At 48.0% G+C, this 69,256-nt stretch overlaps 3 protein-coding genes and 1 pseudogene across 8 annotated transcripts; 2 read left to right on the top strand and 2 right to left on the bottom strand.

Moving 5' to 3' along the window:
* Window positions 1-9,134: 9,134 nt before the first annotated feature.
* On the bottom strand, window positions 9,135-18,348 carry LOC117657480 (uncharacterized). Its single transcript, XM_034405616.3, has 5 exons — window positions 15,920-18,348; window positions 15,586-15,721; window positions 15,408-15,460; window positions 14,645-14,771; window positions 9,135-13,934 (listed from the first exon to the last, which is right to left on the bottom strand). Exons 1-5 carry the CDS (start codon window positions 17,387-17,389, stop codon window positions 12,310-12,312), a joined length of 3,411 nt encoding a protein of 1,136 aa, XP_034261507.2. The 5' UTR covers window positions 17,390-18,348; the 3' UTR covers window positions 9,135-12,309.
* A 5,166-nt stretch (window positions 18,349-23,514) lies between these two features.
* LOC148116205 (uncharacterized) lies at window positions 23,515-36,044 on the bottom strand. 4 transcript variants are annotated; one of them, XM_087885004.1, is made up of 5 exons: window positions 35,015-36,044; window positions 34,597-34,723; window positions 34,085-34,167; window positions 27,473-27,599; window positions 23,515-25,926 (listed from the first exon to the last, which is right to left on the bottom strand). In XM_087885004.1, exons 1-5 carry the CDS (start codon window positions 35,267-35,269, stop codon window positions 24,785-24,787), a joined length of 1,734 nt encoding a protein of 577 aa, XP_087741130.1. In that variant the 5' UTR covers window positions 35,270-36,044; the 3' UTR covers window positions 23,515-24,784. The 4 variants fall into 4 exon arrangements, with proteins under 4 accessions (XP_087741130.1, XP_087741131.1, XP_087741132.1 ...); XM_087885005.1 differs by having other exon boundaries at window positions 23,515-25,923; XM_087885006.1 differs by lacking the exons at window positions 34,085-34,167; window positions 34,597-34,723.
* A 2,780-nt stretch (window positions 36,045-38,824) lies between these two features.
* On the top strand, window positions 38,825-45,452 carry LOC148116204 (uncharacterized; annotated as a pseudogene). Its single transcript, XR_015731863.1, has 5 exons — window positions 38,825-39,145; window positions 39,604-39,709; window positions 40,346-40,434; window positions 43,286-43,412; window positions 44,075-45,452. The product of XR_015731863.1 is annotated as an uncharacterized LOC148116204 (transcript).
* Window positions 45,453-51,832: 6,380 nt separating this feature from the next.
* Window positions 51,833-67,088, top strand: LOC117657478 (uncharacterized). 2 transcript variants are annotated; one of them, XM_060690222.2, is made up of 6 exons: window positions 51,833-52,841; window positions 53,118-53,722; window positions 53,955-54,069; window positions 54,186-54,253; window positions 56,978-57,107; window positions 59,002-67,088. In XM_060690222.2, exons 2-6 carry the CDS (start codon window positions 53,309-53,311, stop codon window positions 61,575-61,577), a joined length of 3,303 nt encoding a protein of 1,100 aa, XP_060546205.2. In that variant the 5' UTR covers window positions 51,833-52,841; window positions 53,118-53,308; the 3' UTR covers window positions 61,578-67,088. The 2 variants fall into 2 exon arrangements, with proteins under 2 accessions (XP_060546205.2, XP_060546206.2); XM_060690223.2 differs by having other exon boundaries at window positions 52,731-52,832.
* The last annotated feature ends 2,168 nt before the right edge of the window (window positions 67,089-69,256 follow it).

Here is a 69,256-nt window from a genome sequence, read left to right as displayed (position 1 = left end):
GCAGGGGCTCTGGAGCCAATCATTCCGATGCCTAATGGCCCTGTTGACCACACCGGTAGCACTTGATGGTCCCAGGTCTTGTGGGTGGCAGCTCTGCGGGCTTCTTCAGCTGCGCTCATCACCCAAGGGGCCGTTTGGCTAGCTTCTCAGCAGCCGGCTTCTTCGGAGGGTGGAGGTCCAGATCCAGGGCCACCGCATTCTCATACCATGCTTGTATTTGGGTTGGCATTTCCCTTATGTTACAGGCCTACCTCAGGTCCAGATCCAGGGCTTCCTTGAAGGTGTGGACCATTAGTCGCTCCAGCCAGTCTCGTAGTTTCCCTGCCAGCCTCTGGAACTCCCACACCAGCTCTTTGGCGGGCCTCCCAGCTTGTCTCAGCGCAGTGATTTGGGACTCTGCTTCCACTTGTTGGGCGACGTTACTGAACCGCAACCTCATCAGCTGGATGAAATCATCCATGTCCTCTAGTTCTGGTGCCCCCTCATTGTGAAGCTCGGCTATCCACTCCAATGCTTCTCCCTCGTTCATGCCTTCGGCGATGGCTGAGATTAAGTCTCGATCGGAGGGGTATCAGTTCCCATATTGATCAATGTAGGCCCAGACCCGGCTCAGGAAGTATGCCAGTTTCCCCGGGGTCCCATTGAAGGTCGCTCAGAAGGGGGGGGTGCCACGGCAGCCGCAGGCTGCTGATCCGGGGCTTGCTGTGGGTTTACTGGCACTTGCTGTGGGATCGCGGCTTGGGGTTGCGGCTGGACAGCTTGCTGTGGAAACTGCATGTGCGGCGGCATCGGGGCAGGAGTCCACAGACACTGCACCCACCCCTGGCCTGGATAGTAGGCTCACCCGGGAGGGTTCTGGCTCTCAGGTGGGAACCCCATCCCAGGCGGCAGCTGCGAGGCTGGCAGGCTCCAAGTCCCTGGCGGTTGGACAAGAACTCCATGGCTGGAATGGCTGGCTGGGAAGGGGCTTTGTCCCAAGTGGCGGGGATCCACGACGGGGCTTATCCAGGGCATTAGGTTGGGAATCGAGCGATTTAGGGCTGAGTGGAAAGTCATTGCCGCTTTGGTCCAGTGTGGTGCTGGCCCCTGGCTCGGGAAGGCAAACATTGATGGTGCCAAAGTCCACTCCTGCAGTCGGGTGCCGACCAAGTGGGGTGTCCCACTTACCCTGAGTCGGCTCAACTGCTCCGGCAGACCAGCTAGGGATTGGCTGTGCGACAGCGGCAGCAGTCCTCATTCTTGGGAGTGCCGGCGGCGCAGCAACTGTGATGGTTCCCATGGCGGTTTCCACATCGCTCCTCGAATCGGCTTCACTGGCTTCGCCTTGTGCTGCCAGGTCCTGCTGCCAGTTCTGCTTCAGCAATTGCTCCTTAGGCCGGACACCCAGTTGGTGAGTAGTCTCCACTGCCTTTATCACTTCCATCATTCCCGGGGAAGGAGAGTAAAGGGCCTCAGGAACGACTGCTGAGCCTGTGCCTGCTGCTCCCTCCATAGGCTTCTTTTCCTCCTCCATCTTCCCTGAATCTTCGCGTCGCCTGGGGTCGGGTCGGCGCTTGGGGCTCAGGACCCCGAACAGCTCCCCAGGATTTGAGGAAGCTGCTTTAACTTTAAGGCAGATTCGGGTTAATGTCAGGGTTCCAAGTAACACCCCCCAATGAAATCAAACTCCGAGGCCTGAAGTTCCTCAAAGCTAACTTTTATTAGAGATGTCATATTGGCACATCTAGGAAAACCCGAATCTGAAAGCTTCCGGGTTTTCCTCACCCAAAAGAAAGTTCAAGATCCTGCCCACATCTTCCACATGTCCACCACAGCTCCAATTAGTTCTTTCTTGAACAGAAGACATCCTCCCACTTCGTTTGCACAGCTGCTGGACACCATGGCCTTGAACGCCTCTAGAGAAGTTTGTTATGGCTATATCTACTTCACTCAAGCAATCCCCCCTCCCAACGTCGCACGGTAGGATTGTGGCAGACCTGGATCCTCAAGACACAAAGGTAATATGGCTTCCAGGCATGACAGGTTGTCCACTAGGACTCCAAGATCCCTTTCACAGTTACTACTATTGAGCAAGGTACCACATATACTGAACCTGTGCATTTTGTTTTTCTTGCCTAAATATACAACCTTACTTTTTTCACTGTTGAATTTCATTTTGCTAGATAGCGCCCAATGTTCAAGTCTGTCAAGATCCTTCTGTATCTTGAGCCTATCTTCTGGAGCGTTGGCTATTCCTGCCAGCTTGGTGTCGTCTACAAATTTGATGAGTTCCCCATCTATCCCCTCGTCCAAGTCATTGATGAAGATGTTGAAGAGTACTGGGCCTAAAACAGAGCCTTTGGCTACCCCACTGCCTACTTCCCTCCATTTAGATGCAGTTCCATTGAGGACTACACATTGAATGTGGTTGGTCAGCCAGTTATGAATCCATCTGGTGGTGATGCTGTCTAACCCACATTTTTCTACTTTATCTAGTAGTAGATTATGGTCTACTTTGTCAAATGCCTTACTGAAGTCCAAGTAAATTATATCGACAGCATTCCTCTGGTCCACTAATTTTCTCACTTTGTCAAAGAATGCAATAAGATTAGTCTGGCATGATTAATTGTTTTTAATAACTGTTAATTCTATGGTGATGAAGAACATTCAATTTTTTATTTGTAATTTAAAGCTGGGGTCTAATCTGGTTGCCATCCAGACAAAGAACAACATTTCAGGTGTGTGTGTGTGTGGTTTTTTCCCCCCCATAATAAGCCCATTTGCATCTTGTATCATTAAACATCTTTGTGCAATAGCTAAATGAAGGCAGTAGCTTTACAAAGTGAAAAAATTGTGACTATTTGTTTGAACAAGGAATGCAAATTCTGGATGAGAAAAAAATCTTTTAGCAAGAAAATGGATGGAGCAGATTTAAATCAGTGGAAATTGAAGTTTCAATTCAGAAACATCTTCAACTCCTATAGACTAATTTTAGTAAGTAAACAAGGAACAGTTGGCATGAATAATTTTTATGGCCCAACCATAAATTTTAGACAAAAATGTACTATTAACATTTGGGGGTTCCAATTTGATCTGATGAGAGTTGCTGGAGAGAAATTTTAATTCAATTCTGGATCCACTCTTGGATCAGAACAATATTTTTTTTCTTCCCTCGAGACACAACTTTCTCTTTCTGTCCATTCAGGAATTTAATTTAATCAACCTCTTTAAAATAGCAGGAATGCACAATACATTTTATCTGCCTCTCACTGTGATATTCAAGATTTATTTCTAATGTCAACTTTGATGCCTATTGCAGTAAAAAATGTGACCCAAATTTACATTTTTCTTTCTGGCACCCATAGAATTGATGCTAATTTTGAATTTTGGATAAAAATATTAGCAAAAGATGGGAAGTTGATGCTCCTTTGTTGAGGTCCATTGAACAAGAAACAAGACTCAGACGTGACTTTTTCCCAGAGAAATGGAGGCTGAATTAATTCTGGGGAGAGTTGAGGGAAGGTTGAGAGCCTCTCTTGGTGGCCAGAGAAAAGCTTTGGCCTCTCGGGGGAAGGAGACGCCCGGATCTCTCCGGAGAGAAAAGTCAGCTCAGAAGTCAAAGAAAAAGGAAGAGAAAATTCCCCCAAAGAGACTCAAGAAACATCCTGTGATTTCAGGTCTCCTAAATTGGAGCTGGACCAACCATCTGTTCTGAAGCTGATGAAACTCCTTTCCCTGAAGGGAAAATCCCCCCTGAGACCCTCAAAAGGAGGGACACCCTGAGAGGCCCACAAAAGAGACACAAGCACAACACTAACAGAATTGGCAGGGGATCTTTGGGCCACTTTCAAGGGTTTTCAAAAATCATCAGATAAATTTGTACATAGAACTGAGGAAATTTCCATGTTAAATATTGCTGGAATGGGAATTATTTCAAATATGCCAGACAACAAGAATGTTGAATTGATAGCAAGAAATAATTAAATGTTGAATATTATCAATCAGGGGATTATTATCTCCAGGGAAACATCCTCTTTGGTGGTAAAAATATTTCAAACTATCTCAAATTTGAGAGAATATCATTCATTCATTTATTCATTTATTCATTTATTCATTCATTTACTAAATGCTAGGAGTCTCTGGAGGCTGGGTACAGCAAAAAAGTCACTTCCTGTCCAACTAGAAGTTGGGAAGTGGGCTGTTTCGGGCCTTCGGAGATCCTACAAGGGGGGGGGAGGCTGTTTTCGCCCTCCCCAGATGCGTAGGGAGGATCTGGAGCCAGGTGAGAAAGAAAAATGGGCCTACCGGGCCATTATGTGCCAGGAGCGGGGCGGGGGGCATGCACGCATGCATGGGGTGGAACGCATAGAATTATGGATGTGGGCACGCGCGTGCGTGAACCTCCCCCATGCCCCCTTCCTGGCACGTGATGGCAAAAAGGTTAGCCATCACTGCCCTAAACCATTTCTGACAAATGGCAGTCCAATCTCTTCTTGAAAGTCTCAAGTGATGAAGCTCCCACAACTTCCGAAGGCCACTTCTGTTCCATTGGTTAATTGTTCTCACTGTCAGAAAATTCCTCCTCATTTCTATGTTCTATGTGAATCTCTCCTTGGTCAGTTTCCATCCATTATTCCTTGTCTGGCCTTCAGGTTCTTTGTAAAACAGCTTGAACCCCTTCCTCCTCTCTGTGGCAGCCCCTCAACTGGGAAGACAGCTATCATGTCTCCCCTGGTCCTTCTCTTCATTAGACTAGCTATGGCCAGTTCTTGTAACCGTTCTTCATATGTTTTAGTCTCCAGTCCCCTAAACATTTTGGTTGCTCTTCTCTGCACTTTTTCTAGAGTCTCAACATCTTTTTTATAGTGTGGGGACCAAAACTGGATGCAGTACTCTAGGTGTGGCCTTACTAGGGCTTTATAGAGTGGTATTAGTACCATCACTTGATCTTGATTGTATCCCTCTGTTAATGCAATTTAGGATTGCGTTGGCTTTTTTAGCTGCTGCTGCTGCACACGGCTGGCTCCTATTTAGCTGACTGTCCTCTAAGACTCCAAGATCCCTCTCACAGTCACTGCTATTAAGCCTGGTTTCACCCAGTCTATATTTGTGCTTTTGTTTTTTCTTGCCTAAGTGTAAGACTTTACTTTTCTCTACATTGAATTTCATTTCGTATTTATTTCATTGAATTCATATTTATTTCATTGAATCTTATTTCATTCTGTGGCCACACATTATTTCTGGAGAACCTCCTGGGCTCTCAATGGGGCTCCCTCAGACTTAAGCAATTCTTAAGTGAGGATGCTTGAAAGATTTTTCAGTTTCCAAAGGAATAAAATTTCCCTCGAAAAGCCGAATTGCAAAAAATGCAGCTGAAATCTTTGATTTGCACAATGTTTGGCCTCTGAAACCCCATCAGTTAAGAGAAATATAAAAAATTATTATTACACAGAGAATGTAAATTACAAAAACAAATCTAGGTAATTTTGCAAGGAATCTGGAACAGAGAATTAAACAATTCCTGGCTTCAGGGCTGAAGTGTGTTTCCTATGACCCCAAATTCAGTTTTAAGGTTTGTGGGGTTTTTGGACTCTCCCCCCCAAATCAGGAGCCACCCCAGGTAGGAAGAGGGAAGCGAATTGGCTGCAGGGGAAGCTGAGTCTGTGACCAAAAAGGGGGCTTCAAGGGGGGCTTTTCTCCCGGACCCCCAAAATTGGCTGAATGAAAATTCTCAGCCTCTGAATCAACTTCTGCTCAAGGCAGAGGAAATGCCAGACCAGGATCTTGGTTTAAGCATTGAATTGTGATTATAAATTCTATCTGGATTTGTTTGTTTGTTTGCATTTATTTTATGGTTTATTTATTATGTTATTATTTAGTTTATTATTTATTCTATTATTATTTAGTTTATTAATTTAGTTCATTACTTTATTATATAGTTAACTATTTATTTTATTATTTATTTTATTTTTAAATTAATTAATTAATTTACTTATTTAATTCTGATTTATTTTATTTGTTCATTTAATTTTATTTATTTATTTATTTATTTATTTATTTTACTTACTTATTGGATTTAAAAGCTGCTGGAGTGCAAATGACTCAGAATAAAGAATAGAAAGAACTGAAACCTGCAGAAAAGGACACAACAATTTGCTTTTATGGATTCCCTTTTCCAGGCCTTTGGAAGTGCAGTTTTTATCCTCAAATCCCAAAGCCCTCAGAGGGGAAGGGAGCCCCCCCCCAATCCTGGCCTTCTGGAACGGGGTCCAAATGGGGCTCTGGGGCTTTGTTTGGGGAAGGGGGCAGAAAAGAGGAGGCAGCAATGGGGTTGGTCAGAGCCCTGAACCCCCCCTTTAATTAATCATTTAATCTTTTAATTAATTTTTGCCACTGAATTTTAATCATCTTTGCCTTTTAAATCTTAATTTTTATATACTATTTTTGCGGTTTGATGTTTTATCTGTACTGCCCCCCAGAATCCCTCTGGGAGTTTTTAAAGTTGATGAATAAATAAATGGCATCTATATACCCATTGCTGGACATGAAATCCTACTTGGGTGGATCTCTTGGTGGGATCCATGGGATTCCAGATTCTGGGCAGGAGAAGACTTTGGAGCTTGGGAGGAAAAGGAAGAGTTCTGGGAATGATGCTCGGAGGAAGAATTTGACAGCGGAGAATAAAAAAGGACTAAATCATCCCGGGAGAGTCTTAATAAAGGAAAGGAAAAGGGGGTCCCAGGATCCCCTCCCCAACTCACCTCTCCGGCCAACCATCGGCCCCCTCTGGGCCACCTTGTAGTTGTTCCGGCAGAAGGAATTCACAGTGGCCTTCTTGTACTGCAGGTAGACCTTATTCCTGTTCCATCCATCCGCATCCCTCTTCCCAAACTCCGTGACGGCCAGGAACTCCCCGCGGTCGCTGTCAAAGCGGGCGATCTCCTGCCGGTCGTAAATGAACCTGTCCAGGAGTCACACCTGCTGCGTCCCGTTCAGGAAGTGGCATTTGGCCTTCTGCTGGAGCAAGAAATGGTCTGTGGGGAGGAGGAGGAAGGCCGTCAGGAAGGGACTCCAGGGCCCACCGTTCCCAGCCGTTGGTAGAAGAGAAGGGACCCCCGTGGGAAGGGAGAGGGGTGGGACACCTTCCGTGAGACACTCATTGCCAGACGCCCCCTGGAGGAAGGGGAACTTTGGGGGTCCCAGGGGGACTGGAACATGCTGGGGGGTCCGCAGACAGGATGAAAAGAGATGAAAGATGGGGGGGCTTTCCTGCTGTGCCCCCCTCCTTCCTCCCAGGGTGGAGAAAGGCAGGCAGAAGTTCAACTGGTCCAGCAGATCTTCTCCAGCCGGCAACTTTGGATCTTGAGGGGGCTTTTGTGCCCCCCAAAAGCGGCAGGAAGGATGGGGGGAGGAGTGAAGAGACCACCAGAAACACTGGCCTGAAGGTGATTCTTTTATGCAGTTTTATATTTTTAATTTATATACTAAAATATATTATATATATTAAAGTATTTTAATATATTTTGTTTTCAGTTATAACCTGTAAACCACCTTGTAGGGGAGATTTCACAGAACAGAATAACAGAAGGGACCCTGGAGGTCTTCTAGTCCAACCCCTTGCTCAAGCAGGAAACCCTTCAGACCATTTCAGACAAGATGGGCACCATAAAAACATAAATAAAACAAATACCTTATGCCTCCGTCTCTCTCTTCTTTTGGGGGGGATATGGGGAGGGGGAACAATGGGGGCACCTGGACTGATTCTACTGGGGCCTCCCAGCCCCTCCCTCCCCTCAACCCCCACCTTCCCTGGTTACCCCCACCTTTTCTTCTTCTTCAGCCCTTCTAGGATTTGGAGTAGAATCGGGGGCCTCTTCTCCCCTCCCAAAACAGCCCCCCAAAGACCATCTCAAATGGAGGTTCTCCACCCCTCCTTCACAATAGGGATAAATTTGGGGAGCCAATTGAGGGGAGCAACTGAGAACTTCCCACCCCTCCTTCATCCGCCCTGTGGCTCTCCCCACCCAGATCCTAATTGGGCAATGGGGGATTATGGGGTGGGGGGGGTCTTGGTCTCCTCCCCAAATCCAGAGGTTCCCCTAGAAGGGATCGAGGCTCAAATCCTGCCTGACTTTTACGGGGGGAGAGGGGAGACTGAAGTTTTTGAAGCTGCAAAAGTTCTTTTTTCTTATATTTTTGGTGGCATTTGTGGATTCATGTCTGAAAATGCCCCCGTTTCCCCCTTTCGGTTTCGCTTTCCAACGCCTTCCTCTTTCGATGCAGGAAATTTTGGAGGCTCCGTATTCAGGTCCAATTCGGGGCCCGGAAGCTCCCACTCCCACCAAGTCACGGGGAGGGGGAGGGGGTCCGACTGCGTCTCATCTCATTCGGCTGCCTTCCCACGACCCCCTCCCCACCACAATCACAACGATGGGAGGCGACAATCCCCCTTCGTCCCTCTGGGCGAAGTGGGGCGAGGCAGAATCGAGGGGTCTGAACGGGGGGGGGGAGGAAGCGTTTTTCTTCCTCCCCCCAGAGTATTGGGAGGGCCCAGAAAAGCGGGAGGACCAATGAGAATTCCCCCTTCAGCAGCCTCATCGGTCTCCGGGCAGAATCTCCCTTGACTTCATCCACAAGAGAAGATAGTTCCGAGCGCAGAGAAAGTGGGAGGGGGGGTCCCTACAGGCTGGGGGGGGGAGGCGCAGCTCAAGGGGGGGTTTCATGCCAGCCCTGGAGGGGCGTGTGGGCTTCCTTTGCTCTCCCCCCACCGATCCGGCGTGGAGTCGGGCGCCAGTGGACGAGAAAAGGGGAGCCCGCCTCCCTCTTCTCATGGGCTCTTGGATGACGTAGTCACTGGATGGTGCCGATCTTAGAGAGCCAGGAAGACCAGCCACCCCGGAGATCTGAGCGACAATTGGAGCTTAAGGCTCTTTCTGGTTCTTCATCCTTTTTGCTGATCCATCACAGGCATCATCCACAGCATCCCAATGTAACTACATCCCAATGTAGTTTAGCCCCCCCCCCCCAAAGCCCTAATAAGCAGGTATATACATAAAAGTATGCAGGCTATTGCTATAATGCATTGTAAGCCGCCCTGAGTCTACGGAGAAGGGCGGCATATAAATTGGACTAATAAATAAATTGGGACTAATAAATAAACTCCTCCCAAAACTTGTTTACTTGGTGGGTTATTCATTTACAAGTTATAAGAAAAAAATTATAATGAATTTCTTGCCCAATTATTCCTGCCCTACGCAAATAACAACAGAAAATGCAACTACTACAAAATATTTATCCCAAAGCAAAGACAATAATATTGGCTAAAATCTGGGTACAGTAGAACCGCTGGTCACGACCAAATTCATTCCGTAGCTGTTTGCAACCCGATTTGGTCGTCACCCGAACCTAATTTTGGATATTTGGTGCTTACAAATAAAAAAGGCACGGAAGAGGAAATCGACCACAGGAAAAAAAAATTGTGAATTTTTTTGGTCAGAACCCAATTTGGTTGTGGTCGGAAGCATTTGTGACCAGAGCTTCTACTGGACAGTGCATTGTATGAGGAAGGGAAAGAAATTCTGGCTTTGTGTGTGTTGTTGCTGCTGCTTCAAAATGGGAACACTCTTAAGTAAAAAGTGTTCTCCCACCCTGGCCTATACCCTATGCGCTCCTTAAAGAAGATCCTTTCCAGATTCCTTGCTCCAGAGCAAGCCTCACCAACCTTTCGGACCTCAGGGACCACTAACTTCATAATTTTAAATCCCATGGATCACTAATATGATCTGCCTAATGACTGGCTAGATGGGCATGGCTAGGTGGTCATGTGACTGGGTAGGTGTGGTCAACTCAATGTCACTCACGTTGAGGGGCACCTCGCTGGCCGCTTCTCATCCCTCTCCTCCCAGCCCCTCTTTGCCTGCCTGCCCAGGCTCCTTACTGCCCCAACAGGAAGCAGTTGTTAGAGCTAAGCAGCCACCATGAGAGAGTTGGCTAAACAGCTGGCTCAATTCAAATTGGATCTGACCGAGGCGGCTCAGCAGAAGCACCTCACTGAGGACTATGAGCATAGGCTTTCCAAGCAGAGGGAAGACCTGCGGGAGTGCGAGGCCAGTTACCGGCGCACGGAGGCTCAGCAGGCTGAGATGGTCAGCCAGTTCTAGGCCATGATGCAGTCCCACTGGAACATGGCCCTCTGGCTCTTCACCACCAGTGGCACTTCCCTCCAGCCTTCACTCCAAAGCCACACATCTAGAGGCTGAAGCAGACCCCAAGTCAGAATTTCTGCCCTCCTATGACCTGCACAAAAAGGGGGAGACTCTGCAGCAACACAAGCATTCATTGCATGTATCCAGCCCATGGGCCGTAATTTGAGAACCCCCGATTTAGTGCAATATAAACAATGCAGATAAATTTTCTGCAGACCACCACAATTTTCTCACGGACCACCAGTGGGTCCATGGACCACCAGTTGGTGACCGCTGCTCCAGAGCACACACTTTTCTTTACATACAGGAACAATCCCACTCCTTCAGTTTGAACATAGATTTTTTTCCTTCCAGCATTTATAGAAAGCTGAGCATCTTTGAAGGTCTACCACATCGCCTTCAATATATTCTTCTGCAGAATTTCCTGACCTTCCCTTGTTCATGGCCTTGGATCTAATCCACTCTTCTGAAGCTCAGCGTGAAAACACTGGTTCTTTTCCATTCTTCCTCCTCTTGGTATCAAGAACTCGAGAAATATGGTCGCTTCCCCCCAGAATCCATCCATCTTCACTTCTAGCTGTCTCTCTATTGGTAAGCATTGGATTGAGAGCAGATCCCTTTATCCCTTTTCTGAAGTCGTCAACCAGAGAGGAGGAACCTTCTGACTCTCAACAGAATTAGAATTCCACCAGATGTCAGAGTGGCTGAAATCATCTCAATTGCTATGAGGTGCCTCTTATAAACTTTGGAGACCTGACACCAGAAGTCCTTGCCCAGATATTCTGCCTCCCAGATGGTCTATTGAGAATTATCACTTCCATTTCTTTGATTTTACTTTTGCCCACTCTTTAACAGAATTCACGTTTTCATCAGTGAACCTGTGTGCAGGCCAGTGGTGGGTTGCTACCGGTTCGGTTCTTGTGAACCAATAGAAACGGCAGCAGGAGGCTCCGCCCACCCACCCGGACGCCATCAAATACGATCTGCGTATATGCAGAAGCTTCTGAGCATGCACAGAAGCGCACACTCCCGTTGCGAACTAGTAGTGAAAGTAGAACCTACCCCTGGCGCAAGCATATTCCTTCAATGTACAGTGTAAGATTCACTTTTGCTGACATTATTTCCTAAGTTGCTGTCTTCCAAAACTATATGCCAATCATAGTTGTCATCCCACCAAGTTTTAGTGATGCCAGTGACCAACTTATTTGCCTTTCTGTATTAGAATATTAAGTTCACACTGCTTGTTTCTCATGCAGATAGTCTTCAATGTATAATCATTTGTTTATCAATGGTTTAAAGTTATAAGGGCACTGAAAAAATGTGATTTACAACACTGGTCCTCATATTTAGAGTCATCAGCATCCTCATAGTCACAGAATCAAACTCTGGGCACTTGGCAAGCAGCAAGTATTCATGGCAGCTACAGTATCCTGGGGACATCAGTTCACCAGCTTCTGACAAGCAAAGATAATGGGGGAAGCCAGGATTCACTTAAAAACCACATTTCACTCAACAACTGTTTTTTTTTTTTAGGGTGGCAAAAAAAAGTTGTAAAATTGGGCACAACTCATTTAACAACTGCCTTGCTTAGCAGTGGAAATTCTGATCCCAGGTGTGGTCATAAATTGAGGATTACCTGAATTCTGTATGTTGGGTGTCAAAACAACTGAGATTGAGAACATCATAAACACAAAGCATAAACTAAATCACTGTATTATTATTATTTTTTGGGGGGTGCAACAGTGTTGACACATTAATATGGCAAAAGCCCATTCAAAGCCGATTCCTCTTATATAAACTGCCCACCCCTATTGTTAGAAATCTTCCCCCACCCAGTAAATTCATTCTCTCTTGTGACTGTAGGTTTCAGGTTTTGGCAAAAATCAGGCTTAGGGCAGCCAGGATTCATGACTCAGATTTTGTTGTTATTGTTGTTGATACCAAGACGACAAGGTGTGCATAAAAAGAACCAGGTAAGTCTAGTTTAGGCAATCCCACTAGAGGGGATGTTTGCATAGGAGGGAAGCTGCCTGCTTCACTGAAGCTCTCCCTGCAATCCACACGTGTATGTCTGAATCCTTTATGTGAAGCAAGGGTGCTGCTCTTGCTAAACGTCCACTCATTCCTATGGCTTCTCCCCCATGTGGATCCTTTTATGGGACATGAGTTCACTGCTCCTCTTGAAGGTCTTCCCACATTCCATGCATTGATATGGTTTCTCTCCTGTATGGATGTTTTTATGGGAAAGGAGGTGGCTGCTTTGACGGAAGCTTTTTCCACACACTGCACACTTAAATGGCTTTTCCCCTGTGTGGATTCTCCTATGGCAGGTAAGCTGGCTGTTCCTTCTGAAGCTCTTTCCACATTTCATACATTTATATGGTCTCTCGCCTAAGTGGATCGTTTTATGGGAAGTAAGTTCACTATTTTCCCCAAAACTTTTCCCACACTCTACGCATTTATATGGATTCTCACCGGAATGAATCCTTTTGTGGGACGTAAGCTGAGAACTCCAAGAGAAGCTTTTTCCACACTCCATACATATATATGGTCTCTCTCTCGGGTGGATTTTCCTATGGGAAGTGAGCTCAGTGCTGCTCCTGAAGGCTTTTCCACATCCCAAGCATTTGTGTAATTCTTCTAATGTGTGGATCCTTTTATGGGAAGAAAGCTCACGGCTGCCTCTGAAGCTCTTCCCACATTCTATGCATTTATATGGCTTCTCTCCTGTGTGGATCATTTTATGGGAAGCCAGCTGATAGCTCCAGAAGAAGTTTTTCCCACACTCCATACACTTGTATAGTTTCTCTCCCGAATGGAGTCTTTTATGGTAAGCAAGCTGGCTGTTTCTTCTGAAGGTCCTCCCACATTCTATGCATTTATAAGGTTTTTCTCCTGTGTGGACCCTCCTGTGGGAGGTCAGCTCACTGCTTCCCCTGAAATCCCTTCCGCACTCCAGGCATTTATAAGGCCTCTCCCCGGTGTGGATCCTTCTGTGGGAAGTCAGTTCGCTGCTCCTCCTGAAGCTCTTCCCACACTCCAGACATTTATAGGGTTTCTCTCCTGTGTGGATCATTTTGTGGGAAGTGAGCTGGTAGCTCCATAGGAAGTTCTTCCCACACTCCATGCACTTGTACGGTTTTTCTCCCGCATGGAGTCTTTTATGGTAAGCAAGCTGACTGTTCCTCCTGAAGCTCCTCCCACATTCAGAGCACTTATAAAGTTTTTCCCCTGTGTGGATCCTTTTATGGCAAGTCAGGTCATTGCTCCAGCTGAAGCTCTTCCCACACTCCAGGCATTTATAGGGTTTCTCCCCTGTGTGGATCCTCCTATGGGAAGTAACCTGGCTGCTGCTCCTGAAGTTCTTCCCACACTCCCTACATTTGTAGGGTTTCTCCCCCATGTTGATTCTATCACGCAAAGAAAGAATGAAAGTCCAGCTGTAACTTTTTTCACCTTCCCTGTTCTGATCCTCTTCTTCTTTAGTGGGGGTTTGATCATGTTCATTTAAATCTAATTTTTCTCTGAACGTTTTCACACTTTTCCCAAAACACTTTGTCCTTTTTCCTTTGGAAAGGTGCAGGGCTGCTCTGTCTTGAAATTCATCACACTGAAAAGCAGAAAACTTTCTGCTTCCATACTTTGACTGGTTTCTCTCGTGACTTTTTAGTTCCGTTTGGTCTCTTCCTTCTTTGCGTCTGAGAGCTTCTAATATTTGCCTATAGCACGTGTTCTCTTGCCCAACAGTATCTTCGGAGAAAAAGAAAAGTGTGTGTTTAAACTAACAGAAGGGAAAAAAAATCATCAAAAACATGATTGAGAATCCCAATTCTGCAAGTCCCCAAAACCTCTGTAATATTTTTATAGGCTATTCTGACCTACCTAAAAAAATCTGACTTAAAGCTTATCAAATTTATCAGTCAAGAAAAGATCCTGAGTGGCAAGTAGAGCTCTGCACAGCAAAGACAGTAACCCAGGGCTGTCAAACTCCCGGCCCTCCACGCCCATGCCCAGAATAGTGAAGGGGGGAAAAGTCCCGATATGTCATGTGACGCTGCTGTGACGCCATGAGTTTGACACCCCTGTAGTAACCCCCTAGAAAAAAGTATTCCTTTGATCTATTAAAAACACTATGTCCATATAGTCCAGCCCCATAACCTCAATTACGCCTGACTTCACTAGGCATATGATTTGCTGCATCCAGTTTGCTCTGTCCAATCACAAGGATTAGTTTCAATTGTCAACAAAGGGAGGCTGTAGCCCGTCCCCTTTATAGCCCTGTCTCTGCCTCCACCACTGTCCCTCAACTACTCTGTACTTCAATGTAAAGTGTCTTGGAACCAGTAGAGGAGAATTTTTGTAGAATGGATCTTCTCCTTCTCCCAGATAGGAGGTATGGTTGGGTTTATGCCAAAGAGCAGGTTCTACAAAATGCCTTTTCTACATGCCTGTGCCCTTACCCACAGAGGCCACATTCCTCAGGTTCTCCCTCATGACTTCCCCATGGAGGGCTTTTTGGCGGGGATCCAGCTGAGTCCACTCTTCCTTGGAGAAACACACAGCCACCTCCTCAAAAGATACAAGACCCTGGGAAAGAAAAGAAAAAAACCTTTTCTCCATTAGTAGTCCAGGATGGCTTTGCAACTCATACTCTTTGTTCAACAAATTCCCCAAGTAAAGATTGGGTCTTTATTGTCTAAGAGAAAAGAATATACGTAGTTTGATGTTGAGCTGAGTTTGGTGGTTTGATAGCAATCATTTCATTACCTGGCTCATCAACATGAGTCTGAGGTTTTCTCTCTGTTTTTATACAGTAGCTTGTCCTGCCAGTGTTGGATGGTGGAGGGGGATGATTTTTTTAATAGCTCCTGGATTACAGTATTATTTTCTGATTATTTGTCTGGTATGATTTATTAACCCAAATTATAAAACTTTACTATTAAAGTGAATATGGGCAGTTTACAGATAACTATGCAATCCATACAAAAAAAGACAAGATTAAAGAGTTAGAAAGAGGGAGGGAACACCCTTCAGCCACCAACCACCCCCAGGATTGTGTACTACTCTTGGATCTCTGTGCCAGTTGATAAGAGCATGACTTGAAAGGGATCTCTTAATAAATTCTGCCACATGCCATTTCAGGCTGCTTTAAAGAGCAGTAACGCTGTTGAGTCCCAGAGGGAGAAAGGACTTCAAGTGATCTCCTAAATGTTTCTCTCCTACCTGAACTGGAGGTTCAGCCACTCTTTCAGTTCCACCAGGAAAAGGTGATGATCCTAGAAACAACAAAGATATACTTTGATTTCCTGCATGGGACCTACATAGAGCTAAACTCAAGACAATGTAGGAGCATTGAGACATTTCTTGAGAATGTCAGGTCCCTTGGAAAGGCTCCCTTTACCTTCTGAGGTGTCCCAATTTGGATCTTCTTGAGGGATCCCCCTGAAAGGCAGCTCTTGAGACACCTCTGACAGATCCTTCCTCCGTTTAGGATGCCTGGGGATGGTCTCCAGAAAGGACTGCTGCACCTGACGTACCTGGATACGGAAAAGAAAAATAAAGGTTCTGATAAAATCTCTCAACTCTGAAGACTCCGTTGCCCCTTGATGCAGATGGAACAATAGAGCAAGTGCCCCAAATACATATTCTGGGAGGGAGGGGGGGAGAATGGAGAAAATGCTCAATTCAATGATACTCTTGATTAATGCATAGCTTTGGAGAGAATGTTCTCTCACCTGCAGCTCTTCCTGCTGCTGCTTCTCTGCCTGGCTCAACAGGAAGCCTTCGGCCAGGGCCACCGCCTGGGCGCTGGTCTCCGCACCACACTCCCGTACCCAGTTGGCCATCTCTGCAGGAAGCACGGCCAGCAGCTGCTCCAGGATCACCAGGTCCAGCATTTGCGCCTTGGTCTTCTTCTCTGGCTGCAGCCAATCCCGGCAGAGCTGATGGAGACGGCTGCACATTTCCCGCGGGTTCTTGCCCCACATGTCCAAGGGCAGGAGGCCAACCTTCTCCCTGGTGGTTTCCCGCAAAGCATCCCGCAGCTCCTCCACCTTCTCCCAGAGGGCTTCCTTCAGGGAGGAGTTCTGCAGGGCGCTCCTCAGGGAATCCACCCGGGCCAGCAGCTCCTCTGCCTGCTTCAGCGTCTCAGACCAGAAGGCCAGTGCCTGTGTCTCCAGGGCCGCCGCTTTCTCCCACAGGAGATGGGCCTCCTTCACAGGTGCCTCCTGGCCAGCTCTACGGAGGGCCGCCTCACCTTGCCCCAGCGGCACCTGCTGGAGGGTTTGGCGAAAGGTTTTGGCTTCTCTCCGGGCCTCCTCGGCCTCCTCCAGTGGGCCGGCCCACAACCCCTTCTCCAGGCAGGCCACCTCCCAGCAGTCCGTCTTCCGCAGCAGCGCCTCCGCCTTTTCCAGCATCGGCTGCAGTCCTTCCAGCGTCGCCTCCCGCAGGCCAGTCCGCAGCCCCTCCAGCTCCCTCCGCAGCGCCTCAGAGCTCTCGGCCCAGCCTTCTTCCTCCAGGGCCTCCCGCAAGGCCAGCAGCTGCCGAGCCCGGGCGCGCCCTTCCTTCCGCACCGCCCGGCCCAGCTCCCGCAGGCTCTCCCAAAGCCGGTCGTCCAAGAACGCCGCCAGGGCCACCTCCAGCTTCCGCGCAGCGCGCACCGGCCGCCCCCGGCCCTCGGCCGCCTCCAGCTCCGCCACCACGCCCAGCAGAGCCTCCCGCAGAGCCGCCACCTTCTCCACCGAAGTCGTCGCTGCAGCTGCTGGCTCGGCCGGCATCGGCGGGCTCGGCGACTCTTTGTCCTCGCTCGGCGCCTCCTCCTTCGCCAGGGCCGGCGCGGCCGCAGATCCTTCGCTTCCCGCGTCAGGCGCGGCCGCTCCACTTGTACCGACGCCGGGCTTTCTCCGCCGGGCCCGCCGGGCTGCCTCGCGCTCCCCGCGCGCCTGGAACCAGCGGAGCAGCGCCATCTCCAGCCTCAAGAAGCCCTGGAGCCGCTGCTGCTCCGCCTCCGAGAGCGCCGCGTCCCGGGCAAGCATGGCGTCCCTGCCTCGCCGGGCCTCGCTCAGCTGCGCCCGGAACCGCTGGAGGTTCGGCTTGCCCAGGTTGACCTCCCAGCGCCACCGCGCCCGCACCGGCTCCGAGACCCGCTGCGCCAGCAGAGCCTCCACCTCGGCCAGCCGCTCCGGGGAAACCTCCGCCGCCGCCATCGCCAATACTGCTGCGCGCCCCTCCCCCCAAACCCCCCCCAAACTGCTCCGGCCGCGAGAGCGCGCACGGCAAACAACCCCCCTACCGTTGGCGAGGAAGGCGGGGCGGAGCAACTCTGAGTCCCGCCCCTCCGCCGATTTGGCGCGCTGCCCTTCCGGCTCCCCCCTCCCAACAGCCGCTTTCTGGGACTTCAACTCCCAGAATTCCCTCCTCAGCTTCTCGCTCCCCCTCCGGAGTCTTCTGAACGCGCCAACCCGCGAATAAAAGGCCTCTGGCGGTTCTTTTCGGCGGCGGCGCTCTTTGACGCCCTGTTCCCGCAACTAAGGCTACGCAGGAATCTTCTACACTCCTCGGCTGTCAAAAAAGTCAAGATGGCGATTCAAACGGTGTCATTTTGGCTTTCTTGATCTCATCAGCGCACCTTGAGAAAACGACTAAGCAAAGTAATAATCCGAAATAAAAAAGTATTTTTTTTTTTAATTTATGTGGTTTCGGCCTCATCTCGAGTCGGTTTGGGTGATTCCCCTCACGGGGCATCCATCCGTCCCCTTCCCGCCCGTTTCTTCTTCGGCCCAATTTTACCTCACGAAAGGATTCAGTCTTATTCGGCCTCCCCTTCTCAAATTACCGTTTGAGGTAATCTCTCACTATGATATGCTGAGGTAACCCGGGGTAAAAAAAAAAAAATAGCAGGTAATCATACAGACCAGATAATATGGCATTATACGTACAATACATACGCCACATATGAGGTAACTTTAAAGTTGATAAAAACGAGGTATTATCAGCTTGAGGTGGCCAAAGAGGTGGAAAACAGGGAATAGCCGAGTTAAACTCGAAGCCAGGAATCAAATTAGCTTTTATCTCGTAATTTAAGGATTCCCTCTTAATAATAAGAACCGTTATCCGCTTTTTATCCGCTAATTCACACACCTTCACCCCGTCAACCTTCCCGCCCTCTCGCTTCAGCCGCGCCTGGCACCGGTATATATAGTGGGAGGCGGGGCCTCGTCGCGCTGCGCTGATTGGCAGCTCTCCAATCCAATCGTTACCTGAGGATGGCAGCCTCTCTGCCTGAACGACTTTAAGATGGGTGGAGTCCAATTCCCATGTCTGACAGGGAAATTTCCCCCTCACCCTTAAATCCCCTCAGGTGGAGAAAGGCGTTTCTAGACCTCTTGAAGGAGGCGGAACCTGGAATGAGCAAGATTTTGCCTGATCAGGAGAAAAGATTGCTGAACCCCCCCCCTCCCAAGAGTTGTTGAATGGGGGAGCAGAGTCCCAAAGGGCAGGGCACGGAAGATGGAGGGAAGGCCAGTCTCAGTTGCAGAGCCAGAGGCTCTTCTCAAACGTGCCTCAGTATCATGGACTCTAAACTACCAGGTGTCCTCTTCAGGGGGGGCGCTGTAAAAGCCCTGAAAATAGAAAAATAAATGAAAAAGGGTTCCTGCATACTCAATTCCCCACTACTGAAAGTTGGCAAGCATGCCCAGAGATGCTTAATCCATCCTAATCCCGCAAGGACCACAAGGCTAAAAGAGACATAATTTCATAAAACAAAATGTTTATTTTAAATATTTCAGGGGACCCAAGGGGCTTGGCCATGCACTCAAGAGATCAATCCAATTTGAAGCTGTCCTCGTTTTCCGCACGTGCCTTTTTTCCCAACAAATCCAATGATACTTTCATCAATCTTTTTTTTTTCAGTTTAACATTTTTATTGAGTTATAAGATAAAATAAGATACCAAATACAAAAGTAACTAGGAATACAGTGGGGAGGGAAGAAGAAGAGGAGAAGTGAGGAAGGGTTGGGAAAAAAGAAAAACTGACTACCGACTCCCTCTGTTGCAGTAAAATAAAGCATTAACATCAAATCACAACTTTTTATTTTTCATAATAATATAAACAAGCCATTCCTATAATGATCGTTCAGTCTAATCAGTGTAACCCAAAATCAAACTTTCATTCTTTTCCACTTCAAGCACGAAGTGCAGAAACGGCGTCCGTGTGGAAACAAAAGTACTTATATTCTTTTCTTTAATCAAAATAGTCAATTTTGCCATTTCAGCCAACTCCATCAACTTCTGCAACCATTCATCCATGGGAAAAATTGAAGTGTCCTTCCATTCTTTGTGCATACAAAAGTCTTGCTGCTGTCAACATATATAGTAACAGTTTTTGGGTTTTTTTGAGACTTCCATCAATCTTGTGATAACCCCTTTGGGTTGTCACAATTCTTGATGATGCGATACAATTGTTATCATAACATTGGCTGATTTGAAGGGCTGTCAGGGGCCAGACGGAGTGGATTTATTCCCCGTCTTCCCCAAGGGAAAAAGAGTGTGTGTGTACTATTGACCACCTGAGATCTGGGGGGGGGCACCTTGCATTGGATTCAGAGACCAAAGAATCTGTCCTTGGATCCAGAGGCCCCCCCCCAGCAGAGCCCATGGGGGCTTGGAAAACATTTTATAGAAGGAGAACCTTATTAGCAGAGGTAGTCCTCGACTTACAACATCGGTTAAAGAGAGACTTATGGCCATTTTTCACATTGATGCTGCAGCTTCCCCATGGTCACGTGATCAAAATTCAGACCGTTGCTAACTGACTCACATTTATGACGGCCACAGTGTCCCCAGGGTCAGTGGCGACCTTCTGACAAGCAAAGTCAACAGGGAAGCCAGATTCACTTAACAGCCGGGTTACTCACCGAAGAACTGCAGGGATTCACTTAACTACGGTGGCAAGAAAAGTCGCAAAATGGGCCAAACTCACCTGTCTCACTTAGCAACATGAATTTTGGGCTCAATTGTAATTGTAAGCTGAAGGCTACCTGTACTCCGGTAACCACAAATCAGAGGGAGGCCGATAGTGGAATGAGGGGGAGTCCCTCTCCATCCTTCTGAGGGAGGGGGGGAAGAAGGGGGGAGACCACGTGGGGATCAACACCTCCGTAGGTAACCGGATCTCGCAAGATTGCAACAGCGAGATCAACGGCCCCAGGCCTGCCGGAAAAGCCAGGTCTTCACCGCTTTCCAGAAGGCCAATAGGGTGGGGGTAGTCCGGATCTCAAGAGGTAACTGGTTCCAGAGAGCTGGGACAGGAGGGAGAGGGGTTGGGGGGGTGTCATCTTACACCTTGCAGGTTATTCACCTGGTTTGGCAGCATGAAACAACCATGTCGTCTCACTTATCCGCCATTGGCCTCATTAAAAGGTTATCCGAGTCATTAAAATGGGTATAAACGAGGGGATGGTGAATGTCTCAACTGCACTCTTGGGTTTTTTGGACCCAAAGTGGGAGGGGCAGGGGGTCCTGGGGGCTTCCTGGGGATGCTGCCCTGGTGGGGGAAGGGTATTAAGTGCCCTTCTGCCACTTGGGTACCTGGAAGTGAAGGTGGGAAACTCAGGAGAAAGAGAGAAGCTGAATATCCTGGGAATGGAGGACAGGAAAATGGTTAGAGGGAGGGAGGGAGAATTGTGGAGATCGTGGAAAAGATAAAGAAGAGAAAGAGCTTGGATGAAGGAGGCAGTGGAAGCCAGAAGGGTTTGCCAGAGAGAGAGAAAAATATTTACTTACTTATGTATTTATTATTTTATTATTTATTAGTCCAATTTATATGCCGCCCTTCTCCGTAGACTCAGGGCGGCTTACAATGCATTATAGCAATAGCCTGCATACTTTTTTGTATATACCTGCTTATTAGGGCTTTCGGGCCCCCTTAAGCGCTGTTGTTCTATACAAAGTTGGCTTATTGCCCCCACAATCCGGGTCCTCAATTTACCTACCTCAGAAGGATGGAAGGATGAGTCAACCTTGAGCCTGGTGAGATTCGAACTTGCACTAATTGCAGGCAGCTGGCAGCCAAGTGCTAGCACTTAACAGCAGTTAGTCCGCTGTACCACGGAGGCTCATATTATTGACCTTTTTACCAAAGGTGCCCTCCTCTTCCTCTCCTGCTTCTTCAAAGTCCTCCTTTCACTTCCATGTCTGGTCACAGGGAACACCACAGTTTGTGTGATTCTGAGCTTTGTGGGTAGAGACACAGCCCAGTGTCTGAGCATCTTCTCCGAGGCCTTTGTGGCTGCTTTGCTGGGGGTGGGAGGGGGGCATCTGTGGGGGTCTTTCTGGGCTGCTGGTCCCTTTGGTGAACGGTCCAGGCTCTCGTGCAGAATTCACAAGGCTCACATCATTGGAGGGCCTGCTTTAGAAGAAGGCGGGACACCGAACAATGGAGAAACAGGAGATTTGATAGGTGTTTATAGGGACACGAAGTGGGAAACTCTGGCCATTTGATGGGCTGGCAGCCAATTGGCCCCTTCATGGGGGAGGTGGAACCTTTAGACAATGGGTGTGTCCCAGGGGGAGGGGGTGGAACCTTGGGGCTTCAGAGCTGGTCACTCTATTCCCCCCCCCTTTCTCAGGGCTATACTAGGAAGGTCTCTTTAGAAGTATAGGATCTCCCGCTCGAGTGTTGGAGCATTCACAACTTCTGGAGGAAAGTCCTTCCACTGATTAATTGTTCTGTCAGAAAATTTCTCCTTAGTTCTAGGTTGCTTCTCTCCTTGATTTGTTTCCACCCGTTGCTTCTTGTCCTGCCCTCCGGTGCTTTGGAGAATAGCTTGACTCCCTCTTCTTTGGGGCAGCCCCTGAGATAATGGAGCACTTTGCTGGATCTGTTTTCTTCATCACACAGACGGTTGTGAAGGTGAGCCGGCATCCCCTCAGCCCCGTGGTCTCTTTGGTGGAACCTGTGATTTTAATGTTCTGGGCTTGGCTTTCGCCATCTACAGATTGTGTAATTGTGAATTGATCCGCTCGTTAACATTTATTTTTAGAGCAATGGCAAAAAAGAACTTGCGGTGACCTCAGAGCGATTGGTGGACGTGCAGAGCGGCAAAATATTTGTGTCGCCCGACGTGCCCTTCCCCAGGGGAGGCCTCCCTCACATTTGTGGCAACTTTACGGAATCTGGTCTCAAAGGTGCTTTTTTTTTTTCTTCAAAAGGCAGCTGGACTGTTTTGTCCTTGAAGAAAACGTTTCGCTTCTCATCCAACAAGCTTCCTCGGTTCTGATGGGGGGTGGAACGCTTGTATTTCTTTGCAGTCATCTGGTTGTTAGTACTCTTCCTGAGAGCTCTTGAGGCCACCATCCTATTAGAATCTATCTTTCCACCCCCACCATCCAGCCGAAACTGATGAAGCTCCTTGGATGAGAAGCGAAATGTTTTCTTCTTCGTCTTCCTCAAGGAAAAAAAACAGTTGTTGCCTTTTTTGGGGGGCAGGGAGAACACCTTTGGGACAACCATGACAACCGTGACCTGGATGACTGACAGTCTCCACAGACAACATTCACTATCACGAATAAGAATTAACTAGGGCCTGGTGGCTCAGCAGACTAAAAGCATTGTGATTAACACCAGCTGCCTGCAATTACTGCAGGTTCGAATCTCACCAGGCTCAAGGTTGATTCAGCCTTCCATCCTTTCTAAGGTAGGTAAATTGAGGACCCAGATTGTGGGGGCAATAAGCTGACTTTGTATAAAATATACAAAAGGATGAAGGCTATTGCTTAACGCATTGTAAGCCGCCCTGAGTCTCCGGAGAAGGGCGGCATATAAATCAAATTTTTTAAAAAATAATAAAAATAAATAAATAAATAAATAAATAAATAAATAAATAAATAAATAAATAAATAAATAAATAAACTATATTTGTTAACTTGGTTTTGGGGTCCATGTTTTGACCCTCAGCTGTGTTGTGTTAGGCAGAAACCCCAACCAATGTGGAGTGGTTGTGAGAAAGGAGTGATTCCAGGGGTGAAATCCAGCAGGTTCTGACAGGTTCTGGAGAACCGGTAGCAGAAATTTTGAGTAGTTCAGAGAACCGGCAAATACCATCTTCTGGCTGGCCCCAGAATGGGGTGGGAGTGGGGATTTTGCAATATCCTTCCCCCAGGAGTGGGGTGGGAATGGAGATTTTGCAGTATCCTTCCCCTGCCACACCCACCAAGCCACACCACGCCTACCAAGTCAAGCCCACAGAACCGGTAGTAAAAAAATTGGATTTCACCACTGAGTGACTCTATTTGGAAGAATATTAGGAAAAAGAATTGAAAATGCCCATTTAACATAAGTAATTTTTTTATTACACAAAAGAATTGAGACTGTAGAACCTATCCCCCCTCAAAAAAAGGATAATTGGAATAATTAGGAGCAACTGCAGCTCTACTGCTTTTTGGCTCAGGCACCGTAATCCCCCATTGAGCAGAACAAGGCAGGAAAGCCTCTTGCAAGGAAGACTCGAACCCAGGATCACCCAGTGAATTCCTCCATGGAGAATCCCAGCATGGAAAGAGGGAAGTATATAGCCCGGGTCTCTGACTCTGGAGATGGATTTCCACCCTGAGTTCCTCAGGGTGACTCTGGCTGTGGCGCTGAGTCTCCAAGACGAGAAGCTCGACAGAACGCCAACCCTTGCATGGAGGCCGTCTTGTCAGGATCCGCACAGTGTGTGCTGTCCCAAAGAATATCTGCTTAGTTCACATTGCGGGAGAGACACTGGCCTGTTTTGCTCACAAATGGAAGATGGCGACCTGGACTGGAGAAGCAAAATATTTTCTCTGTATTTGCACTTCCCGGGAGCTCTTGTGAGCCCTGCAGAATGAGACGGTTATTGGGAAGGCTGACTCTCCCAGCTTTGCAATTTCCTTTCCCTTCAACTGGAGGCTTTGTTGACCTGGAGATCAACTGATCTGCTTAACAACGGAAATTCTGGACTCAATCGTGGGTGTAAGTGGAGGTCCACCTGTACTGTGCTGATGGGGAGATGTGACTTCCATCAGCACAATACAAGTGGACCTTCACGTACAGCCACAATTGGGTCCAGAATTTCCATTGCTAAGCAAGGCAGTCAGTAAGAGAGTCATGCCCAACATCTCATCAACATGTTTTTCAGAAAATTTTGTGTCTTTGGCCATTTCACAATTTTTTAAAAAAACAAAAGTCTGCATTTTTGGCCTTTCTAGCCTGGTACCAATTGTGAGTGTTGTACCCCACCCTGAGCGATACAGATACGGAGTGCATGTGCGAAAGAGAGGGAATTAAAACATGAAAGTTCTTGATCTCTGCGGCACGAATCTTCTTATGTCTCCATCTGGGTTGCCAGCAGAATCACACTCAGCACTGCTGTCAGCCAAATGTGCCAGGATTGTAAGAACAGAATTATGGCACAAAGTGATCTATCAACCAATCCCGCCATTTCCTGCCAACCAACCAACCAGAATAGAGCTGGAAGGGACCTCGGAGGTCTTCTAGTCCAACCCCTGCTCAAACTGGCAAGAGATTTTTAAAAAGATGTCGTTGTATCGAAGACCAACAGAGCTATAATATCTAGTCACTCGATCTGAGAAATTATGACATACTTATCTCCATGTGGGAATTCTTGGCAGGGAAGCAGGACTGAGACTCCGTTGGGTGCAACCTCGACACTCCAGGACATGAAGGGTCCTCGTTCCTCCCTGTGAGTGGCCAGACGCCTCTTTGGCTGCCGCTCATTATGGAACCTCTTTGTCCACTGCAAGGATGGAGGCGATGTTGGTCCACTATGGAGCTTTTGGTGTCTCACCAGGTTCCTCTTCTGGCTGAAGGTCTTGCTGCACTCGGCGCAAGAGAAGGGCTTCTCCTCCGTGTGCCTCCTCTGATGCCGCAGGAGGTGCTGCTTGTCGTAAAAACTCTTCCCACACTCGGGGCAGCTGTGGGGTTTCTCCCCTGCATGGATCCTCTGGTGGGAGGTGAGGTTGGAGCTGCGGTGGAAGCTCTTCCCGCATTCGGGGCAGCGGAAGGGCCTCTCGCCCGTGTGGATCCCCTCATGGGAGGTCAGCTGCGAGCGGCGGATGAAGGTCTTGCTGCATGTTGGACACTTATGGGGCTTGTCCTTGGAGTGGATCAGCTGATGGAGGTTGAAGCCCGACTTGTCGCAGAAGCTCTTACTGCAGACTGGGCAGCGGAAGGGCTTCTCGCCCGTGTGCTTCCTCCGGTGGCAGGTTAGGTTGGTGCTTCGGTTGAAGTGCTTCCCACACTCGGGGCAGCGGAAGGGCTTCTCCCCCGTGTGGATCCTCTGGTGCGAGGCAAGGTAGGCCAACTGACGGAAGCTCTTCCCGCACTCCCGGCAGTGGTGCGGTCGCTCGCCTGTGTGGATGCTCTGGTGGGATGCCAGGTGCGAGCTCTGACTGAAACTCTTTCCGCATTCCGGGCACTGGTGTTGCTTCTTCTCTGTCCGACCCGGCCGAGGGCTGTCCTGCTCCGCTCGGTGGGGGATGCTTTTCCCGCTATTTCCTTGCTGCACTTGTGCTTTTTGAGGAGGGTCCTCCAGGCCCAGCGGTTCCTTTGGCTTCTCGTTTGGACTTCCCCTCGGCTCCTCAGCTCCTTCCCATCTTCTCCATGACTCCTTCATCCCAGGACAGCTGGGGATCACCAGGGACATCCTGCACTTGCTGACATTGCTGTTGTTGCTGCTGCCTTCCCCTCCATCTCCTGCTGGCAGAGAGAAAATGAAAGTGAAACTAAAAGTAAAAGAGAAAGAAAGAGAAACCTGGTCAGAAGGCAAATCTAACAGATCTCAGATCGGCTGCTAAAGACGTGTTTCTCTGGCCCTGCTTCCACATTCCTCCCTCAATCTGCAGCACCCCTGTCTTTGACGTACGACCACAACTGAACCCAATCTTTCTGTTGCTAAGCAAGATAGCTGTTAAGTGAGTTTTGCTCCATTCTATGACCTTTCTTGCCGCAATTGTGAAGTGAATCACTTCAGTTGTTATGTTAGTAACACGGTTGTTAAGTGAATCAGACTTCCCCACGGACTTTGCTTGTCAGAAGGTTGCAAAAGGGCCCTGAGACACTGCAATCATCATAAATACATGCTGGTTGCCAAGCGTCCAAATTTTGATCATGTGACCACAGGGATGCCTGCAACAGTTGTGTGAACAATAGTCATAAGTCTCTTTTTTTCAGTGATGCTGTACAGTCACTAAATAAATGGTTGTAAGTCAAGGACTCTCTGTATCCATTAAACAAGAGGGGCTCAGTTTGGAAGTCGGAAGATATTTAATGTAACAGCTGGAACAGTAAAGTGGATAATGGGGCAGAAAAACACAGTTGTAGTTGATTGGTTGGAGAGTGCGGACTCCTGCATGAGGCAATCTATCTTATGATTGGTTGCTGGGTGCAAAGGGGGAGTTTCCCTTTTCCCCCGTCTTTTTCTTCTGTGTGCTCTGTTTGCTGTTCTACGATTTACCTCATGATGTAGGGATGTGCTTGACTATCTTGTCTGCTGCAAATATAGGTGTTAAATATATTTATTTATATAAAACTACAAATTCGCGTCAGCGTCTCTGACTTCATTTGGACCCCTGCGGCGCAATTCCCTGACAGGCAGTTTATGCCGTCAGCCCTTTTCTTGCCTCTGGTGTGGATTCATTTCATTTCATTCGTTCATTCGTTCTGTATGCCAGCCATCTTATCTAGAGGCGAGTTTGAATCAAAACATTAAAACATGTCTTTTTCCCTGGAGAGCAGAGGTGGGCCATCCGCAGCCAGAATCCACCCTCTGTCCCCCTCAGTCCCTATAAATGTTTTCACATTTGGGGGATGAGAATCGTGATCTTGCGGTGGCCTTTGTAGAAGTTTCCATGAAGGAAAATGCATTCCCCTATTTGGAAGAGCGGATCTCGGATGCAACTAGATCCTGCTATAAGCAGACATTCCTCAGAGGCCACTGTGTCTCCTAGAAAGAGTCAGGGTGTCGTGTCTTCACCCTCAACCCTCAGCATAAGGAGACCCCCCAAGGGGGCCTGAAGGTGTCAGCCTGGATCTGACATCTCTTGTGGAAGACTTCAAGGCCTTCTGGAACCCACAACCACAAAAGCACAGGGCACAAAACAGAGAAAGCATCTTGGCAGAAGAGACATTTTGGGTCCCCCAGATGGAGGTTCCATTTCTAGCTGGAAGATTAGAGGCGCTAAAAAGACTTGCAATCCAGGTTCCCCCCACATTTTGGCACCCCCAAATAAAGAAGAGGCCTTACCCAAGGACGCCACGTTGCGCGAGTTCTCCAGCATGACTTCTCGGTGGAGGGCTTTCTGGCCAGCAGCCAAGAGGGCCCACTCCTCATTGGTGAAATACACAGCCACTTCCTCAAAGGACACGGGGTTCTGGAAGAGGGAGAAGCCACCATTGGGGGGTCTCTCGGGGGTCGGATTTGCCCCCGTGATTTCCACGAGGAAGAGGTTACCTGGGGTTTAAGGGTGAGGCTGCCCAGGACAGAGGGCCAGCTCCCAATCGTATTATCCTATATATTATATTCTAGGTCACCTTTGGCTCTACAGGTGGGTGATGCTCATCTCAAAGGTGTTTTTTCAAAAGGCAACGGAGTGTTTTTTACCTGAGGAAGAAGAAATCAGAACCGATGAAGCTTCTTGGATTAGAAGCAAAGCTTCTTCTTCTTCTTTAACAGGTTAACAGGGTTGGAAGGGACCTTGTAGGTCATCTAGTCCAACTCCCCACCCAAGCAGGAGATCCTACACCATTTCTGACAGAGGGCAGTCCAGTCTCTTCTTGAAAGCTTCCAGTGATGAAGCTCCCACAACTTCTGAAGGCAACTTCTGTTCTATCGGTTGATTGTTCTCACTGTCAGAAAATTTCTCCTTATTTCTAGATTGAATCTCTCCTTGATCAGTTTCCATCCATTATTCCTTGTCTGGCCTTCAGGTGCTTTGGAAAATAGCTTGACCCCCTTCCTCCTCTCTGGGGCAGCCCCTCAAATATTGGAAGACTGCTATCCTGTCTCCCCTGGTCCTTCTCTTCACTAGACTAGCCAGGCCCAGTTCCTGCAACTGTTCTTCGTATGTTTTAGTCTCCAGTCCTCGCATCATCCTGGTTGCTCTTCTCTGCACTTTTTCTAGAGTCTCCACATCTTTTTTATAGTGTGTGGACCAAAACTGGAAAAAAATCTTCCTCAGGGAAAAGAACGAAGTCCAGTTGCCTTTGGAAAAAGTACCTTTGAGACAGCGATGACTGGGATGGCCGAGAACCTCCAGAGACACATAGAAACAGCACCTGGAGTTGGGGAGGGGGGGAGAGACAGTCACCTATTTTTTTTTTTTAATTTGATTTATATGCCGCCCTTCTCCGAAGACTCAGGGCGGCTTACAATGCGCTAAGCAATAGCCTTCATCCTTTTGTATATTTTATACAAAGTCAGCTTATTGCCCCCACAAACTGGGTCCTCATTTCACCTACCTTAGAAAGGATGGAAGGCTGAGTCAACCTTGAGCCTTGGCGAGATTCGAACCCTGCAGTAATTGCAGGCAGCTGGTCTTAATAACCAGCTTAATAACAGGGTGCCTTAAACCCCTGTACAACCAAGGCTCTTTACACTCATGCTCACCTGTGTGGCTTGTGGAGGAAACCTGGGCATCAGCATTTCCCCTCTCCAGAAATGCTCCTTGATCCAGAATGGGGTGGGGGTGGACAAGAAGCCCCCACCCCTGCCCCGTATTGTAGTGGTGAAAGCCAGGTGACATCGCAACAGGGAGGGGCAGCCATTGGAGTTTGTGGGCAAGCCCCCACACGTCACCCCAAGAGGCCTGGCTGGCATTTCCTTTCGTCACGGATCATCATGGGGCTCCCCCTGGGGTGCACCCGGAGGCTCCAGCTGGTCCAGAATGCGGCCGCGCGGGGGATTATGGGAGCGACGGGGCGCTCCCATGTGACACCTCTCCTGTGCGAGCTGCACTGGCTCCCAGTGGTCTTCCAGGTGCGCTTCAAGGTGTTGGTGACCACCTTTAAAGCGCTCCATGGCTTAGGGCCGGGGTATTTACGAGACCGCCTTCTGCCACCAATAGCCTCCCACCGGCCAGTACGCTCGCACAGAGAGGGCCTCCTCAGGGTGCCGTCCGCCAGACAGTGTCGGCTGGCGACCCCCAGGGGGAGAGCCTTCTCTGTGGCAGCGCCCGCCCTCTGGAACAACCTCACCCCAGAGATACGTACAATACCAGACCTCCGGACTTTTCGTCGGGCCCTGAAAACTTATTTATTTCACCTAGCCGGGCTGGCTTGATCCCACAGTTTTGGTTAAATTTAATTGATTTTAATTGGGTTGTTTTAAATTGTGGCCAAAAATATTTAATTATTTTTAAACTGTTTTTAAATTTTGTATGTTCTGTTTTATTCTGGCTGTTCACCGCCCTGAGTCCTGCTGGAGAAGGGCGGTATACAAATTAAAACAAATAAATAAAATAAATAAATAAATCAGAAGCAACATATTCCAGCTCCCCTTTAAAACTGATTTTAAGAGGCAGTATTTATGCGTTACCTATTGCTTAACTTCTTCAGTTACTTCAGTCGTTCAATACATCCAATTAATCAAGGCCGACAGGAGCCACTGAGAGTGAGCTGGGCAGCCCTGTGCATCTTCTTAAATCAATCAATAAACTCCTATTTGGGGAGTCTGAAAAAGCAGGCCAGGAAAAAGCAGGGAGAAGTTGAAACCCGAGTCTGCCTCAACTGTGGAGAGGGTTATGGAAAATTGGAGGTCGGTTCATAGCTGCATCCCTTCGGCTAAGGGGGCTGGGCACCAGCTGGCCACCGTGAGAGGGTGGCCTGGTGTTGGGGCCTCCTGAGGGCTGAATCGGGATGTATTCACACATAAGCACTTTACCAGCGGTGGGGACCCGACCATCGGACCAACTGCCGTGAGAGGGCGGTTTTTTGGACCTGATCCCTGGACACTGGATGTACTGACTCTATTGCTGCCACTTCACCACAAATGGGGGCGGACCAGCTGACCTAATCACCGTGAGAGGGTGGTTGGATCGATTTTCCCCCTTGGATTGTGGTCGTTGTGGATTGTGACTGTGTCCTCTGTTGTGAGGGGACAGTGGACTTGGTCCTGTGAATTATGTGTGAGATTCCCCACTTCCCTACCTTCTTCCCTGTCCTTTTAGGACCCTTAGGATATGGTCATGGCGAGCCACTATGACCAAACTGTACTCAGCAGCGGAGCTTCTTGGTCTGCGAGACTCCCCCCTCTCGCAGGCTTGGCCCTCCACTCTATCGAGGGCCTACCTCGATGACGGGCTTTGGAACCCCGAGAGGTGGCATGTCGCAAAGAGGGGGTTGCGGGGTTTTTTTAAATTGTCTATGTCTAACCTTTTAAAGGGTTTGGGGAGGGGGGAGGGGGGTGGTATTGGAATTAGGGGCGTGGGTTTGGGGGATAACCCACCAAGGGGAGGGTCGGGCCCGGCCACGACGCGCGGCGGGGCGGGTGGGGGACCCGGGGGCAATGGAGGGGGTCGAGCTTGTTCGGACTGTGTTTTTACCATCAGTACTGTGAGTGGGAGGGGTAGATATGGCGGGAGCAGGGGGCCATATCATGTTAAGGGAGCACGCACCCGCTGTCTCCAAGCGGTAGGGTGCTCCGGCCCCCAAGGCTCTACCCGTTTGCCAGGTTGCACAGATCCTCACGGCCCGGGCCTTCGTCTGATGTTGTGCAACGCCAGGTCCGTAGTAAATAAAGCCCCCCTCATCTGTGATCTTGTTCAGGAGGGGGGAGCGGACCTGGCGGGTATTACGGAGACCTGGTTGGGCCCGGAGGGAGGGGTCCCTCTGGTAGAAATGTGCCCACCAGGCTTCCGCGCATTCCATCAGCCGAGGTCACAAGGGAGGGGCGGGGGAGTAGCGGTTATTATTAGAGAAGGCCTTAGGCCCAGGGAGACCACTGTACCTCAGACAGCTGGTTGTGAGTCCCTCCTTGTGAAATGGGGCCATGGGGTTCAAATGGGTTTGCTGATCACGTACCTGGCTCCCTGCCGCGTGGCAGCAACCCTGCCTGAGCTACTCAACGTTATTGCTGCGGTGGCGGTTGATACCCCCAGACTTATGGTCATGGGGGATTTCAACCTGCCGTCCGTGGGTGAGACGTCTGAGGTGGCTCGGGAGTTCATGGCTTCCATGACGGCCATGGATCTGACCCAACTAATTCATGGCCCTACGCACACTGGGGGAAACACACTGGACTTGCTTTTTGTCTCTGGACAGTGGTTGAGTGATCTTGAGATAGGGGATGTAGTCATCGAGCCCTTGTCATGGTCGGATCACTCTCTCCTTCGCCTTGACCTTCGTACCGCGACACCCCGCTGCAGGGAGGCGGAACCGATAAGATGGTACCGCCCCAGGCGCCTGATGGAACCCGATAGGTTCCAGACGGAGCTTGGGCCAATTCCTGAGGTTCTGGCTCACGCCTCGACTGGAGACCTAGTGGCCGCCTGGGATAGGGCGGCCGCTGGGGCCCTGGATCGAGTCGTGCCTTTGCGGCCTCTGACCCGGCGCGGATCTCGCCTGGCTCCTTGGTTTACCGAGGAGCTGAGGGAGATGAAGCGCCGGAAAAGACGCCTAGAGAGTAGTTGGAGAGCTAGTCTTTCTGAATCGGACCGGACACTGGTTAGATCCCATATTAGGACTTACCTAGTGGCGATAAAAGCAGCAAAATGTATGCATTTTGCTGCTCTTATTGCGTCATCAGATAATCGCCCGGCCGCCCTGTTTAGGGTGACCCGCTCCCTGCTCCACCAGGAAGCGCGGGAGGACCCCTTGGAGGGAAGAGCCGAGGACTTTGTTCAGTATCTGTATGACAAAATCACTCAGATTCGGGAAGGTCTGGACTCTGACTGGGTAGATCCAGCGAGAGTGACGGAGGCAGGTCTTGAGACTGTTATCTGGGATGAGTTTGATCCTGTGACCCCAGATGACGTGGACAGGATTCTGGGTAGATTGAACGCGACCACATGTTTGTTGGACCCGTGTCCCTCCTGGTTAGTGCTGGCTTCCCGGGAGGTGACGCGAGGCTGGCTCCAGGGGATTATAAATGCTTCATTGGGTGAGGGTGTCTTCCCCGCCGCCCTTAAGGAGGCGGTGGTGAGGCCCCTCCTCAAGAAGCCTTCCCTGGACCCGGCAATATTGGCTAATTATCGTCCAGTCTCCAACCTTCGTTTTGTGGCGAAGGTTGTTGAGAGTGTGGTTGCGGGACAGCTTCCCCAGTACCTGGATGAAGCGTCGTATCTGGATCCGTTCCAGTCGGGTGTCAGGCCTGGATACAGCACGGAAACGGCATTGGTCGCGTTGGTTGATGATCTCTGGAGGGCTCGGGACAGGGGCTGCTCCTCTGTCCTGGTCCTGTTAGATCTCTCAGCGGCTTTTGATACCATCGACCATGGTATCATGCTGCACCGGTTGGAAGAGTTGGGGGTGGGAGGCACCGTACTAAGGTGGTTCTCCTCCTTTCTCTCCGACCGGTCGCAGTCTGTGTTGACAGGGGGGCAGAGGTCGACCCCGAGGCCCCTCATATGTGGGGTGCCGCAGGGATCGATCCTCTCGCCCCTTTTGTTCAACATTTATGTAAAGCCGCTGGGCGAGATCATCCGTGGTTTTGGGGTGAAGCACCATCAGTACGCGGATGACACCCAGCTGTACATCTCCACCCCGGACCACCCCAACGATGCCCTTGAAGTGATGTCCCAGTGCCTGGAGGCCGTACGGATCTGGATGGGGAGGAACAGGCTCAGGCTCAACCCATCCAAGACCGAGTGGCTGTGGTTTCCGACGTCCCAATATAGTCAGCTAATGCCATCGCTGACTATTGGGGGCGAATCATTGGCCCCCACGGATAGGGCTCGCAACTTGGGTGTCCTCCTGGATTCACGGCTGTCGTTAGAAGAGCATGTGACGGCCGTGTCCGGGAGGATTTTTCATCAGGTTCGCCTGATCCGCCAGTTGCGTCCCTATCTAGATCGGGACTCCCTACACACAGTCACTCATGCCCTCGTTACTTCTCGTCTGGATTACTGCAATGCTCTCTACATGGGGCTCCCCTTGAGGTGCACTCGGAGGCTCCAACTGGCGCAGAGTGCGGCCGCGCGGGTGGTGATGGGAGCGACATGGAGTTCCCATGTGACACCTCTCCTGCGCGAGCTGCACTGGCTCCCGGTGGTCTTCCGAGTGCGCTTCAAGGTTCTGGTTATCACCTTCAAAGCTCTCCATGGCTTAGGACCTGGTTATTTACGGGACCGCCTGCTACCACCAATAGCCTCCCACCGGCCAGTACGCTCCCATAGAGAGGGGCTCCTCCGGGTGCCGTCGGCCAAACAATGTCGGCTGTCGGCCCCTAGGGGGAGAGCCTTCTCTGTGGGGGCACCTACGATTTGGAACGAGCTCCCCCCGGAGATACGTAGGATCCCGGATCTGCGCACCTTCCGCCGCGTGCTTAAGACCTTTCTATTTTATCAAGCTGGCCTGGCCTAAATCTTCCCCCTTTTTAAATGTGGAAATTTTAAATTTTTAAATTTTAAATTCGTCTTTTTATAGGGGTATGGGTAAGGCATTTTAAATTGGGGAGCCATTTTAGATTTAATTCTGTTTTAAACGTATTTTAATTGTTTATATTGTATGTTTTTAACTTTGGTTGTTCACCGCCCCGAGTCCTTCGGGAGAGGGGGCGGTATAAAAATCTAATAAATAAAATAAATAAATAAAGTCACCCAAGAGGGACATTTCTTTCCGGAAGCCTCACAGAGAAGGAAGAGGGGATGCTCTGGGCCCCCCAAAACATGCCAGGAGGCTCCATGTGCCCTTTGCTCCCAACCTGAGCTGAAGGGGCAGCTGCTGTTTCCGTCTCTCCTGGATGGGGAAATGTCCCAGGCGGTTCCAGGGATGTGGCTGCCTTCCCTGCAAGGGGGAGACGGGGAAGGCCTTGAGAGAGGTGGGGGGAGATGAGCCCCTCAAGGGAGGCAGAGCCCCAGAGAAACACCTTGAGGGGGAGGAGGAAAGGGGGCGTCCCACAGCTCATTCCATTTATTTATTTATTTTTGCTTTAATTTATATGCCGCCCTTCTCCGGAGACTCGGGGCGGCTTACAATGTGCTAAGCAATAGCCTTCATACTTTTGTATATTTATACAAAGTCAGCTTATTGCCCCCACAATCCGGGTCCTCATTTCACCTACCTTAGAAAGGATGGAAGGCTGAGTCAACCTTGAGCCTTGGAGAGATTCGAACCAGCAGTAAATTGCAGGCAGCTGGTCTTAATAACAGTGCTTTAGTCCACTGTACTACAGGCTCTTCTCTGAGCAATTCATGCTCAGAAACCCTTGCTTACCTAGTGGGGGGTCCAGGAAAGGATCTTCCTGTTCGATGCCCATTGAGAGAGGCCTCCGGCAGGGATGGGAGGGGTCCTTCTCTAAGGGGGAGGAATTGGTGGCAGCCTCCAGGAATGGCTCAGAGCCCTGAATGAAGAAAGAAAGAGAGAAAGAAAAAAGGAAAAAAAGGAAAGGAATAAAAAAAGAAGAAAAAGGAGGGAGGAGGAAGGAAGGAAGGAAGGAAGGAAGGAAGGAAGGAAGGAAGGAAGCTTTAGACAAGCAGTTCAAGGAAAGAAACTTGGGGGGAAGTCAAAGGTCACGGTTGGCCTCCCATCTCACCTGGGGGCAGCCTTTGCCCCTCTTTAACTGCACTTTAGGCCTAATCACAGGCTGCCATTTCTTCACCCAAACCAGGATACAAACCAGGCACCGTCTCACCTGCTCCAGGTCTGGCCTCTGCGCCTTGCTGCGTCCCTCCGGCTGCAGCCACCTGTGGAACCGGACGTGCAGGCGGCTACACAGCTCCTGGGGCCCCGGGGCCCTTTGATATCCAAAGTCCCGTAAGCCATGATCCACGATGGGCGGGGGGCTCATCTTGTCTCCTGGACTCTTGTTCCGGAGGCCCTTTTCCCAGCATCCCCCATCCTGGGGGGCCCTGTCTGCCCCTTTCTCACTGGGGCGCTGGGCCCCCATTCCAGAGCCGTGCAAGGGGCCCTTCCTCCGCCTGCCCAGCCAGCCGCTTGGCCCCACAGACCCTTCTTCCCACAAAGACCCCCGATCAGGTCCAACCTGGGAAGCGGGGTCTTGGGGAGGGGGATTGGAGACCACCCCCGGGGGTCTTGCCTTCCTTCTTGGGTCACTTTATGGGGGAGCCCAGCGGGGCCCCAAAGCCGAGCGCTGGCGGTCCCTTGGCCGGGGCTGGGGGTGGGGGAAAGCTTCCCCTCCGAGGGGCCGGAGAAGCGAAGGGGGCGGCTGAGCTGCTCCGGGACGGTCCCGCTTCTCCCTGCCGCGCCCCTCTCGGGGACCTCGCAGTCGCCCCGGCACTCCGCTCGGCTGGGAGGCCGGTGGGGGTGGGTGGGTGGGCGCGGGGCGACCCCCGCCTTGCCCGCGGCCTCTGCCTTCCGCGGGGGGCGGACCGGGGGCCGCGAGTGGGTCGGGGGTCCTGCGGGATCCGGCTCCGGCAGCGACAGTCCGGGCGGCGGAGGAGCCGGACGGGGCCGGGTGGAGGGTCTCGGGCGGAAGCCGGAGCTCTTGGCGACCCTCCCCGCCTGCCCCGCGCGGCCGAGAGACCCCGCGCCCCCTCCTCTGCCGCCGGGCCCGGCCCGGCTCGGCTCCTCCTGCGGGGTCCGCCCTGCGGTCATCCAGCCGGCGGGAGCGCCAGGGTCCCGGCCGGAGGGGCGGCCGAGGGAAGCGCTGAGAGAAGTTCGCTCTTTCGGACGGCCGAGGCTGCTCTCCGCCCTCCCGCTTAAGCCGCCCAGAGAACCCAAGCGGAGGAGCGGGATTTGGGGGAAAGGAGGGCTGGGGAAATGGGGGGGGGGACCACAGGACGGCAGGATTTCCAGCATTTCAGGGGCTGCCCCAAAGAAAAAGGGCTCCCCCCCCCTTATTGTAAAAAGCACCTGAAGGCAGGGCAAGGAACAAGGAACAGAAACTAATCCAGGAGAGAAGCAGCCTGGAATTAAGGAGAAACTTCCCAACAGGGAGGACTGTTGACCAGCGGAACAGTTTGCCACGAGAATTGGTGGGTGCTCCATCACTGGAGGCTTTTACCAAGAAACTGGACAGCCACCTGTCTGAAAGGGTATAGGCTTTCCTGCCTGAGCAGGGGGCTGGACTAGAAGACCTCCAAGGTCCCTTCCAGCTCCTATTCTGTTCTATTCTATTCTAATCTATTCTATTCTAGTCTAGTCTAGTCTAGTCTAGTCTATTCTACTCTACTCTACTCTACTCTACTCTACTCTACTCTACTCTACTCTACTCTATTCTATTCAGGCCTTTAATCGTCTTAGTTGCTCTTCTGTGCCCTTTTTCCAAAGCCTCAACATCTTTTTATTTATTTATTATTATTATTTATTAATTAAATTTCTATACCGCCCTTCTCCAAATAGGACTCAGGGCGGTGCACAGCCTAAGTAAAAACAGAGCATACAAAATTTAAAAAACAGTATTAAAATAATTAAATATTTTGGCCGTAAATTAAAACAACCCAATTTAGAATCAATTTAAAATTTAGCTCAAGCCAGCCCAGCTAGTTTAATTTAATTTAATTTAATTTAATTTAATTTCGAATTTATATACCGCCCTTCTCCCTGAGGACTCAGGGCGGTGTACAGCCAAGATAAAAAACATAGAATACAAATATTAAAACATTTAAAAATATATATAAAATTTGGCCCAGAAAATTAAAAATCGCAGACTAATTAAAAGGATTTAAAAATTTTAAAATTTCTTCTTAAGCCAACCCGGCTTGCTGAAAAAGATAGGTTTTCTAGTTGAGATAGTTGAAATAAATAGGTTTTCAGGGCCTGACGAAAAATCCACTTTTCAGTTAAATGGATCGTAAAACAGGGCAAAACCCACTTAACAAATGTCGCACTTACCAACAGAAATTTTGGGCTCAACGGTGGTCATAAGTCAAGGACGACCTGTATATGGCAGTTATAGAGTGATGTGTGTGTGAGAGAGAGAGAAAGAGAGAGAGAGAGTTTTAAGCATTTGATAGATAAATCAGCACTGCAGCGGGTGCTACAAAAGCAGTGCTTCCCCCCCTTTTCTCCGATGGGGCTCCCGTCATGGTCAGGAAGGCTCCGAAGGAGGTAGCAACGGAGGGGGGGTGGGGGTTTGTGAGGGGAGCAGGAGGCTTTCCAGCAGCTGCAGCAGGTACTACAAACTCCGCTTTCCAACCCCAAAATTCCAGACTAATGTTGGGGCAACCTTTGAGCGCCCCAACAAAATCCTCAATGAGAGGCAAGTAACCCAGGCTCACTGGGGGTGGGTGGGTCACCCAATGAACCTCAGCCAGAGAGACCCGGTGTGGCCTCTGCTGCCACCCCCCTTCCTTGGCAGGGCCAGGCGGGAGAGCTCGGCCTTTAGTCGGGGCGCCGGGTGAGCAGGACTACAGAGAATCTGATTGTCCCAGACTGGGTGGGGGGTAGAGGAGACCTTGTCTCAGGGTCAGCTGATGAAGATGGGATCTGTAGTCCTGGGGCTGAGGAAGAGGGTATCTGTAGTCCTGGGTCAGGCATTCACAAGGCAATGGATTCCGACAGAAGAGAGTGTCTGTAGATTGGGTTGGACGCCCTTCCGAGCTTGGTTCTTTTCTTGGCAGACCTTCCATGACCCAACTAGGTAACACCATCAGTGCTAGGAAGGAGGGAGGTTCGGCTTTGTGCTTTATACCCAGTAACTGCCCCAGCCAAGATTGGTGGGAGGGGGTGTTTTTCGCCCCCTTTATTTCTTTCAAAGCCTCAAATGGGTACCTACGAGACGGTCTTTTGCCACCAATAGCCTCCCACCGACCAGTTCGTTCTCATAGGGAGGGACTACTCAGGGTACCGTCAGTCAAATTATGTCGACTGGCGACTCCCAGGGGGAGGGCCTTCTCTGTGGGGGCTCCAACCCTTTGGAATGAACTGCCCCCGGAGATACGGAATATCCCTGATCTCCGTGCTTTCCGCCGTGCCCTCAAGACCCTGATGTTCCAACAGGCGGGGCTAAACATACAAACGTGTGAATGATTTTTTTAAATGTTATCTAATTCTGGGTTTTATTTAATTGACCAAACTAAGTAATAATTTTAATTAGCAATTTTATGATGTTTGTGTGTCTATATTTTTCTTGACTGTACACTGCCTTGAGTCCTACGGGAGAAAGGCGGTATAGAAATATAATAAATAAATAAATAAATAAATAAATAAATAAATAAATAAATAAATAAATAAATAAATGACATTTGTGGTGGGTTCAGAGGGGCACAAGCAGAAGCCTCTCCCCCCTCCCCTCCACCTCATAAAGGGAATCCCATAAACTTGCAGCACGCCCCCCCCCGCTTCCCACAGGCTCCTCCCCACCACAGTTGGGGCTCCTCCCACTCTCGCCTTTCCCCCCTTCCTGGAAGCCCGCGCTCAGTCCTGGCGGCGCTTTGGCTTCGGCCCCGAAGGGCGCCTGCGCGAGACCCTTTCTCTCCGCTCTAGGCGGCGCCGCTCGCTGCCTTTAACCCTTGCGCGGCTGCAGCAGCGGCGGCGGGCGGCGAGGATGCGGGCGGCGGGCGAGGCTGCGGAGGGGCGGCGGCGGCGGTTCCGCGGCTGGTCGGGCGAGGAGGCGCGGGGCCCGCGGGAGCTGTGCAGCCGCCTCCACCGCCTGTGCCGGGCTTGGCTGGAGCCGGAGAGGCGGAGCAAGGCGCAGATGCTGGACCTGGTGCTGCTGGAGCAGCTGCTGGCCCGGCTGCCCGCCCGGGTGGCCCGCTGGGTGCGCGAGTGCCGGGCCGAGAGCAGCGCCCAAGCCGTCGCCCTGGCCGAGGGATTCCTGCTCAGCCGCGCCCAGGAGCGCCGGGAGCGCCGGAGGGGACAGGTGAGCCCTCGGGGCCCCGGAGGGAGGGAGGGAGGGGGGGATCCGCGTGGGAGGAAGCCCCCTCCTCTGTCTCACGAGCCCCCCTTCCTTGGGAAGCCCCCCACAGCCGAGAGCGGAGAGCGGAGCCCGGCGGAGGCGCAGGAAGAGCCGCAGGTGAGCGATGGGGAATTGGGGAGGGGGGTCCCCTCTAAAGGCGCCCCCCCCATCTCGGTCGAAGAAGCGGCTTCCCACCCCTCCCCCTTTCCCATTGCAACCTCCCAATCCCACTGGATCGCGATCAGTGTTGGGTCGGGACAGGAAAGCCTTAATCCGGTCGGGGTCGGATTATGCTAGTTTAGCGGTGCGACAATCCGCGGCGTCGCTTTCCAGGTGCAAAAATGGGAGGGGTCTCCTTCCTCCCTTCAGCTGCAGGTGGTCCCCCCCAACCCGCCTTGCCTTAACCCTTGCCCCTCTTTCAGGTGGAGGGGCCTTTGGAAGCCACGCGGAGGATCGTGGAGGGCCCCTCCGCTCCGTCTCCGAAGCCGTTCCCAGGGAGGACCCCCGAAACTCAAGAGGTCTGGCCAAGTAAGGAAAGGGACGCCCCTGTTCTCAATTTCGGCTTTCTGAAACTCTCCTTAATGTTGGTTGTGGGCAGTGCTGAAATCCACATTTTTTTTACTACCGATTCTGTGGGCGTGGCTTGGTGGGCGTGACAGGGAAAGAATACTGCAAAATCTCCATTCCCACCCCACTCCAGGGGAAGGATACTGCAAAATCCCCATTCCCTCCCACTCCTGGAGGAAGGGTATTGCAAAATCTCCATTCCACTCTGGGGCTAGCCAGAGGTGGTATTTGCCGGTTCTCTGAACTGCTCAAAGTTTCCGCTACCGGTTCTCCAGAACCTGCTGGATTTCACTCCTGGTTGTGGGTGCTCCATCGCTGGAGGCTTTCACAAAGAGACTGGGCAGCCAATTGTCTGGAATGGTAGATAAGGTCTCCTGCTTGAGTAGTGGGTTGGACTAGAAGACCTCCAAGGTCCCTTCCGTTATTCCGTTATTAGCCTCCCCTTCAAGCATGGCCATTGCTGCTTCCCAGAATTTAGTAAGCATGCCTCTTTCTTTCTTTCTTTCTTTCTTTCTTTCTTTCTTTCTTTCTTTCTTTCTTTCTTTCTTTCTTTCTTTCTTTCAAAAAAAGGCTACTTTTTGGTTGTCTTTGTTGCAGGTACAGGTGACTGGATGGCCTTGAGGGTCCCCCTGCAAACGTCCCTGCTTTACGGTGGAGCAGAAATGATGGCTGAGCTTTGAACTCAGGTAGGAGAAAGATCCCCCCCTCCCTGCCCCCACAATAAAATAATCCTGCAAAATGGGGTGGTTTCAAGATCTTACCCTGTGTTGGAGGCTGAATTCTGGTCCTGGAGTCTGTCCCCCTGCAGCTCCTCTGGAATAACCTTCACTTTAGGAAGGTCATGTGCAGATCTGAACATTGGGAAAACAAAACAGCCACTTCACAACCGAATGGCACAACATAGGAGAAGAAGCCCATCAGGACTAGATTCAGCACTTCCATCTACATTTAAAAGACAAAGGCCGCTCTTTTGAAGACAGCAAAGTCCATATTTTGGATAGAGAGGACCGCTGGTTTGAAAGAGGGGTCAAAGAAGCCATGATGTCAAAATTGAACAGCCCGCTCTCAACAGAGGGGGAGGGATATGACATCATTATCTCCTGTCTACAACACAGTCCTTCCAGCAGTCCCAAGAAGGCTCCACGCCCATTTGAACCACTCAGGTGACCCTGAGGACACAGGTAAACTTCCAGGTGGCCTCAACAACTCTCTAAAAGGATGCAAATGACCAGCTGTCTGCAAGGAGTATAAATCCTTCCATCCTCCACCTTTTGGTCAGAACTTCTGGGATGAGAAGCGAAACGTCTTCAAAGAAAAAACAGAAAGCCCAGTTGCCTCTTGAAAAAGCACCTGTCAGACTTCGATGCTATTTCAAAATAAATGAATTTAATTAATTTAACCTGGTTACAATATAATCAATTACAATTGAGATGGAAAGAGGACCAAAAAACTGGTATTATGTTGCATGAGGAAGAATTGGTTAGACATATAAGAGAGAAAGGTCCAATGCATATTAAAAGGCTTTATAATGTTTTGCTAGAAAGGGATTCAGAAACGGAATTAGTTAAAGATTGCATGATTAAGTGGGCACAAAATTTTGAAGAACCAGTGATGTTGGAAACATGGGAAAAAATTTGGGTTCAGAATGTTAAATTTACACAGTCGCAGAATTTGAGGGAAAATTTTTATAAAATGTTTTATAGATGGCATTTAGATCCTAAAAAGTTGTCATGTATGTACCCTAATGTTCAGCCAAAATGTTGGAGATGCGAATGTTTGGATGCTACGTATTATCATGTTTGGTGGACCTGTAGGAAAGTTAAGGCTTTTTGGATAAAAATATGGTGGGTCATGCAGAATGTTTTGAAGAAAAAAATTCAATTTTCTCCACAATTGTTTTTATTGGGTATAGTTAAGGGTTTCACACGGGGTGAAACAAAATTAATATTGCATATGATAACAGCAGCAAGATTGTTGATAGGTAAATATTGGAAGAATGAAGCTTTGCCTACAATCGAGGAATGGACTTTGAAGATGGCCAGTTTTGCAGAGATGGCGAAGATTTCAGCATATTTAAAAGATTGTTCACAAGAGACTTATGAATGGGAATGGAAAAGGTGGATAGAATATGTTCAGAACAAATACCAAACTAGAAAGTACCAAATAGCTTTTATTTGAAAACAATGTATTAGAAATATCTTAATGTGAAGAGATAAAGAGGGAAAATTATATAGGGGGAGGGATGGGTTCAGGTATATATATCAGTGTTATTAGTTATGAGTACATAATAGGGAAGTCTGGGGGGGGAGGGTTAGGGAGGGTTAGGGAGGACGGGAAGTTTGGGGAGGGAGGTGGGGGGGTGAAAAAAGGGGTGAAAATGTAATTGTAAAACTTTTGCAATAAAAAAAAAAAATGAATTTCCAAACTGCCAATCTTTAAGGAAATCTTTTCTTTAATTGAGCACAGCCACCGGATCATGACTCGATGCGGACAAGACTGCCCTTTTGCCCCCCAATCCCTCCCTTTCCGATCCCCAAATCTCTGCTTCTCATTGGCTATCTTCCAAGTCATTCTTCAGACTTCTTGTCTCGTCATTTCCCAGGAATGTCTCCCCCCCTTCATTTCCACGACAACCCAACTTCAAAGGGATTTAGCAGGCAAAAGTTCAGAGCTTATCTCTCTCTCTCCTCTGCTCTCTATGCCAGCGTCGAAGCACTGACAGCAACTTTGGGACTATGACTGACTGGTTTATTTGAGTCAGTTACAGCCACCTGGAAGGTCTTTTAGCGGAAGACCAGCCCCAGAAATAACCTTCAATGAACAGTAACAGAGTTGGAAGGGACCTTGGAGGTCATCTAGTCCAACCCCCTGCTCACGCAGGAGACCTGTAGTAAGGATTTGAACCGCCGAACTGCCGACCTTTCTGATCGACAAGCTCAGTGTCTTAGCCACTGAGCCACCTAGTCAGGTACCCCTCAGGCCTTTGTCCATAAGACAAGCAGCTTTCCTTGAATCTGAAGAAAAGCAGGACTTGTTTGCATATCGTCAACATCCCACCTTTGATGTCTTGGGCCCAGAACTCTTCAATACCTTCATCAATGACTTCCCAAAGAGAAGGGAATAGATGGAGAACTCATCAAATTTGCAGATGACACCAAGCTAGCAGGAATAGCTAGTAGCCAAGAAGAGGGAGTCAATCTATTCTCCAAAGCACCTGAAGGCAGGACAAGGAACAATGGATGGAAAATAACTAAGGAGAGAAGAAACCTAGAAGGAAGGAGAAATTTCCTCACGTAGTAATCAACCAGCGGAACTCCTTGCCTCCAGAAGCTGTGGTTGCTCCATCACTGGAGGATTTCAAGAAGAGATTGGACAGCCATTTGTCTGAAATGGTATAGGTTCTCCTGCTTGAGCAGGGGGTTGGACTAGAAGGCCTCCAAGGTCCCTTCCAGCTTTATTCTGATTGATTGATTGATTGATAGATAACTTGCGTGCTTTTCTTGTATGTGACTAGAGAAGACCTTCCTTCCTTGGCAGGCACCTGTTTCCCTCAAGGAAGTGGCCGTGGGCTTCACAGAGGAGGAGTGGGCTTTGCTGGATTCGAGCCAAAGGGCCCTCCACCAGGAAGTCATGCTGGAGAATTCGAGGACCCTGGCCTCTCTAGGTAAGGGCCACCCTGGGATGCGGGTTTTCCACAATCCAGGAACAACATCCTGGATTGTCGCTTCTGTTGCTGCTGCTATCTTCTGGTTCATGTGAGTTTTGCCCCACTTTACGACCTTTCTTGCCTCCGTTGTTCAGTGAATCCCTGCAGTTGATAAATTAGTAATCTGGTTGTTAAGTGAATCTGACTTCCCCCATGACTTTGCTTCTCAAAAGGTCGCAAAATGCACATGACCTCGGGACACAGCAACGGTCGTAAGTATGAACCAGCTGCCATGCATCTGAATTTCGATCACGTGACCATAGGGATGCTATGAAAGTTGTAATTGTGAAAAAGGTGTAAGCGTTCCAGAAAAAAACCCAACTCCAAGTAAAAACCCTGAACCAAGCATTTTTCAAAGTTCTATTTACTTATTTATCATAAGTTACAGTTTTCAGTGCAGTCACGAAACGGACTGTTGTAACCGTGATACTTATGAGGCGGTTCTGAAGTTCCAACTGCTGGGGGGGGGGTGTCCCTGCAGTCAAGTGACCACTATTTTTGGGTGCTTGAGTTTCCCTGGTAGGTAAAGAAGAAAGAGGGTCCAGTCATTGGGGGGTGGGGGGGGCATGGATTTTGGCTGATGTCTGGGTCAGTGTCTACTTTCTGACTTTTTGTTTCAGCGGGTGAAGGGAAAGAAAATCTGGCTTGGCAGGATCCGGAGGCGACGCCATTAGGAAAAAGTATGCATCCCATAAAAGAAGAAAAGCTTCACAATCAACGGAAACCAGAAAGATTTGAAAAAACCGAGTCAAGTGATCGAGGGGAGGAATCATCCCCTTCTTCCCCTCCAGAACTCGGTGGCTTCCTGAGCCAAGAAGATCAAAAGAAAAAATGTCTGGGATACGGGGAGATACGGACGGACAAATCTGGTTTTAGTCAGGACAGCAAAACTCACCCTGAGGACTGCAGAGAGCCCGGAACTAATTTCAGCCAGATCTTCCCACTTGCCCTGCCCCCGAGGGTTCCCCCGGGAGAAAAACGCTACAAATGCCTGGAGTGCGGGAAGAGCTTCAGCATCAGCAGTTACCTGCTTTCCCACAGGAGGATCCACACCGGGGAGAAGCCCTACAAGTGCAGGGAATGCGGGAAGAGCTTCCGGGTCAGCGCCACCCTTACCCGTCACCAGATCATCCACACCCAAGAAAAGCCGTACAAATGCTCCGAGTGTGGGAAGAACTTCAGCGATGCCAGCACTCTGACCTCGCACAAGAGGATCCACACGGGGGAGAGACCCTACAAGTGCCCTGAGTGCGAGAGGAGCTTCAGCCAGAGCGGCCACCTCACTGCGCATAAGCGGATCCACACAGGGGAGAAGCCCTATCACTGCCAGGAATGTGGAAAGACCTTCCGATGGAGCTCTCAGCTGTCTTCTCACGTGACTCTCCACACAGGGGAGAAGCCCTACAAGTGCCTGCACTGCGGGAAGAACTTCAGCAAGAGCAGCGACCTCACGCGACACCAGCGGATCCACACCGGGGAGAAGCCCTACAAATGCCTGGTCTGCGGGAAGAGCTTCAGTATGAGCAGCACCCTCACCTCCCACAAGAGGATCCACACCGGGGAGAAGCCCTACAAATGCCTGGTCTGTGGGAGGAGCTTCTGCCAGAGCGGGCACCTCACTTCCCATAAACGGACCCACACCTTGGGAGCCGCATAAGACACACCGAAGTGAAGGGCGCCTCGGTGGTCGCCACACTTCCAGAGATGCATAAATTGGTCCACTGAGTGAAAAAGCTATAAGACACGGAAAGATTTGGGATAATAATTCTATTTTATAGAAAAGATTCTATCTAGGTGTGAATGAAAAATCTCAACCTGAAGAAGGGCAATGCCCAGAAATGTGGGAATGCGAGGATCGTTTTAGCAATAGTAGTCTCCCTAAAATATATATAACTATCCAGACAGGGAAAGTCACTTGTGGAATATGCAGAGAGACTTGTGTTATTGTAGCAAAGTGACTTCCAATAAAAAGATGGAAATGGGTGTGATTCCCTTGGAGTGTGGGAAAGGATTCTTTTGCACACTCAAATTACTTTGCATCTATTTCTAGCACGGGGGTCCCCAACGCCCAGGCCACAGCCCACTACTGGGCCTTGGCCTATTTGAAACCAAGCCGTGCGAGAGGCGGGCCAGTGTGCACACACGTGCGTAGCTCAACTCGCAAGAGCGGAAGGCTGGCACACACATGCATCAACTTGTAGCAGCTCAACTTGTAGTCAAGCTGTATGTGCGTGTCCGTTGTCAGGGTTCCAAGTAATACACCCTTAGCAAACAGAACTCCAAGGCAGGTAGATTCCTCAAAGAACAGTTTTATTGGATATATCACATTGGCACGGTTCTGATGAAAACTGACTCTGAAGGTTCCCACGGTAAAACTTTTCCCCTTTTCCCAAACAACCAGTCACATGGTCCAATCAGTTGCTCAGTAACACCACTCCTTTCTTCAGCCACCTGTTGGAATGTCCTTGGTTCCCAGGGAAAAGTACTTTGTTTTGGCTACAAAACCCCAGCTCTCTCTATTTCCCCCTCCCTAACCCTCATCTCCAGTGTGGAAACCCTGAAGCCTCAAAAGATGGCCCCGGTCAGGCCAGCTTCAGAGTTGACATGCGTGTGCGCAGGCCCGCTGCTCATGTGAATTGAACTGCACGTGCAAACTCGTGCCGGCCTGCCACAGCCCGGTTCTCCTCTCCACACACCTCCCCAACCAGGCTGCCAAGTCGCAAAGGTTGAGGACCGCTGTTCTAGCAGGAAAAAGAGCTCAAAATGACTGGAAAGGTTGATGTTAAAGGAACTATTGCTGAGAGTTCCCATGAGTGAAGTGATCCATGGCTCAGCTGAAGTTGGGTGACTTCAGGAAAAGAAGATACGGGACAGAGAGGAAAACAGTCATCCCGGAATACAGGTAGTCCTTGACTTACAACCACAGTTGGGAACAGCATTTCTGTTGCTAAGCATGCCGGTTGTTAAACAAGTCATGTCTGATTTTATGACCTTTGTTGTCATAGTTCTTAAGCAAATCACTGCAGTTCTTAAATGAATCACACAGTCGTTAAATGAATCCATCTTCCCCCATTGTCTTTGCTTCTCAGAAGCTGGGAGGGTTGAAAACAGCAATCACATGGCCCCCAATTGCTGCAACCCTTGGAAATGCTTGGCCAGTTGCCCAAATTTTGATCCTGTGACTGGGCTACTGCGATGGTCCCAAGTGCGAGAGCCTGTCATAAGTCACTTTTTTCAGTCGCTAACTTTGGATGGTTGCTAAACGAAGAGTTGTGAGTTGAGGACTACCTGTTACACGGCTGGGTGACAATGGTAGGGAGGAGTTCGACTGGCGGCCCCTAGGGGGAGGGCCTTCTCTGTGGGGGCACCTACTGTCTGGAATGAGCTCCCCCCGGAGATACGAAGGATCCCGGACCTGTGCACCTTCCGCCACGCTGTGAAGACCTTTTTATTCCACCAGGCGGGCTTGGCCAAATCCTTTCCCTCTTTTTTAATATGTAAATTTTAATCTGTTTTAAATTATTGGGGTGTTTTAATTTGTCAGGGCCAAAACTATTTAATTTGATTTTATCTGGTTTTTAAAATTTTTTGTATCTATGTATTTTATTGTTTGGCTGTTCACCGCCCTGAGTCCTTCAGGAGTAGGGCGGTATACAAATCAAATAAATAGAAATAGAAATAGAAATAGAGTTCAGAAGGATCCAAACTCAGAACAACCTGAAGGATGCGAAATGGAGTGAAACCTCTTACTAGGTCTTGCAAAAGGGAAAGAAAGAAAATGCCAGCTCTTGAGCGGAGGTGAAGAGGAAAAGGCACATGTGCTTGGTTGTTATCTGGGCCTGTTCGTTTTTCTACTTTCCACTAGGACAGGGGTGGGCAAATGTGGCCCTTTTGCAACTTGTGGATTTCAGTTCCCAGAATTCTTATATACCACTTCACAGTGCTTTACAGCCCCCTCTGAGCGGTTTACAAGTCAGCCTATTGCCCCCAATAATCTGGGTCCTCACTTTACCGACCTCAAAAGAATGGAAGGCCGAGTCAACCTTGAGCCGGTTAGGATCGAGCTGCTGGCAGTTGGCAGAATTAGCCTGCAATGCTGCATTCTAACCACGGCGCCACTCTGGCTCCTATAGGGAGATAATGCTCCCTCTTCTGCTTTCCCCATCGCAACAGCCCTGTGAGGTGGGCTAGGCCACCAGCGGTGTTATGAATGCTCCAAACTCCGCAGCTGGCTTCCCAGCTTAAGGTAGGATCAGAAATTCTGGTTTCTAGACCAGACCCTTAGCAGTCCCTCCTAAAACCTGGGGTTCTCGTCCATGATGGGGAGGTAGTGGAGAGTCCCTAAGGAGGCCACCAGATTAAAACCAGGGCCACACTTGGGGCTGGAGGAAGGTCTGCTCTTCCTCCTTGGACTGGATCCTCTCTGTCATTTCTTAATCCCTGGGAAGGGGGAGGGGTGTGAGATCCCCTACTGGATTCATAGGGGGGGGATGGTAGAGCGAGATTGTCCTTGGGGCAAAATCCCTGCACAGAGCAGCCTGAAAAGAAAGGAAGCTGAAGGGTCCTGAAAGTGTCAAGATCCCTTCTGGAATTCAGAAGAACCTGGAGGGATCCCTGGAAAATGAGGGCCCCCTAATTTAATTCCACTATTTCCTTTTTGTAGTGTAAGAGAGCTCTTTGGCTCTACTTTTCCTTCTGGGAGAACTGAAAATCGTCGGTCTGTCTCCTGCATCTCGTACAGGTAATCCTTGACTTAGGACCACAATTGAGTCCAAAATTTCTAAACCAGAGTTGTTAAGTGAGGTTTTCCCCATTTTATGATCTTTTTTGCCACCGTTGTTAAGTGAATCCCTGCAGTTGATAAGTCAGGAACACGGTTGTTAAGTGAATCTGGCTTCCCCCTTGACTTTGCTTGCCAGAAAGTCGCCAAAGTGGATCACACGACCCCGGGACCCTGCAACAGTCATAAATATGAGTCAGTTGCCAAGTGCCCGAATTTTGATCACATGACCACGGGGATGCTGCAACGGCTGTAAGTGTGAAAATCGGTCATAAGTCACTTTTTTCAGTGTTGTAACTTTGAACAGTCACTAAATGAACTCTTGTAAATGGAGGATTCCCTGTAGTTGCCAACCTAGAAGGGAATCCATACTTCAGATTCCTCCGTTTCTTCCAGATGTAGAGAGATCTAGTCCCCTATATCCTGAGGACGGGGGCTGCTTGTCTCCTCAGATTTCCAAGGGGTCTTTCGGTCCTTTAACTGTTTATACAAAGGGGGATTTTCCTCATGCAGCCTCGCAGAGCCCCTAAAACTTCCCTTGTATTTTGAGGGGGCCACCCTTGGATCGCTTGCCCTGGCTTCTTCAGGGCGGGCACCGTGTTACGCCCCCCACCCACTCAGAGCTTCCTGTGGGTGCCTAGACCCTCCTCTGGCTACTGGAGACCCTTGGCAGTCCCACCTCCCACTCCAGCCCTCAACCCCGGTTCCTAGGGAACCCCAACGCCCCGTCCTTGCAGGATATCCTGGCATGACAGGCGGGCTCCGCAAAGGGGCGCCCCACAGCAGTTTCGGATGTGAAAGAACCCGGCACGGAGCAGCTGCGTTGTAGGGTCCCTTTAGGGCGCTTTCGCGCTGCCGGGCGGGCTCCCTGTGGCAGGGCCCGAAGCAGAACTTTTGGGGTACCCGCCAAGGGAGAAAAGTGGTCGGCCAAAGGTCCCTTCTGCATGTGCTGCCATTGGGTCTTCGGGGTGTGTGTGAGCACAATGGCGGGGTTGCCGATTCCCCAGTCCCCGTGGAATTGCTCTCCCCGTGGGACGCTTTTCCAAGGGGGAAAACAAACATTTCTGGCACTTCCTCCAGCTTGGAGAAAAGTTCCCACTGGGAATGGGAGGATTTCTCTCCTGCTCCACTTCAGAGCGAGACTGGGAGAGATTCCCCCCACCCCCTCCTCAGGGACTTCGATGAAACAGCCGCTCTGCGCCGGAGACGGTCCTGGCGTCCGATTCCCAGGACGGAGCATCTCATAAGGTCCAGTCAGAGCACAAACCACACCCGAGAAGGTCAGAACGGAAGCGGTAAGAATGCGGAGGTTTTAACAATGATTTTCGCTGGCCTGAAAGACCCCCTTGAGCTGCTGTCCCCCACCCCAAGACTGAACGGATCCCCCTCCCGCTTTCTCCGCTTCTCTCTCCGCGCTGAACTTTCTCCTCCAGGTAGTGAAGTCACAAAGGACTCCGGCCGGAGACTGGTGACGCTGCAGAAGGGAGAATTCTCATTGGTTCTTCCACTTCCTCAGGGCGCTTCCAGTTCTAAAGCCCGATAAAAACCTTCCCCACTCCAGACCCACCGATTGCGCCTCTGGGGCTGGAAGCGTCCGTGGGCTCTTCTGGGGTCTCCCTGCTGCTGTTGGATGCGATCCCTGGATGCGAAGCGAGAGAAGTGACCCTCACTGCCGCGAGGGGAGGGGGAAAGAAAGGGGCTAGGAGCCCAGACGTGACTTTGGGGAAAGAGCGGAGGGCAAGAGAGGCGGGAGCCTGCAGGAGCCTCCCTCCCTCCCCACCCCCCCCCCCGGAGGACGGAGAGAAACCCCCCTCTCTGTTGGTTGTGACCGAGGTGGGGAGGGAGTTGCGAGGTGGGGTGGCCTCCAGTGACAAACACCATATGCAGGAGAACCCACCCGCTCTCGGGGAACCACCCTGAGACTGCTCTCCCCGAGGGACTTCTTTCCGGGGGGGGGAGGTCGCCATTTCTTGCGTCGTCCCCCCCCCACTGGGAATAAAGTTCCCACTGGGAATCGGAGGATTTCTCTTTCACTTTCACTTCAGAGCGAAGCTACGAGAGGTTTCTATTCTCCAAGGACTTCGATAAAACAGCAGCTGTGCGTCAATGGGGATCCCAGTGTCCCGGCTGATTCTCACCACGGAGAATAAAATAAGGAATCAGTCAAGATCCAGTCAGAGCGCACTGAACCGATGAGAAGAGTTTGGGAGGAGAGAGAGAGGGAGGGAGGATTCCCGTTTTCTCCCCATTGAGATCAACAACAGCGATTCTTGAACCAAAACTGACCTTCTATATCAGTGGGTCAAAAAACCTCACAACGCTGGAAAACTACAAGAACCCACAAAGGCAGCCAATTTCCCTGGAACGAAAAGAGTCAAATCAGAGGCTTGTAGGAGGGGCGGGGGGGGCCCACTGACCCTAGTCCGGAGGGGGGGGGGAGGGCAGTCCCACCCAGGACGGAAATTTTACCACCTTTTTGATGAGGGGCCAGAAAACGCGTGTCTGTGTGTCTGAAATGTCCAAGGACTCGCCAGTCAGCTGGTCAGCTGCGCCCTCTTGAGCTGCGCCCCCTCAAGACTGAAAGGACCCCCACACACACACACACTTTCTCCGCTTCTCTGCTCGCAACTATCTCCTCCACTGGGTGCATTCAAGGGAGACTCTTCCCGGAGACCGATGACGCTGCAGAAGGGAGAATTCTCATTGGTCCACCTGCTTCTTCTGGGCACTCCCAAGTCTTATTCGAGACGAAAAACGCTTCCTTTCCCCCCAATGCAGACCCACCGATTTCGCCTCTAGGTCTGGAAGGAACAGAAGCTGAAATAAATGGATGGACAAAAGATATTTTTCAAGCATTAGGGCCATATTTTTGTCTTTTTACGGTGTACCATAACATTAAAGTAACTTAAATAAAATTAAATATCAGTGGTGGTGTTAGTTGCTAAACAGCATGCATGGCCTTGGAGGGGGGAGGGGCATATTTCAGCTCCTGCTCGGTTGAAGCTGTTTTTTCAAACATGGATTATTAAACTTTGTGTCAAACGGGGGGAAAACTAGAAAAAGATGCTTCAAGAAAAATCAAGGGTTACCTCCATTCTTTTAAAGTGGATTTTTAACCACATTTTCCATCGTTTTAAATTCTTCGTTTTGCCCAGAGTAGCTAACCTCTTTGTCGACTCCAAATGTGGTCGAATCTTTTCATTTATGGTCTAATGCTACATCCCTCCCTTAAATTCTCCAAAGTGCTTAAGCTTCCTAGTCACATTTCTTGAGGCGAATTTCCTACTCAATCCCTATGTAAAAATGGGAGTTTTTTCCCCTCATCATAGTTTAGATTTATATTCCTTTTTCACCATCTTCCTTTTCTTTCATCAGAAGAGGCCACAGAGGTCTCTGCACCTTCTGGTCCCACCCCCCCTTCGTTGAGTGGTTGAGGGAATAATTTGTGAAGGGCAGCTGTATGTACTAAATTAAAAAAAATTAGGAATAGAAATAGAATAACAGAGTTGGAAGGGACCTTGGAGGTCTTCTAGTCCAACTCTCTGCTTAGGCAGGAAACCCTATATCACTTCAGACAAATGGTTATCCTAACCTCTTCTTAAAAACTTCCAATGTTGGAGCATTTACAATTTCTGGAAGAAAGTTGTTCCACTGGTTAATTGTTCTGTCAGGAAATTTCTCCTTAGTTCTGAGTTGCTTCTCTCCTTCATTAGTTTCCATCCGTTGCTTCCTGTCCTGCCTTCAGGTGCTTTGGAGAATAGCTTGACTCCCTCTTCTTTGTGGCAGCCCCTGAGATATGGGAAGACTGCTATCATGTCTCCCCTGGTCCTTCTTTTCATCAGATTAGACATACCCAGTTCCTGCAACCGTTCTTCATAGGTTTTAGCCTCCAGTCCCCTCATCATCTTTGTTGCTCTTCTCTGCACTCTTTCCAGAGTCTTCACATCTTTTTTTATAGTGTGGTGACCAAAATTTTAAAAAATCAATAAATAAAATTCATTTTCCTGATTGTGGCCTCCCTTCCTGTGTCCCGTCTTCCTTCCTTTCAGGCCGGAGTTCCCAACAACTGCAAGACACAATCTGGGTTCCCCAGAGAGCCTCCCGGTCCTCGTCTTCTGACTGCCCGGCCGTTTCTGACAGGATTTTGGCCCCTTTGGAGGCCTCCTCCGATCTCCGCGGAGCCTTCAGGGCGGCTGTTCTTCAGGGAGGCTCCGGAGAGGTTTTTCTCCATCTCCACAGACGGTTCCTGGACAGGAAAGGAGAGGAAGATGTTGAAAGAGCCGCCTCTGGAGACGCCGAGGCCTTTGTCTGGCAGGGAGCCATGGAGAGAGGCCTTTCCTCCTACTCCCAAGCCCATCATCCCCTCCCTCGCCCTTCCCCTCAGACGCTCTCCTCTTTCCCGCCCTTTCTACCATCCAGGCACTTCGCGCCAAGCCCACCAGGGGGCGCCCTCCGCCAAGAGAAGTGAACTCCAGGCGCTTCCCCATTGGCCCACTGGAGCATTGCCTCTCTAGGACTTTGCACTCGCTCTCCTTAACCCCTGGAGGTCCAGAGGAGGCGGAGAGGCTGCGGGAGATTCTGGCGGGGGACATACAGAGGTGTCTCGGGTGAGGGGGGGGCTCTTCCCGGGTCCCATGCTCCCCAGCCGCCCTCTCCCTGCAGGGGGATGCCGGGAAGGTGGCGGGGATCCGGGGAAGAGCCCTAGTGGGGGGGAGAGAAGCGGGGCGGCCTCTCCAGCTGCCTCCTTCCCGGCCCTGCTCGATGGGACCTGGGACCTGCGCTGGGATGAGCCGCTTGGGGCTCCGGGGAGGTTGGGGGAAGGTCGCTCAGTGGCTGAATTCCACTTTCTAATTCTTGGTGTTTCTTTTTTCTTCCCATCTCAGATACAGAAACTGGAAGCCATTTGTGGTCTTTGCAAGGCAAACTTTCCTCTTGGGGGAAGAAGAAAAAGGGTGGAATCCCTTGCAGGGATCAGTCCTGCAGCCCCAGAAATGGTCCCGTGAAGGAAAAGGCATCTGGAGACCCACCAGAGTCCTTGGAGCCATTTGCAGTTGCTCTGCAGGACAGAGAAAGGATGGAGACACAACCTTTTGGAAAGGAGGGAGCCGGAAAAGGCCCTTCAGCTGCTCAGCCTGGGAAGGGGGGGAAGCTCTGGACAAGACCCTGGCAGAAGATCCTGGAGGAGGAAACCATCCTCCCTTCAGAAGTTCCGCCCTGGACCTCCATCCAATACCGGGAGGCTGAGGGTCCCCGAGGACTTTGCAGCCGACTCCATGGCTTTTGCAGGCGATGGCTGAGACCAGAGAAGAACACCAAAGCCCAGATGCTGGACCTGGTGGTTCTGGAGCAGCTCCTGGCTCTCCTGCCCCCAGAGATGGAGGGCTGGGTGCGGGAGTGTGGGGCAGAGACCAGCTCCCAGGTGGTGGCCCTGGCAGAAGGCCTCCTCCTGAGCCAGGCAGAGGAGCAGAAGGAGCAGGTCCAGTTGCAGGTGAGAGACTTCAGGGAGCTCAGAAGGGAATAGAGAAAGTGGTTGAATACTTCACCCTCCTTCACAAACTTCTCTGACATTCATCATATGTGGCAATTGTTCCCTTGTTTTCTCACTCAACCTCACAGATGGATATTGGGGGCTTTGAGGTTGTGTTCCGAATATAAGAATCCACTTTGTGTCGTGTGAGGTGCATTAATTCTGCTTCTTTTTTCCTTCCTCTTATTTGAAGAGCTGCACTGTGGAGATCAGAGATCCTGAGGGAAAGAAGAACCCATCAAATCCCCCTCAGGAGCTATTTTTCAGGAGGATTCCTTGGGAAGATCCAAGTTGGGACACCTCAGGAGGTAATGGAAGACCTTCCGATTACCCATCTGTCTTACCTTCGCTCTCTCTTCTCATCTATGGAATAGCTCCTCCTATTTTGTTAATTATGCATTTTGTAATAATTTATTCCTTACAGAGAAACAAAGAATGAAGCTTTCTGGTTTTTATGACAGAGATCAAACAGCGGTTGAACCTCCAAATCAAGTAAGAAAGGGAAAAGTTATTAGATTTTTATTTTCCCTTCAGGAAGTGAAGCAGGTGTGCAGAGGGCTCCCTCCTTCTATTTTCCCCCCTTGTTTGGCCTGGATTATTTTTCTGTTCTTCCACAACATGGAGAGCAGAATAGATGGGGCCCAATCTGTCAATCCTTCTATATCTGGAGCTTATCTTCTGGAGTGTTGGTATTCCCGTCAACTTGGTCTTGTCTGCAAATTTGATGAGCTCCCCTTCTAATGAGGTATTAGAGAAAGCCAAAATGCCAAATTCGTGGATGGAGGCATATATAACATTAATCCCCAAAGAAAGTACTGATAATCAGTTTATTCAGAATTATAGGACAATCTTTCTGTTAAATACCGACTACAAAATCCTGACAATAATAGCAGAGAGATTAAAAAAGATATTAAACAAAATTATTCATTCGGATTAAAATGGGTTTTTACCCAAACAACAAATTAAAAACAATACAAGGATTATAATGAACATTTTAGAATATTATGAGGCCCACCCAGAAAAACAATTGGCAGTACTAATGGTAGATGCACAAAAGGCATTCGACAACTAGAATTGACAGTTTTTAATTAATCGGGATGAAATTTGGCGTAAAATTTATAGAAATGATTAAGGCAATTTACTCAAAGCAGACAGCAAAAATTATGGTCAATGGAGATCTTACAGAAAAATTCAACATAAATAAAGGGGTCAGACAAGGCTGTCCATTATCCCCTTTTATGCATCCTTTCATTAGAAATACTGGCGCAGGCAAGGGGAAATTTAACAGAGAAGAATACAAAACACAGGCTTTTGCGGATGAAGAATAGAGAAATTTGGGACAGTTAGCAGGCCTGAAAATGAATAAAAACAAAACAAGGATAATTACTAAGAACCTCACACAAGGCCAAGATAAGAAATTAGAGGAGAAACTAGGAATTCAAATTGTCCAAAAGGCAAAGTACCCGGGCATTTGGTTAATGGCAAGAACATCCTCAATAAAGGAAGACAATTACTTAAAATTATTGCAACAAATTCAAAAAGATTTTAAAAATTGGGCAAAATTACAAATTTCTTTGATTGGGAGAATCGCCACGATAAAGATGAATATCCTACCCAAAATTTTATATTTATTTCAAGCAGTACCTATAAAATTGGGGGAAACCTTTTTTGACAAATTGAATAAAATTATTAGTGAATTTATATGGCTAGGGAAAAAGCCCAGAATCAAACTTAAAATGTGACAAGATGCCAGAAGTAAGGGTGGCTTTGTCCTTCCAGATTGGGAACTTTACCATAAGGCGGCAGTAATGTCATGGCTCAGAGAATGGATAAATCTAAAAAATGGAAGAATTTTAACAATTGAGGGGCATGGCTTACAGAAAGGTTGGCACTCCTTCATCTGGGATGGAAAAGACACAGCCCATAAGTACCTCCAGAGGCATCAAGCGAGGGAAGTACTGCTAGAAACGTGGATTAACTTAAAAATTAAAAGGAACTTTTATCCAAAAATCCCAAGGTGGGTGTCGACAATGGAAGCCTTGGTCTACCCCAATTTAATTGATTTTAATAAAATAGCAACATATAAGGAATTGTTAGATGGAGTAGGGAATTTGAAATCTGGACAAAAATTATTGGAAGAAGGAATTAAAATTGATTGGTGGCCCTGTTTACAAATCCAACCAAAATACAAAAAAGATTTAGAAGTATATGGATTCCAAACGGACCAACAAGAAATAGATAAAATATTAACCGGGATCAAGGAGAAAATAATCACCAAAACATATAAATGTCTCCTTCAATTCAAAATGGAGGAAGAAACGGTAAAGGAAACGATGATAATTTGGGCGAAAAATTTTGGGTATAATATTGAATTAGAGTATTGGGGAAAATTATGGGGAACAAATTATAAAATGACGTTGTCGGCCAACTACTAAAATGACATCAGCCGCCTACAAAGAAAATATTTATAAAATGTGTTAAGGTGGCATTTACCCCCAGCGAGATTGGCCAAGATATCCCAAAAAAATTCACCACATTGTTGGAAATGTAACCGTCAACACAGGACATATTTCCACATATGGTGGACATGTCCCAAACCAAAGGCATACTGGTTAAAAATTAAAAAATGGCTAGATTAAATGACGGGAAAAAATTGTTATGAAACCCAAACTATTTTTGTTGGGAATTATAAAAGAAAAAATCAGAAAAGAAATTTATTACCTCAAACTCCACATAATTAGGGCTGCCAGAATTTCATTTGCACAAAATTGGAAACAACGATTTGCTCTATCAAATACGATGATTGTAAAGAAGGTGCTAGGAAGCAGTTAAATTAACAATGGAATTTAAAGACTGAGGGGAAATGATTTATTACAAAACATGGAATAGATGGTATAGCTGGCTGGAGAAAGAATCTAAAATCAATGTATAAATGTATAAACGTAAGAGAAGATATTATAGAGGAACGAAATATTTAATGTGTAATAGATATGCATATATTGTAATGAACATATGAATTAGTAAGTAATACATAAAATGTATGTGTTTATAGTTGGTCAAAAGACAAAATAGATATTACCAAAGATGCCGGTATCGGAAAGCTGTAAAAATGTAACAAAGATATCAAAGACGTAAATGCTGAATAAAAATTATTTTAAAAAAAAAGATGAACAGATCTTGCGAATCCTCCTGTTCTGTTCTTTTTTCCGTGATCAGGGGAGTCTTGTGTCCTTCGAGGAGGTGGCTGTGTCTTTCTCTGAGGAGGAATGGTCTCAGCTGGATCCTGACCAGAAAGCGCTGCATTTGGAAGTCATGCTTGAAAACCATAGGAACGTGGCCTCTCTGGGTAAGAGTTCTCTAGTCCCCAATCAGAGAGTTCAAGAATGCAGATTCTAGTTAGCTTTTTTATTAAAAAACCACTAATCAGATATCGTCTCCTGGGAGGGAGAAGGAAAGGATCTTCTCGTACTCCCAAGGAAGGAAAGAGTCAATGTCTCTTTGCTTAGATGCTTTCTGTGCCATTTCTTATCTCTATTTTTCCATTTCTATTTGAACTTATCTGTGGGGGCTGAGAAAAACGAGGTGTGCTTTTATGTGTCCTCTGGAGGTCATGTGAGAGGAGTGTGTTGTCATTTGTCCTCTGAAACCTCCCCAAATTGTGTGAGAACAGAACTTTCACACTCAGCCCATGGAAGAGCATTCTCCCAATCTAATTCAAGCATCCTAGGGTACAGGTTACAGGTTCACACTTACGCATGACAGCAGAGGTGCTGCAACTTTCCTACCTATTCCCCCACCCCACCCTGCTGGGACTCACACTTTCCCCACCCAAAAAGGGGGTGGAAATATCTGTGCGTCTTACAGAGCGAATAGGGGGCTGGTTTTGGCCTCCCAAACCCTCCACACGTCCCATTTTTGTCCTCCCTGGCGTCCAGAAGAACTTTGCAGACCAAAAACGGACCTGCTTTTGGCCTCCGGAGGCGTCTGCAGGCGCTGGAGGCTTAAAACGGGACATGCAGAGGGTTTGGGAGGCCAAAAACGAACTCATTTTTGGCATGCAGACTGTTTCTGGACGCCGGAGATGGCAAAAACGGGATGCTCACAGACTTTATTTTTCTTGTTTTGCTTCTCTAAACCTTTGCTTCGGTCTTATGATCCGAAAAATACGGTTCCTTGCGACAATGTGGCAAAGGTTCCTTTGCCTACTTTGGTGCATTTGCAGAAAAAAGGCCTAAAATATTGAGAGATACACAAGATCAGTAGTGGGAAATCTAACACTATTGATCTCACATGATCTCGCACTACAGTGCTTTAGGCCTATATTCTCTGCTAACCAGGGCCTGCACGAGGTCCAGGGCAAAATGCTTTGCAAAGAGAGGGAAGGCCTCTTCGTTTTCAAAGACTTTTGCACTGGATCTCATGAAGTCCTCCGTTTATAAAAGAATGCAGGCCTAAAGTACTGTGGTGTGAGATCACACAAGATTAATAGCCTGAGGTCTTGCACTCCTGGTCTCGTGTGATCTCCCACTAAAGTAGTTTAGGCCTTCCATTCTCTGCGAACAGATGCCTGTACCAGATCCGGCCAAAGAGCCCTTCCAAGCCGATGAGACTTTGGGGAAGCGAAATAGCCATTCTTGAAACCTCCCAACCTTTCCAATCTTATCACGAAGGGCGTTTAGAAGCCAATGGGAGGCTTCAGCAAGGGATTTCGCTGCAAAGTCTCATCGCTGGGATCAAGGAATGGGCCGAGCAGGGGTCCTGCTCACCAGACAGACACCGTGGAGCAGCTGCTGGAAGGTACACTGGAAGAAAGAGTTTGTTTCAAAATTGTTTCATTTCTCACAGGTCTCTGGTGAAATTAACCCACTCCAATAATTCTAAAGTTTTCTCCTAATTCCTCCTTGGATGTTTCTCCTGATTATTCCTTAACTCAAAACTGATTCTGAGTGAGATTTGCTTATATATAGATAATTATAAAGAAAGAGATGTTTTCTAGATATTTCCAAAGCTTTCTGGACTCATGAGTCCTCGGAGAGGGGCGGCATATAAATTGAAACAAATAAAATAAATAAAATAAATGAATATAGAAATCATACTGTCCATATCACACCCCTGTAGGCATGCAAACATACAACCTAATGGAATTTTGGAGAAATTCAGAAGGAAATTCAGTTGACTTTCTACACTTTGATCTTTTTCTCTAACCTTGTTATCATTTCCATTTCCCTTTTGCTTCAAAGGTAATAATGGGCAGGAGAATCAAGGTTCCTGTGAACTGTTCCAAGTGATCAATGCTAAAGATGGAAGGGAGAAGTTTGGAATTCAAATGGAATTCGAAAGCCATGAGAGAAACCACTCAAAGAATTGGAATCAGGAAAGCTCATCTTCCACTGATGCTCCGATGCAAGACTTTCTTGCCGAACAAGAGAAAATAAGGAAAAAATATACCGGAAAAAGTGTGAAGCTAATAAAAGCTAAAGTGCAAGTAAATGAACAGGATTTAATCCAAAACAAAGGAGAAGATGCTATAAGATACAAGAGACAAAATTACAATGGGACATTCATTCTTTCTTTTGGAAATAACTTCCTTACATCTCAAAAAGCTATCGACACAAAAGAGAAGCCTAATAAATGTTTGAAATGTGGAAAATGTTTTAGAACAAGGTGGCATCTTACGTCCCATGAAAGGATTCACACTGGAGAGAAGCTCTACAAATGCATGGAGTGTGGAAAGACCTTTGCTCATAACAATACACTTACTATCCATAAAAGGATCCACATAGGGGAGAAACCGTATAAATGCATGGAATGTGGAAAGACCTTTGCTCAAAGAGGTACTCTTGCTTCCCATAAGAAAATCCACACAGGAGAGAAGCCATATAAATGCATGGAGTGTGGAAAGACCTTTGCTCATAACAATACACTTACTATCCATAAAAGGATCCACACAGGGGAGAAACCGTATAAATGCATTGAGTGTGGAAAGACCTTTGCTCAAAGAAATAATCTTATTTCCCATAAGATGATCCACACAGGGGAGAAGCCGTATAAATGCATGGAGTGTGGAAAGACCTTTGCTCAGAGCAGTGGCCTTAGAAGACACAAAAAGATCCACTCAGGCGAGAAGCCGTTTAAATGCATGGAATGTGGAAAGACCTTTGCTCAAAGAGTTAATCTTATTTCCCATAAAAGGATCCACTCGGGAGAGAAGCCATTTAAATGCATGGAGTGTGGAAAGACCTTTGCTCATAGCAGTACACTTACTTTACATAAGATGATCCACGCAGGGGAGAAACCATTTAAATGCATGGAGTGTGGAAAGAGCTTTGCTGAAAAATGTAATCTTATTTCCCATAAGAGGATCCACACAGGGGAGAAGCCGTATAAATGCATGGAGTGTGGAAAGACCTTTGCTAGAAGAGATCATCTTATTTCCCATAAAAGGATCCACTCGGGAGAGAAGCCATTTAAATGCATGGAATGTGGAAAGACCTTTGCTCATAGCAGTACACTTACTTTACATAAGATGATCCACGCAGGGGAGAAACCATATAAATGCATGGAGTGTGGAAAGAGCTTTGCTGAAAAACGTACTCTTATTACCCATAAAAGAATCCACACAGGGGAGAAGCCGTATAAATGCATGGAGTGTGGAAAGAGCTTTGCTGAAAAACGTACTCTTATTACCCATAAAAGAATCCACACAGGGGAGAAGCCATATAAATGCATGGAGTGTGGAAAGACCTTTGCATATAATAGTAGCCTTAGAAAACACAAAAAGCTCCACACAGGAAAGAAACCATATAAATGCATGGAGTGTGGAAAGAGCTTTGCTGAAAAACGTACTCTTATTACCCATAAAAGAATCCACACAGGGGAGAAGCCGTATAAATGCATGGAGTGTGGAAAGACCTTTGCTAGAAGAGATCATCTTATTTCCCATAAAAGAATCCACACAGGGGAGAAGCCGTATAAATGCATGGAGTGTGGAAAGACCTTTGCTAGAAGAGATCATCTTATTTCCCATAAAAGAATCCACACAGGGGAGAAGCCGTATAAATGCATGGAATGTGGAAAGACCTTTGCTAGAAGAGATAATCTTATTTCCCATAAAAGAATCCACACAGGGGAGAAGCCATATAAATGCATGGAGTGTGGAAAGACGTTTACTCAGAGCAGTGGACTTATAAGCCACAAAGAGCTCCACACAGGAGAGAAACCATTTAAATGCATGGAGTGTGGAAAGAGTTTTACTCAGAGCAGTGGACTTATAAGCCACAAAGAGCTCCACTCAGGAGAGAAACCATTTAAATGCATGGAATGTGGAAAGACCTTTGCTAGAAGTGATAATCTTATTTCCCATAAAAGAATCCACACAGGAGAGAAACCATTTAAATGCATGGAATGTGGAAAGACCTTTGCTCAAAGAGGTACTCTTACTTCCCATAAGAAAATCCACACAGGAGAGAAGCCATATAAATGCATGGAGTGTGGAAAGACCTTTGCTCATAACAATACACTTACTATCCATAAAAGGATCCACACAGGGGAGAAACCGTATAAATGCATTGACTGTGGAAAGACCTTTGCTCAAAGAAATCATATTATTTCCCATAAGATGATCCACACAGGAGAGAAACCATTTAAATGCATGGAATGTGGAAAGACCTTTGCTAGAAGAGATCATCTTATTTCCCATAAGATGATCCACACAGGGGAGAAGCCATATAAATGCATGGAGTGTGGAAAGACCTTTGCTGTGAGCAGTACACTTTCTATGCACAAAAAGATCCACATGGTGTCAGAGAATTCATGACTGGCAGAGACATGGTAACTAGGTCAGCCAATGAATAGGCATAGCAACTGGGTCAGCCAATGAGGGATGTTTGGACGCAGAAACAGCTTGGGGCCTGGACGTGCCTTAGGTTAACTGAGATGGTTACATATAAATTGTGTGCTCCTATTATTGTGCTTCTGTGAATACTCCTTCTGTTAACTGTGCTTCTGTGATTATGCTTCTGATTCTGAGAACTGCATGGGTATTGTATATATTCTTTTTTTTTATTATTGAAAAAGTTTTTCAAATATAAATTTTTCCCCCTTTCCCCCCCCCCTCCCCAACCCCCCCTCCCCTTCCCCTCCCCCCATGGCTTCTCCAAGATGAAATCCAAATTAATATCACATTATATATTACTTTACCACCCTTTTACACCACCCCCTATGTGCTAAACATTTCTACCTAACATTATTATTATGTCCCCTGTTTGCTATACATTTCAAAACAAGACAGCATTCAGCTACAAAAACTATGTAATAGATCCTAATTTGGCATTTATTCTACTCTACCCATTTCCTCCACCCCCATACATATATCTCATAATTCATATCTTTTAAGTATATTAATATCTAAACATAACATCCCTTTTCCTAAACTAAGCAACCAGTAACCTAACCTATCACCTTGTACCATATCAGTTTTGTTTCACCCACTTCTAGAGGTCTACCATACATAATACATTTAAAATCTTTATCCTTCTGCCCGCAACACTAAGAGATATTTCCATATATAGATAAAACCCTCAAATGACTTTAAATTTGTATTCCATATAGTATCTTCTGTAATGTCTTTCAACTAGATTGTTGATTCCATCGACCATGTTAGGGTAACATCAAATCCTGCTTCCAACAGTGTATTTAGTATCTTCAATTTCCATCTGCCCCCATCATTAATAAGTATTTCTGTATGTAAAAAACCCCCCGAGTGACTTTATATTTGTATTCCATATGGTATCTTCTGTAATGTCTTTTGTCTAGATTATTAATTCCAACAACCACATTAGGGTAACAACCAGATCATCTGCATGCCCCTATTCCATAGTTCTCTTGCCTTATAGCGCAACATATGCGTAGTCCATCTTTCATAGAGTCCATAATAGAAAGTTCCAGTCCGCTCAATCACAGGCCATCTTCCACATCCCAAAGACACCAGCACTGCAGAGATCTGTTATTCTTCTCAAAATAGTATAAGTCTATAATTTGCCTCCGTTATATTTTCATGTATCTGCCTTCTATAAATCCTGCTTATTATATTAAATTGTCTCTTAAATAACTGGCATTAGTCTGTTGGCTAAAAAAATTTTTTTTAGTTTAATTTTTTTTAGTTTTGTAGAACCTGCTTCTTCTTTTCTTAACTTGTTGTGGCTTAGATTTCCACCATGGTTGCTTTTCGAAGACTTGTATGTCAACTGATTGAATTACATGCTGGTCTTTAACTTGATAAGACATCAAATCGAGATCCAGAGCCTCCTATCTTATATTTATAGGTGATCCAGCTGTAGCCTTTGAGAGTGAATCCAGAAGCGGCTCATCCAAAAAGCCCTCTGTAGCTTGTTGTTTTTCCATTACCTCCATCTCCACCTGCTTACCCTGAGCTTCAATCTCTTGTTCATTTTGCTTCTCTTTATCACCCTCCTGTATTCCTGACACTGATGACATACGTGGAGTTGTTGGGCCCATTTTTAAAACCTTGTAGTAAAATTCTTCCGCTTTTTCAACAGTGTTTAATTGATATCTTTCTCCTTGATATCTCAATATTATACCAACTGGGGCATCCCACCTAAATGGGATGTTTTGTTTCTTTAGCTCAGTCACCAAAAATCCAAAGTCCTTTCTGTCTTTTAACATCTTAGACGGCAGCTCTTTATATATCCAGATCTTCCTTCCATTCATTTCAAGAGTGGAGTTAAAAGACTTTTGCACAATATCATTTCTTATTCCTTTATCAGTAAAATAAATCACCACATCTCTAGGCAATTGCCTTTGCTTTGCCACCCAAGAATTTACTCTGTAGACCTTATCAATCTTACAGAATACCTCTTCAAAGCTAACCTTTAAAATCACAGCCAGAGCTTCAGCAGACATCTTTCTCAAGTCCTCTCTGCTATTTTCCTTTATTCCCCTCAGTCTGATCGCAAATTCCATGGATCTGAATTGCATCATTGTGACTTCATTTTCAATCCTTTGCGTTATATTATCTACATTATAAGTCTTGTGGTCAGCTTCCTTCATTTTAAACTCTGCTTCTAAGCTATTTTCTTGAATCATTGTCAAATCATTTTCAATTCTTTGCATTTTGCTATCCAAATTATAAATCTTATAATCAGCTTCCTTCATTTTAGACTCTGCTTCTAAATTAATTTCTTCAAATTGTTTATCCATCTTTAGAATTATTTCTGAAAAGCCTTTCAAAGCTGTTACAATATATCGCTTCAGGTTATCATACTTTTGTTGAACCAACTCTTTAATTTCCTGTCTAAATTTTTCAAAATTCTGGTTCATAATCTCATCATGTCTTGCCAACACCTCCACAACAGATTCCTCTAAGTCTTTAAAACCGTTTTTCTGCGTCTGCAAGCTCAAAAATTGCTCTTGTGATTTATTAATGGGGGAGCCCCCCCCCACAGCTTTGTTGTCAGGCTTTGTCATTTTTAGTGCCATCCTGCCACGCAAACAGACTCTTTTTTAAAGAAAAAATCTTCTCTCCACACAATATCAATATCAAGTCTCTAAAGAAAGAGAAGCATGAAGCAGAAATTTTTCTCTTCTCTTCTAACCAGCGCTATTGCTTCAGATACTTTGTAGCATATTAAGCCATTCAGACGGAAGGACTTTCGCTTTCAGCTTTCTTCTCAAGCCTCAGCCAGGCACCATTTTAAACTTTTTTTCCCCCTTTCACTCTTCATTCTTAAAATCACTCATAGGGTTGTTACAAATACTTGCGATTTAGAGACCCAAATCCGGATTTCATCCTGCTTGTTTAAGTAATCTGTTAGTTTTCGCTAATTAGGTTGGTTACATCATCTAGCTTTGCAGAATGCAGAGTTCCCCCGAAGTCCGGAGCCGCGGCGAGCTGGATAGGGAGCCTCATCCTGCTTCCTCCCCAAGAGTAAAAAAAAACCTCTGGGGACTTAGCAGAGGGCTCTACCTGTTCTCATCGGCTCTCCTCACGTCTCCCCAATGAGACGGAGTTTTTCGAGCCGCCTCTCAGCTGTAGAGGCGGCTCTTTATGGGCGACGAGGCTGGCGGTCCCAAAAGACCGTCTGGCAACGACGGAAGCCAAACCGGAAGCCTGTATTGTATATATTCTTGTATATAAAGAGGTTTCTTATTTAAATCAATCTTGCTGAATCAGTTACCTGTGTTTGCTTTCTGGGTTTGATTGCTACAACAAACTCTTGACAGGTTATGGGCCCAGAGCACACAGAAAGACTGAATTGTAATGAAGCTGAGGGACAGCCTGTGTCAATAGAGAAAGAACAAGGCAGAGAAAGATTGCAGGATGGCTGTTGAATTTAAGGAGAGCTCTCTGCCTCGTTTGGGACAGAAGAAGTATATAATTTGGCCTGCAAAGATGGAGTGTTTCCTGAAGGCCAAGGAGCTGTGGGATATTGTTGTTAATCCACCCCAGCCACCATTAGCAGCTGCAGATCAGAGGCAGCATGATAAAGCAATGGCCTACATCATCTTGAGTTTAGAAGATAACAGTTTATCAATGTAGCTGATTTAAAGACTGCACAGAAGGTCTGGCTGAAGTTGAGAAGTGTGCATGTGAGTGTGGAGCAACATTTTGTACAAATACAAACTTTATTTGTTGAGTTAGAACTGTGTGGAATGCAGATTCCTGAAATTCAAAAAGTGCTGTTGGTGTTAAACAGTATGGATGAAACGTGGGACATAGTTTCTGTAGTGTTTGAGTGCAAACCAGAGAAGGAATTATGTTTGGAGGCCTTAAAAGTTTGTTTGATTGGTGAGGAGCACAAGCACCATTTCAGAAAAAGCCACAAGGAGAAATTCCTGAGGTGGGGGCCCAAGGAGCAGAGAGAGAAACAACACAAGATATCTGCAAAGAGAAAAGTAGTAGAAGAGACCAGAATACAGACCAGCAAGAGAGGCGGTGCTTCACCTGTGGTGAAAAGACACATTTGAAGAAAAACTTTGCAAAGAAAAAAACTATTTGAAGGATGAAAGTATTTGCAAGACAGAAACTGTTTGCAAGGAAGAAAATCAGCAGATGGACAAATTGCCGTAGCAAAAGTTAGCTATTGCAATAGCAGAGACAAATGGTTGATAGACAGTGGGGCTAGTTAAACAATTGTTAATAATTCTAAATTGTTTTACAGGCTGGATCCAGCTGCTGGAGTTGCAGTAGCCTTGGCAAATGACCAGAAGGCTAAAGTCATTGGAAGAGGCAGTGTGCAAATTCCATATCTGGAAAAGAGATTTAATGATATATTATGTGTGCCTGAAATGGAGCATAATTTGCTGAGTGTCTCTAGTTTAAACAAGCAAGGTTTTGAGACCACATTTATAATTGGGAGGGCTCTCTGACTCTCGAGAGCTTCATGCAGAAGTTGCAGGGCATGTGTCAGCAGGAGGTCCTCTTGGTCGGCTTCCTGCCAGGCACCATCGCCCTCCAGCATCTGGTAACAGTTACCCCTGGGGGTGTGCTCCTCAGGGGCTTCATGAGTGGTTTACCATAAGTTTGTATCTATTGTGTGCTTGTGTATTGTTTCGGTTGAAGCTGAAGTATTCATTGACAGGTAGGACATTGTAGCAGATAATTTTATGTACTACGCTTAGGTCGGACCGAAGACGGCGAAGTTCTAAGTTGTCTAAGCCCAAAATTTCAAGTCTGGTGGCATAAGGTATTTTGTTGCGAACAGAGGAGTGGAAGACGCTTCTCAAGAAATATCTCTGGACTCATTCAATTGTATTGATGTCCGATATGCAGTGCGGGTTCCAGACAGATGAGCTGTATTCAAGAATTGGTCTAGCAAAAGTTTTGTATGCCTTAGTTCAATATTACCGGAGAAGAAGCTACGCAAGATAAGGTTAACAATTCTTAATGCTTTTTTGGCAATGCTGTTACAGTGAGCATTGCCAAATGCTTATGTCATTTGAGATGAGTACTCCAAGGTCCTTGACCATTGTGAGCGTCGTGTCAGCTTTGGAAGCCCTATTAGGCCGGAAGCTCCAATGCTGCCACCTTCTTATGTGTGGGAAAGTAGGGGGGGATTTAGGAGAGGGGGTTAGTAGACATAATAGCATTCTTCCTGTCGCTCAAGGTCAGGGCGATCCAGCATCTGGAGGAGTGGTCAGGAGGCTAGATCAGGATGGAACGGACGTTGATTGGAGCATGTGACCGACTGGGTGGAAAAGGGGATGGTTTTGGGAGCTTTGACTTACTGAAGGAAAACCCAGGCTTTTCAGATTCCGGTTTTCCCAGATGTGCCAGTTTGCCTATTCTAGTAAAGAGAACTCTGGAAAATGCTTGCTTCCTTGTCTTTACTTGGAGTTGGGGTTTTTCTGGAACGCTGACACATCGTCAACTAGGTCATATCCACCCAGCTTGTCTCCTCCCAGCAGCATTGTGGCTGGGGGGAGGTCAACCCCACGGCTCCCCAGTCTACCTGGTTGTTCCATGGGTTGTGTCAGGTGTGCTTCCTTCAAAGTTCAAGAAAGAAATGACCCCAACTCCATTGTTTATAGAGAAAGGTACTTTTACTGAAAATTGAAGTGATCGCAACCAAGGAAAGCAAAATCTGAAGCAGAAGCGTGAAAATTACAGATAGAAAGCATTCCCTCCCATTGTCCACTGTAAATCAACCAATCCAAAGGTCTTCCAGGGGTCAGGTGGAGCAGACGTCTGGCAGCATCATCAATCAGGAATGCCACAACCGTTGACCCTATAGAAGCTTCAAAGACGCAGGGCTGCAGCTTAAGATTCACTTTCAATTTCCCCCTTCATCCTCCAGCACGGTTCTCCTGGGCATTCAAGCTAGCTCCCCCCACCCTCCGTTAGCATGGCAGCCGACTAAGCAAGCATTGAAAGACGGAGGCTGACATTCGGCCCCCCTGCAGAAGAGACCTTATTCCTGCAAGAGAGGGAAAAGGAGATAACAATACATTGCATACCACATACAAACAAATTAAGGCTTATCAGGATATTTGGTGTGAAACAACTGTACTTTCTTTGGCACGCGAACATCACATTTATTTACCCATTCAGCTTTAGATAATGGGAAATGTTTCCAGGCCACCAAATATTGCACTTTACCATGACGTTTCCTGGAATCCAAGATCTCCTTAACTTCAAAATGTTGCTCACCTTCAATCAGAATGGGGACAGGAGGAGGTACTTGGTCCGGCCGTAAAGTGGACGAATGTTCCGGTTTCAGTAAGATGACATGAAACACGGGATGGATTTGTCGTAAGTTCTTTGGCAATTCCAGTTCAACAGTAACTGGGTTAATTACTCGAATTATTGGAAAAGGTCCCACAAATTTAGGTCCCAGCTTTTTTCATTTTCATTTTCATTTCATTTCATTAGATTTATATACCGCCCTACTCCCGAAGGACTCAGGGCGGTGAACAGCCAAAGAGATAAAACATACAGACTACAAAATTTAAAAGACAATATAAAACTCAATTAAATCATTTGGCCCGGAACAGATTAAAATACCCCTAAAATTTTAAAACAGATTTAAAATTTACAATTAAAAAGGGAAGTTAGGCCAGGCCAGCCTGTTGAAATAAAAAGGTCTTGAGGGCATGGCGGAAGGTGCGTAAATCCGGGATCCTCCGTATCTCCGGGGGGAGCTCATTCCTGATAGCAGGTGCCCCCACAGAGAAGGCTCTCCCCCTGGGGGCCGCCAGTCGACACTGTTTGGCCGACGGCACCTGGAGGAGCCCCTCTATGAGAGCGTACTGGCCGGTGAGAGGCTACTGGTGGCAGCAGGCAGTCCCGTAAGTACTCAGGTCCTAAGCCATGGAGCGCTCTAAAGGTGGTAACCAAGACCTTGAAGTGCACCCGGAAGACCACCGGGAGCCAGTGCAGTTCACGCAGGAGAGGTGTAACATGGGAGCGCCACGTTGCTCCCATAACCACCCGCACGGCTGCACTCTGCACCAGTTGGAGCCTCCGGGTGCTCCTCAAGGGGAGCCCCATGTAGAGAGCATTGCAGTAGTCCAGGCGGGAAGTGACGAGGGCATGAGTGACCGTGCGTAAGGAGTCCCGATCCAGAAAGGGACGCAACTGGCGGATCAGGCGAACCTGATAAAAAGTCCTCCCAGCCACGGCCGTCAAGTGCTCTTCTAAAGACAGCCGCAAATCCAGGAGGACACCCAAGTTGCGAGCCCTCTCCGTGGGGGCCAATGACTCGCCCCCGATAGTCAGTGATGGCACCAACTGACTATATTGGGACGCCGGAAATCACAGCCACTTGGTCTTGGATGGGTTTAGCCTGAGTCTGTTTCTTCCCATCCAGCTCCACACGGCCTCCAGGCACCGGGACATCACTTCAAGGGCATCATTGGGGTGGTCCGGGGTGGAGATGTACAGCTGAGTGTCATCAGCATACTGATAATACTTCACTCCGAAACCACGGATGATCTCACCCAGTGGCTTCACATAAATGTTGAACAAAAGGGGCGAGA

Source organism: Pantherophis guttatus, chromosome 2, assembly GCF_059756535.1.
Source record: "Pantherophis guttatus breed Tessera chromosome 2, ASM5975653v1, whole genome shotgun sequence".
NCBI classification, from domain to species: domain Eukaryota; kingdom Metazoa; phylum Chordata; class Lepidosauria; order Squamata; family Colubridae; genus Pantherophis; species Pantherophis guttatus.
Note: the sequence above shows the minus strand (reverse complement) of the source record. Positions and strands in the feature narration are given on the sequence as shown.

Coding starts and splice junctions, on each gene's coding strand:
- LOC148116205 (XM_087885004.1), bottom strand. CDS start 35,269: ATGGGGGCCCAGCGCCCCAGTGAGAAAGGGGCAGACAGGGCCCCCCAG. Junction 34,724..35,014: donor AGAGGCCAGACCTGGAGCAG/GTGAGACGGTGC, acceptor TTCTTCATTCAG/GGCTCTGAGCCATTCCTGGA. Junction 25,927..27,472: donor GCGCAACGTGGCGTCCTTGG/GTAAGGCCTCTT, acceptor TCTCTCTGCCAG/CAGGAGATGGAGGGGAAGGC.
- LOC117657478 (XM_060690222.2), top strand. CDS start 53,309: ATGGAGACACAACCTTTTGGAAAGGAGGGAGCCGGAAAAGGCCCTTCA. Junction 53,723..53,954: donor AGGAGCAGGTCCAGTTGCAG/GTGAGAGACTTC, acceptor TCTTATTTGAAG/AGCTGCACTGTGGAGATCAG. Junction 54,254..56,977: donor CGGTTGAACCTCCAAATCAA/GTAAGAAAGGGA, acceptor TTCCGTGATCAG/GGGAGTCTTGTGTCCTTCGA.
- LOC117657480 (XM_034405616.3), bottom strand. CDS start 17,389: ATGGCGGCGGCGGAGGTTTCCCCGGAGCGGCTGGCCGAGGTGGAGGCT. Junction 15,461..15,585: donor AAATTGGGACACCTCAGAAG/GTAAAGGGAGCC, acceptor TGTTGTTTCTAG/GATCATCACCTTTTCCTGGT. Junction 13,935..14,644: donor GAGGAATGTGGCCTCTGTGG/GTAAGGGCACAG, acceptor TTTTCTCCGAAG/ATACTGTTGGGCAAGAGAAC.